The 72089-nt window shown below is 40.2% G+C and overlaps 3 protein-coding genes across 3 annotated transcripts; 1 reads left to right on the top strand and 2 right to left on the bottom strand.

The window, feature by feature from the left end:
• Positions 1-6091: 6091 nt before the first annotated feature.
• tfap2c (transcription factor AP-2 gamma (activating enhancer binding protein 2 gamma)) lies at positions 6092-14428 on the bottom strand (the record flags this gene model as incomplete). Its single annotated transcript, XM_079218993.1, has 7 exons — positions 6092-7692; positions 7931-8072; positions 9259-9377; positions 10625-10847; positions 12744-12792; positions 13277-13732; positions 14381-14428. 7 exons carry the CDS (start codon positions 14426-14428, stop codon positions 7398-7400), a joined length of 1332 nt encoding a protein of 443 aa, XP_079075119.1. The 3' UTR covers positions 6092-7397.
• A 5696-nt stretch (positions 14429-20124) lies between these two features.
• rtf2 (replication termination factor 2) lies at positions 20125-39513 on the bottom strand. The gene is made up of 9 exons (XM_079218493.1): positions 39385-39513; positions 38920-39014; positions 38641-38734; positions 36987-37126; positions 36606-36684; positions 25529-25639; positions 25214-25268; positions 22067-22132; positions 20125-21398 (listed from the first exon to the last, which is right to left on the bottom strand). The coding sequence occupies exons 1-9, from the start codon at positions 39451-39453 to the stop codon at positions 21193-21195; spliced, it is 915 nt and encodes a 304-aa protein (XP_079074619.1). The 5' UTR covers positions 39454-39513; the 3' UTR covers positions 20125-21192.
• gcnt7 (glucosaminyl (N-acetyl) transferase family member 7) lies at positions 30783-34927 on the top strand. Its single transcript, XM_079217671.1, has 4 exons — positions 30783-30995; positions 31172-31913; positions 33771-33866; positions 34391-34927. The coding sequence occupies exons 1-4, from the start codon at positions 30789-30791 to the stop codon at positions 34630-34632; spliced, it is 1287 nt and encodes a 428-aa protein (XP_079073797.1). The 5' UTR covers positions 30783-30788; the 3' UTR covers positions 34633-34927.
• Positions 39514-72089: the final 32576 nt, after the last annotated feature.

Below are 72089 nucleotides of genomic sequence, written 5' to 3'. Positions count from 1 at the left end.
TGAGAGGTCCCTGCACTCCTGTCCACGCCGGCAGTGGCTTCACTGCTGACTAATTGGTAAGAGGCCTATGCGTGAGTGAGTGAAGGAGGGGCGTCTGGGTGGCAAGCCAAAGAGGAAGGAAGACAGGCCACCTCATTCCCACAGGATGAGGAAAAAAGAAAAGAAAAAAAGAAAAAGAAGAAAAAAACAGCGACCAAAATTCAGAAAAGGACAGAAGTAACTGTTTCCCCTCTTCCTCCCCAGTCTCTCTCACCCGCCTTCCCTTCCCTCTGTAGACCTTCCAGACCCAGACTCCAGACTAGCCTCATCCTTGTAATTTAGATTAATTTCTTCCACATTTTCCTCAGGGATTAGGCTGCAACCCACCCCCCTCCCTGCACACACACACACACACACACACACACACACACACACACACACACACACACACACACACACACACACACACACACACACAGCTCACCCCTACCATGGCTGCTTAATGCTCTCATTATTGGACTACGTTCTCCACACAGTTGCACCCCATCCTCCACACACACACGCACACATTCGCACGCACACACGCACACACGCACACACACACACACACACACACACACACACACACACACACACACACACACACACACACACACACACACAAACGCATGCATGCATACAAAACTCTTAGCTCTGAGGAGTGTCAATATATTGTCAGTACTATATTGTACTAATGCAAAGTCATATTTAACTTACTTAGTTAACATTTTCATAATCATAGGCAGCTTTCAAATGCTGTCACCAGATGTATTATTTGTCAACACATTCTCACCCCAATGCGTCAAAAAGCTTAGTCAGTGCTTCTAAGCTTCAAACTATGCAACGCTTTTCGTAGTTCCCAGTTTTGGACGTATCACATAAGGCATGTTAATTTATGCTCGTTTCATGCATAATGTCTTTTCAAGGCAATAAAACCACTTAATTTGGTTGAGGAAAAAAAGCATGTTGATGTTAACTTCCCGACTGTTCACTTATTGAGAGGGTTTCTCATTTACTCTATTTGCTTGAACCTCTTTTCCGACATCTCTAATAAGGTTGTCTTATCAAATAAAGGTGCTGGCCTTCACCGAATTGGACATAGATAATGAAACATGTGTCAGGATGCTACAACAACCACTTCCCAGCGAGCGTATGTACGGCTAATCTGACTCGGCATGCTCTCTGACTGCTGTAAAGTACAGCACAGCGGGCAAATACCAGCACAGTTCGCTCACTTTAACTCCAGGTGTGTTTTATGCCACACAGGAGCGAGTCACACGGGGAGTAGACACGACTCAAGCGTTTCTCAAAACAACACCTAAAAACTGGAACAAATATAAATCCAAGACAGCAAAGCAAATACTTGTAGGAAATTAATATGTGTCTTTCAATTGCATTTTCCTCTTTCTGCCAAATTGAAATAGCTATTTCTCTTGCATTGCATTCCTTCTTGTGTAGTTAACGCCAGCTGTTGGTCTAGAGAGAGAGAGGAAGTCTCAGAGACAGTTGTCTTCTGTCTCTTTTATCTCCCAATGTGTTATTACTGAATAAACTCTGTAACTTGTGAAAAGTGCGATTGTAGCATTGCTGGTATTAATTCTACATGAGTGAGGGATTTTAATATAGCGGGCTGGCACTGGAGGTGAGTCGGAAAAAAACGATGTTGAAATGAAGAAATTAATCACAATGAAAAAGAGGAGAACCCAGAGTCGATGGAAAATTTAGAAAATACCTGAAGTCACACTGCTTCACAGCAGGCTGCCAACAAAAACTCTCCGACAGACAATCCCTAAGTGGCTTTATGCCCCACCCTTATTGGACTGAACCAATGCATGCATGTGATTAGGTAAAGCACAAATTCACACTTAAATCCTAATAGGAATATAGCAAACAAATGAATGTCAAAAATATTTAACGGTGAACAATTATTAATACACGCCTGGAAGAAATGGAAAATCACAATTAGAAGAAAAAAAAAAGGTTAATACACACTGCATCAATGAGCACATAAACCTGGTTAAGGAAAATGTGTTTTATTTAATGTCTTGTTGATCAGTATATGAAGAAACCAACTAATTGATGGCTGCACCCGCTGCCTAACTAGACACTAGTGGCCTGACTGCATTTAAGGCATCTGGGCATGTGAAAAGGTGAAAGGTAATTAGTATTATGTTTACGTGCTTGATAGATATATCCTTCAATACACATGGCATTCCTATCCATTGTGTTCACCTGTGAGAGAGGAGCAGGCAACAACAAATGAATGTGGTGATGAACAAGAATGTTTGGATGAGTTTGTGTGAGGCCTGCATGAATGGGGAAGATTAAGGCTAAATACTGCACTTTGTGTTGGTCACTAAAGAGCCATTTTCCCAGTGACGTAGCGCTTCAGAGGATGAGGAAGTAAGGATGAGTAATATTTAGGTTTAGTAGTTGTTGTTTTTTTAAGTATCACTAATAACTTTCAGATGAGTTCACGTCAATCTGCGTAGGAGGAGGTCAGGGTCAGCTGCTTACACAAACATAACCAAGTACTCTTGTTGGCTTAAACCCAATGGCGTTTTTTGGTAGCTTTTCTTCTCTTTTTTTTCAATTTACAATGTTAACCACCGTTTTCCGACGGTGTTTCAAACTGCAACCCGTAGCTCTGGGGAAAATAATTAAGAGTGCAGTTTAGTTGCATGCGAATGTCAGTCAGGGGGCGATTGGATTGCTCTCCAAATGAGAGACACATATAAAGAACTCAAATGATCATCTGCTTCCTGTGCGTACTGAGCTGGGAATGACCTCAACCCCTGATTTACACATGAGAATCAACTGTCGTCTGTTTGACTTGTCGCTTGTGACTTGGGATGTTAAGACTATGGTTTAACTCATAAAGTGGTTTCAGTGGTTGGGAACTGCAACCAAGCGATTAGTCTGACTGCAAATGAGTCTTAATGTACAACAGATTTTAAAGGCAGTGGTTGAAGGGAAGTGGTTGGACTAAATGGAAGGGGTGAGAGTAAAGTGCTTAGTGTCTGGGAACATGTTGGATACACTTCAATGACATTTGTAACAGTCAGGGAAGTATTGAAGTCAATATATGTTCTGATTTGAAGGAGAAATTGATGAATAGTTTTCTCTGTCTTCTTGGTTTGTCAGTTGTTATGCCTCTGTGCCAGTGACAGTTGGCTGATGTTTTTTGAGTTGTCAGTACGCAGGTCCATACGTCTGTATGTTAATTCGTCATTCTTGTGAGCGCGATATCTCAGTAACACCTTTGAAGAAATTACTACAAATTTGGCTCAAAAGTCCACTTGATCTTAAGGATGAACTGATTAGATGTTGGAAGTCAAAGGTCATGGTCTCTGTGACGTCACGTCAGTCCCATTCTCGTAAACACAATATCTCAGGAACGCCTTGAGCGTATTTCTTAAAATTTGGCACAAACATCCATTTGGACTCACGGTTAAATTGATTTGATGTTGGTGTTCGAAGGGCACTGATACCTCAAACACATTTGTGTATTATAATTTAAGAATGTGCTAGTTATGGCATATTTCTAATCAGTTAAAATTGTGACATTTTTGAGAGCCGTCGATGTAAACAGCAACATGACTAGCTAATGATATAATAAAAATGAATTAAAATGAGAATTTAAAAAAATGAATACAACATGAATTTTTTTTTGCCGCTTTTTTTCTCTTTCCTGACAGCTTTGCCTTGTGACTTGAGGTGACCTACATAGAAAGGTCATTCAGTCAGAGCTGGCATGAAATACGACTACAGTTCAGTGAATCTGGAGTTGACAAGTAGCCCCGGGTGTTCTAATGAGATCAAAAGAGTATATTAGCACGTCAGATATAATCTATGAAAATAAAAGAAGTATATGGGTTTCGTTTTTTTTCATTCAAGAAGAAGAGGCGAAGGTAACGGGTAAGCCAAACAAGTCTATGCTCGCCTCCTTTTTACAGCTTTATTAGGTGTGTCAGAGGTGTATTACTCACACAGTCTCACAGTTAGAAGGAAAAGGTTTGACCAGTTTCCTTGTGTTTTGGAAAACATGTGATAGGCCATGAGACATGAAACAGGTGCTTTGTGATCTGATTAAAAACAACTGTCTGGTAGGATGTAGCTGTTTAAGTATTCATGTTTTTCCATCTCATAAACATTGTATTATACCTGTATACATGGTTTACCTTGACTGATAGTTTATTTAGGAATGCTGATTAAATGACGGTCAGCTTTACATTGGATACCTAAAGGAATACTTCACCCTTAAAATGACCATTTGTATATCAGTTACTCACTGCTTGTCACCTTGCATTTTTGTAGAAAAGGTTTCTCGCGTGCCTCCATTGTGCAAGAAGGAGCCAAAAATTGAGTAAACCCTTGAGGAATTGAAGTCAATAGAGGCCGGGTTTAAAAACAGTCAATCTTTCGCCAACATTTTATGAGCATACTACTGCATAAATGAGACTTGGATTACACTGCACAGGTTGTGAGAGAGTTTGTAAATGGATATTTGATACCCATGTTTACTGTTGTTAAACCTGGCCTCCATTTACTTAAATTCATCAAGGATTTACTCCCTTCTCAGCTTTTCCGTTTGCCGTGAGAAAAGCTTCATGAATTCAAGGTTACACGCGGTGAACATTTTTGATACAAATGGTCATTTTTATGGGTGAAGTATTCCTTTGAGATAGTTATCTGACAAGCTCCAACTCAGCACACTTGGCTAGAGGGGAACTCCTCAGCTGACGATAAAGGTAAAGAAAGTGAGTAGGAGGCATGTGTTTAATAGCTTACGGCTGCCAAAACAAAGCCCGGCCATGTGACTGACAGAGTGACAACATGAAAGACAGTCGTGAGAGAAGGGACAGAGCAAATAACTTCCAATCAAAGCCTCAGACACAGGAAGGTGGATGTCTCAACCATGTTCAACCGGTCATCAAAGACACTTAAAGTCCACCCGCTTCTTCCTCCCTCCGACACAACCTTCCTCTGCTTTTCTGTCGCCTCCTCCTCCTTCTATTATACAGACCGAGCGTACAAGCTACGAGTAACTGAAGGCAGTTAAAGTCAACCGCTGAGAGGGCAGTGAGCCACCAGGTTGACAGGTCTGGTTTAACAGGTTCTGAGGGGAGAGGCTGATACTTGTTTAACTGTTCGGTATGGCACACTGCTGCTGCTGCTGCTGCTGCTGCTGCAGATGCCTCTTTAACATGCAGCCTGGCCTTTGCAAAACACTGGGTTCACCTACTGACCTCCAGTGCTGGATATATAGCCATGGGATAATGCAGCACATATGAGGAGAAATGACGGGGCGATATATCATTTCTATTGTCGTGGATTATACAACTGATACTACTCATAAATCAAGCTATGTGTCTAATGCTAATGCACAAATGTGTTTCATTCAGTCCTGGTTTGGTGTTACTATGGCTAAGACACAAGCTCCTGAAACACGTAAACACATGGACCATATGAATCAGCGGGAACAGGCTCGGCAAGTGTTGATTAAGCAACCTTCAGCTACATGCAAATCTCCTCTGCAACACAACACAGCTTTTTCTCACAGACATCAAAGGAATTGTCTGCAGTGTGACCACTTGCAGAACTGAATTGTAATAGACGAAATACACCTTGAAATTAGAAGTAGATCGACACGTCACGTTGGGGCCAACCTGCTCAGAAAGTAAGAAATAGGAAAGAGAAAGATTGTCAGGTAGAATATGGGCTCTTTGGGCAATCAATTCAGTATATGTTAAAAGTGCTCTATGTTTAAACATTGAAAGCTATTTTTCTGCTCTCAACTGTGCATCTTTGTTCATCACATGATGTGTTTTTGAGGTCTCTGGCCTCACTGAGCCACACAGCCTATTTGTGAAGCAAAGTGAGAGCAGATAATGATGACTACTGTTCCCATTAGTTTGGGGGTTTTCTTTGCTGTTTATTAATAGGAAAATCATCCAACCCATGACTTAACCATCATATGTGGAACACTGCAACAGAACAATAGAGCACAAACATGTGTGTTTGTGTGTTTTTGGGGTGGCCGAGGCAACATCACCGACTCACTGAATCAGGCTCGAGTCTTTCATTTTATTTTTATTTTTTTCCTGAAACTTTAAAACAGTTGTTTTTACATATTTTCAAAAAAAGTATATCATGCCCACTTCCTAACCTCTACTCGATAAAAAACTAACCCATTTATAAAAGTTAAACACATTATCATAAAAAGTGAAACCGTACACCAGAATGAAACCATTATTTACACAAGCCCATTAAATTACAACATAAATTAGAAAATATGTACATCCAGGACAAGACACTGGATTAAATTCTATGTTTGGAATTTAATGTCTAATTAAAAACTTTTAAAGAAAGAAATATATACATGTACACACATTCTCACAACAAACATACACTCTGGCAAGACTGAAGTGGATGGTAGGTTGGTGGTAACTTGGGGTTTTTAAATACTAAGAAGGATGAATACCTAACATAGTCACAAAAAGAACACTGCCAGGTTTAAAAGATAGAGTAACAATGGAAGTATTGCTGCCTGTAATCCACATGAACACTGAAGAGGCGGTAAAGACCTCTGGTTTCTGACCAAACACAGACTGAAAAACCCAAAATCTTCTTTTCCTCGTTTCGGCCTACATAAGATTCAAATCATCTTTCATGAATAAAGCACAATAACACTGTATCCATTTTGAAGTGGTTGTACAAATCAAGCACACAAAAAAAAGAAAGAAAGAAAATGAAGTGGATTTTCTTCTCTCTCTCTTTCTCATATAAAAGTTGTCCTTTGCAAGTCCATTGAGACACAGGAAATCAGAGGATTTGCCTCCAGACAGAGCAGTAGAGGGGAGGGGGGGGGGAGAGGAATTCACAGCCACAGCAACTCATCTTGAAATGATGTCCTTTAGATGGGGAGAAACACAGTCTGCACTTTGTTCTTTTCCTTCTCTTGTCAACAGGGAGCAGGTCCGATAGTCGTAGCATTTGGCAACTTATAAGGAACTGCATGGCGGTTAGTATGGTATGATGTGTTTAATGGCCGCACAATGTGGGCACTCATTCAGCCCGGTTCACAGAGGCGTTCGCCATCAGTGCCGATTTGCAGACATCTGTGACAAGTTCTTTGAAAAATAGGATATGAATTCAACAGTGCAAGTACACACACACACACACACACACACACACACACACGCACACGCACACACACATTCACTCACACGCACACTCACATACAAATGCTCTCAAAATGACAATACTAATCAATCAATATTGATTCTTTTTTTTTTTTTTTATAAAAAGGGCAGACAGGGCAACAAGATTAACGGAATCTGGGGTTCTCAAGTTCATAAGGATTCTCCTCTGAGCTCTCATTTCCTGTGCTTGTCCATTTTGTCTGCAGATTTGCTACCACTGTCTGAGGATCCCTGGGTGTCGCTACCGGAGCTCAGGTACATCTTGTCCACTTGTTTGAGCGCCTCGTTCAGGTAGTTCTGAAGCGAGGTCATGGCGGCGCAGATGGCAGGAGAGCCAAAGCCGTGAGTGAGGAGGCTGAAGTGGGTCAGGCAGCCTTGGATTCCAGGCTCCATGATGGGGGCCGGCCGAGAGTTTCCCAGAGGTGAACGGTCCTGAGTTAGCAGGTCAGTGAACTCCTTGCAGATTTGCCTGTTGGTAGAAAACATGAATACTTTAGGATAGAGGGAAAATACTTACATTAACACATGTACGGTTTCAACATGAGTCTGCAGGAAATTAAGTCTGCAAAATTCTCCAGCAATCAAGAAATGCTATAGCACCAACATACAAATTTGAAAAAGTTCTAGTTCAGGTATATCCTTCTTTTCTAGAGGTGTGTTTCCATGCACATTTGCATTTAAGGCATCCATACAGACAAGACACTTACTTGGCAGCGAGGAGCATGTTCTTGCGAGAGTTAACCTCGTTGCGTTCCACGTGCGGCCGGCCCAGGTATTCAGCAATTGCCTTTGCAGGAAACTCTGTCTCACACACGTAACCAAAGTCTCTTGCTAAATGAACAGCTTCACCTAAGAGAAGAAGAAAAAAGAATTGTGAGAAAAAGGAAAAATCATCTCTAAACCAAGATAGGACTAAAGTTGACACTTGGCTCTTGGTCTCAAACCAAGACTGTATATGTATGTAAGAATAATGATTATTATTAATATTTACACAGGCATTATCACTGCGTGCCCTCTGGCACACTGGGCAAAGATCAAATGGTAAGCTGGCCGGCTTCAGCAATTCATCAATTTAGAGAATTATACGAGCAGCCCCGTTTTGGACCTGATGCACACAAGCATCAAGGCACAAGAAGTGAAGCAGTTGAACTACAGAATAATCAGCTGTGCTCAGTCCTCTAGCTTGGGGGAAGAAGTGCTAGTGAGATGAATATATTTCCGTCTTGAGGGTGGTTTGACTTGCATGGTCATAATGGGCTTATGTGGATAAATGCTAGCAGAGAGCGCCCACGGCCCTACAGCACCGCTTATTGATAGACACGCACATCACTTGAGGATGCGGGCAGCTATTCAGAAGCACAATCTTTAAGGTCAGCAGGCCCTCCTGGCGAGTTGAACACAAGATAACAAGGCTTAATTCAGCTTTGAAGGTCTCTAAATAACACAAGCCTCTAGTCATTCTACTGCACAGAATCATCAGCCCATTTATAAGAATTAGGCGAGTAGGGAGCAAGAGAGGGAAAAAATATTCTACCTCAGCCCCGCGGCAGGTAGATGTGATTAAAGTGATAATGTGTTCATGATGAAGCGTCACTGTCTGGCTCTGACTGAGGTATTAGTATTCAAGGTGTTGACAAGGAAAAGTGAAGTTGTCGCGTTCCTCTTTATAGCTACATAACTCTCTGATGTTGAATGACTGAAGACCTGTGGTCCGACAATGTGTAGCTTACAGTGCCGCGCAATACTAAATAATACTGTCGTAACAGTGGTAGAGTTTGTGCCGAAAGGTTTTGTGTTACGCAGACACTGCTGAGAAGATCAAAGACTAAGTTGAAAATGTAAGTTACTCGCATTGTCTTTATTTCATTCAAGTATTTGAACAATGAAAAGTGTTGCGCAAACGCCTTGAGATATTGAACAGACGTACTGCGTAAAAGAGATTGCCGTTCTCGCTCTCGGACAGCGACATTCCTGCCGCTGCAAACAGTAATTACACCTGGGGAGGTGCACTGCACTACTGAGTGACATGTCATACCTTCGACTAGTGAGGTAAGTAGTGTGACATTGGCGGCCTTCCTTCTTCCTGCAGGCAGGTTGAGCCCAATCTTATCCAGCTTTTCTCTCAGAGAGCGACCGCCATTTTTCGACTTGGCTCTGCAGAAGAAGAACAAAAAAATACATATTATATATTTAATATAAGTGTTACTGTCCACACAAACCGGTTAATGGGTGATTACAAAATGTATGTTCCATTTGACAATCTCTTCACACATACTATTTTGTTGATTGCCATCTGCCTGAGAGCTTTAAATTAGGATGAATAGATGTGTGTGATTATTGTGCTGTCAGCTACAATCTAGACATTGCAGAGTGCATTGCACACACAACCTGTCAGAAGAGGTCCTGCGCTCACTCCTGCAGAAGTTCTCATAGTGCACTCTTGATAACAAATAAATCTCACAAACAGGTTCTCCTGACCCACGCAAAGAGCGTAGCAGATAAATCACTCGCACACGCAGAAACACTTATACTCCCCACTTGCAATGGCCGATTTGCTTTTACGCATGACTGGAGGGCGAGCTCTCCCTCGCCATGGCGGGTGAGAGAGGGAGCATCTTTAGGGAGGCATGTGTGTATGAGTGCCCCCACCCCCCTCTGCTAACGATCCCCCTCCTAGTGCTATATGACCTACTTAAAAATGTCTGTGATTGTGCTTGTGTGCGTGTGCGTGTGTGTGTGTGTGTGTGTGTGTGGATGTCAGCATTAACACAGGGACACATGGGAAGTGGCAAACATGCACTCCAAGCACAAAATGCTCCGGTCAGGGGTGTTGTGTACATACAGTAACCTCGCAGTCCCTCAACAGACTGCAACACTCACATATGTGCCATAAGGTCAACTGCTCTGCCACAGATAAACCTACCCATGCTGCAACCCCTGACAAACTCCCAGATGCACAACACCCACGGAGTCTTCAGATTGGTACTGACGGTGTAGATGTAACCCATCCCCAGAGGAAGCACAGAACCAAAATTGCAGACCACAGAAAGAATGTCACGAACCTTACGCAAAAGAAATGATGAGCCAGAGCAACGGAGACAAGCTGTGCTTTCAAAAAAAATGTTCCCCATGTGCTGCTGCGCTTTAGTCTACAGATCTCGAGAGCTGTTACTCCTCAGTGTTGATGATTACTCCTATATGAGGCAATCGGACAACCTTACCAAGCGTGCAGGTAATAGAGATATTGATTAAAAAAAAAAACGGAGGAAATAAAATACGTTTAAATAAGATTCCCGTATTTTTTGTGAATCGGTGCATCTGCAAAGACTTTTACAAACAGCAACAGGGAAATTATTATCAAATCCAACTCGCTGTCATGTTGAATGAGTGTGAGCTCTGACCTGCGTAAAACACCTCCCAGGAGCGATGCGTTCAGGCACTCGGGGGGTGACAGACGTCTCTGGACCTCGGCCACGGTAACCTTGTACTTGGAAGTGGAGCTCAGCAAGGAAAGGCGGCCCGGTACGGAGCAGAATACCTCTGTGGGGTTTGATACCATGCCCAGCAGGGACTCTTTCTGGAAAGGAAGACCCAGCATGTTGCCTTTGGGGAGAGTGACAGGCCCTGGAGGGTGAAGGGGAAACAATGTTGGTAAGTTGAAGAGTGAAGAACAACAAAAAGAAAAGCAAAAAGATCCAGCATGTGCAAAAGCATTTGTTTATATATGCACTTTTCCTGTGTATGTACATAAACTATAATCATCCTAATTATGCTAATTTGTGCTTTCTTGTATGTAATCACAAGGAAAAGCGTGTATGCAGCTCTGCACTGCTGACAAAACCAGCGTCTGCTGTAGGAAAGACTTTGGAAATATTGTGTGGTTTTCCCAACATTGGTTGCCTGATGGTTAAACATCTAAAATGCCCTCATGCCAAACACCATCCACAAACAGATACACACATACAGCCTCTCGTCTAAGCCACAGATACACCTCACTTCTGTTTGTTATTTGGTCTCAAAGGCTCTAGGTAGATAATTTGTGTGTGCTTTTGCTGGTTCTAAAGTTGTACGAAGTGTTTAACCCCCCTCACAAAATCAGTGACAGTCATCGGACAAACACAACAGTACAGCACAACTACAGAACATAGCTATCTCACCCGCAAGAATTCCCCCCTGATAATAAGTCCTCTGTAAGCGTTCAAGGTTCCTGCCACCTCGAAGTCCTAATACTGAGACAAAAATCACAGAGTCACATCAGTGCTGTACGGCTCCTCTGGGGAACATGGCTGGGAGTGACATGCCATTGTTTACAAGTGGAAAACCTAGATTGCCTGTAGCGTTCCCTTGAGCATGGGAACATATTAATTAGCCATCATATTTTTCCATAACAATCGGAGACTAGTTGGTTTATTGCGCTGTGCAAATGTGTTTCTGCTTGTAACTATGTGTCATAATAATGCAACAATAGAAAAATAACACAATAATCACTGCATAGCATCACATATATGTCATTGTATTAACCCCACCGCTTTGATCTTGGGTCAGGCATGATAATGAGAAAACTAAAGTATGAGGTTTACATTTTAAAATGAAGTAGTAAAACCTATATATGTCTACATTTTATATCACTATTTTATGGATTTTTGCAGAATCTATCTATCTATCTATCTATCTATCTATCTATCTATCTATCTATCTATCTATCTATCTATCTATCTGCCTGTGTATGGTTTGAATAACTGTGGAAAGAAAGCTAAGCAGCAGAATAATGTTGCTCAAGCTGATCTCATGACTCAAAGTCTGTTTAATAAAGCCCTGGTGACAAAACAGCGGGAATAAGTTCTCCCTCAAAACAGTTCATGTCCCGACAAATAACTAAACTGTCCTTCACATGCGAGCCTAATGCCACACCCCGCCAAAAAGCTGGTTCTGCAGAGCCAAACACTGCTTCAAGATCAACTCATAATTTCCTGTTAATGTGAACTGAAAAGAGCTGCAATTGCAAGCTTAACCAGCCTAAAGATGATCCAAAGCTTTCCTCTTCTCTCACAGTCAACACCGAGGTTGTGAGATTGCTCAATTTTCATGTCTTGTCAGCTAGAGTCTGTCATTTTTGAAAGGGATCAGTTCTTTCCCACTGGGCATCCATTCAAGCGCCTTCACCAACAGAATAGGCTAAGGATCACAGCCAGCTTAGATAAGTGCATCTCATGGCTATGAGGATTATCAGTGTATATGCAGTGCACGTACAAATACAACACTCCTCTCTGGCTGTACCGAATGCCCTGACATGTCACTATAGTAATTGTTATGACAATTGCAAATATGTAGAGAGTGAAAAAAAAACATTTTCCTTGCAAGAAACTTCCAGTCCTGTCAGTAATTACTGCATATTTATTTGGTTATACAAAGACACATGTACCCTCCGAGGCAGCATTTCACAAAACGTGTTTGTTCTTTTTTTTTTTCTTTTCAAATTAAGAGAACTGGGGTGAAAAGCATGCAACAAACCCAACTCACCTTTTTTGATGACTGTCTGGTCTGCCATAATAACACTGTGGTCATCATGCTGATAATACAAAAGAAGAACAGAAGCAGCATTAATTAAGCAATTGTGTGTGTGTGTGTGTGTGTGTGTGTGTGTGTGTGTGTGTGTGTGTGTGTGTGTGTGTGTGTGTGTGTGTGTGTGTGTGTGTGTTTTTTTTAAAGAAACCAATTATAGAGACATAGCAAGTTGAAATTAATTTATGCCAAAATATGCAATGTATATCTAAACTGCTCTCGCTCACTTTCCTCTTTCGTAAAAAAAAAAATGGGGATAGTGGGGATCTTTCAATATATTTATAACCTCTTATGTGATCATTAACTTAAGCAATTTATAAATAACACATGTAGTTTTATTGTAAACTATGGTAGATCCTAAAATATATTATGGCATTTAGCTACCTGTTTCAGCACGTAAACTCACGCACATGTGTGCACGCACGCGAGCTCACACACCTTACCGCCCTATAATGCAACTTAAAGTCCACTCATCACTCAGATCCACTCACTTGAACGTCCTCCAGTCCGTGCCCCATGTCGTGCATCCCCATGCTATCCCCAATAACCGACGACTCGATGCTGTGTACGTGCGGGGCCAGCAGCTCTGGCCGGCGGAAGCCTTCCCTCCTCACCCCGGACGAGCCCTCCAGGCCCAGGATCTGACTCGCCAGGCCGCTCCTCCCGTGCGCGCCGAGGCCCTCCTGGCCCTGTCGCCCGGGCCACTGCTGCTGGTTCGACGACTGCGACTGGTGTAAGGAGTTGATGTTGAACGGGTCCCCGAGGTGGGAGTAGGGGTCCCCGGACTGCGGGTAGGAGATGGGCTGGTAGGGAGGCGGGAAGTACGGGGGCTGGAAGTCCGAACTGGCCGTGTGCGAGAGGGAGGGAGACGGGCTGTAGAGGTGCTGGCTGACCGCTGGCAGGTGAGGCAGCCGGGGGTTCCCATTGCTGCTGCCGTCGTGCCTTTCCTGAGGGACGGAAGATACAGGTCAGCTGATGGAGCCGGCAACAAAATGGCAGGTAGTGGTGGCATGTATCCCTCAAGGGAATCATGTGTGTTACCCACTGGCATGATGTCTACTAAAGATAGCCTAATTGTTATTAAGAGAGGAGCGTGACATATTATGTACTTTGCATTTATAATGAACGATATTTATTAATATTATTATTATTTGCGTGGAGAAGGTTATTTTGTTGTTTAAATTGAATTGGTTATTGAATTATTGGATTGTATTATGTGCTCTCGTATTAGTAATGACCTAAATTAATTATGCTACTTTTAGAAAACATATGTTTCCTATTTATTAAAATAATAATAATAACAACGATTATTTGTAATTTGTTGTTGCTGTCCTCGAAATAATTATTGTTCATTACTTCTGAAACGTGTTTGTTGTTGTGTTTTGTTTTCACAGCTGGCGTCTCAGGTTTTTTTTTTTTTTGCTAAATTGTTTGGTGATTTCCATTTTATCTTCGTTTATCGTATCATTCACATTCGCATATGACACATAAGAATACAGTCACCCCAGTCGTTGAATGGCAAACTTTTGTTACATGTCAATCAAAACTCAAAAAGACACGTATATCCCTAGTTTTTTGTAACGATCGAAACTCACCTCGCAGTCATCCTCGTACTTCACGTTGTCGGCTAATTTCCACAACATTCTGGCAGAGAAAAAAGTCTCTCTGTTACAAAAAAACCCACCAGTAAATTAAAAATTAAAAAAATCTTGTCGCCTGCGAGTTAATCCAGGTATGAACAAGTCAAAAGCTTCCTGGTGATCATGAACCACCTCGTTCTTCAGCTGCTGCGAAGAGGCGAAGTTGAGAGTGAAGGCTGACCGACCGACTGACTATCCAACCACAGATGTGAGTTTCCAACAGCCACTATGGGAGAAAATAATCGGTGTCAAGCAATATTTCCCCCCCTGTCCGGTCACTGTGTTCTGCAGTTGTGTTGTGAAAGTGGGTGAAAACGGTGCATATAAGAAACTTGACTCCCTCTCATGGAGAAAAAGGCGATGTTCAGTCTTATTGGTGCACACGGTCGCACTTTCAGGCTGCTATATCTTGCACAGGGGGGCGTCACCCTGCACGCTGACGTCAGCGAGAGAGGAAAATGAAAAAAATATTGCTGATTGGCGGGACGTCGGGCCAATCAGGATTCTGTCCGTCTGTAAAGTGTCAGACACGTAAACCCATTGACTTGACTGGAGGAAACTTTTCCCGGTGCTTAGAATCTGTCACCACCTCCTCGTGTGTTTCAGCGTGTTTGTTTTTTATCAGGAACATGAAGCCAGGGCTTTTAAACGTGTAGGAGGACACATGTAGGCTCAGAGTAGGATTATATTCCTCACAGGCATTATTATATATGCCTGCTAAAATGATGGTTAACGAGAAAATTGGAAATTATACATCTTAAAATAGCATTGGTCATGAATGAAATAACTAATTTTCACTGTATGCTGAGTAACAAAGACACACACAAGAAGTTTAATTGCGATTGTCATACATTTTGTGTCAGAACTAACAATTTGGATTAAGTGCTGCTGCAGGGGAGGCCTGCTCGAGTCTGAGGTTATGACGCGGGAATGCCTCTCGGCCAATCAGAGCGCTCGGTTAATCATGTTCTAGAATTGTAATTGTTTTCTTAATTTAAGAATAGAAGATAAGCGGAATGTTCTGTCTATTAAACAAATAAAATAGGACTACGTGTGTTCAGAGTTTCTAGGTTAACAAAACCTATTGATTGTATTATTGATATATTAATATAAATAACTGCAATTATTTTACATTATTTTACATTAATTAATCACTTCAAGAAGGCCTACTAAACTGATTGTCATTCCTGCTTTTGTAAATAATAATAATAATAATAATAATTATTATTATTATTATTATTACTAGTAGTAGTAGTAGTAGTATTTGCATCGGTGGTATTCGCATAAGATGTGATCATAAAGTAAAATAATAGCCTATACTGTATATCACTTTACTTGACTAAATCCTTGTGCTCAAGCTGTTTACCCTTTTCGAAATAACTTTAATTATTGTTTTAGTTGCAAATCAGCAAGATATTAAGTTAATGCAACCCTCTGATTTAAATGCATGATTAGAATAATAGTCATTGAAATAAACCCATGACATTGTGATGTCGGTGTTTCACAGTGGTGGCTAAGTGCTTGTTTCAAACCGCAATAAGCCTGAGGGGTGAGCAGCATCATTCTCTCCCAAAAAAAAAACTCTAAAGCTCAAAGGATCTCGACAAACAACTCTTTCTTCACGTCATTTACATTTCTGGTGGAGCTTTGCAATGTCTAAAACAAGACTGCTTTGAAGCTTTGATATACACCAAACCCCAGAAATGAGAACAAAAGGAGTTGGTTTTCCTCTCTTTTTAAAAAAAAATGTATAACGACCTAACAGTTCATTATTTTTGTTACGATTTAGTCCATTTTATTCGAGTCATTAGACCTTTTAAAATGAATTAAAAATATCTCCCTCCTCAGGAGTGTGGGCAACTGTATATAGGCTATTAGTGCAATATTTGGATAAATTTCATTAATTGGTTTTGTATCATTTGACAAATTCTAGATGTCAGATTATAATTTGTGAGATTAATGGACAGACCTTCGTATTTTAGGGTAACAGCATGTAGCGTCCGTGCTCCCAAGCTGTGATGGTCGGCTGTGGGAACAACAGGACGTGCACTGCGGAGGATTATCTCTTTTTTTTCCTGCGTGTTGGTCCTTGGCTTGTTGTGATGCGAAGCAGAAGATAAATGCGCGCTGATTAAATGTTACTTTACGTCGGCAGAGACCCAGAGCAGACCTACAGGGAGTTTGTTACGCTTGGCCTGACGGGGATGTTTTCAACTAATCTGATGCTCATCTTGTCATTTTAATAAAAGTCGACCGCAGTGACTCAGCTGATGTCAGGTGTAAAGATTAAATAGATCCATGCTGGGACGCAGAACAAAAATGTCACGCAAATCAATACATTCTGCTTTGGGATTTTTCAATTAGTTTATACACTGGGGCCTATGCACAATATGGTGTAATACATTACCTTATGATGTGTCTATTCACAATAAAATCAGATTGAAAGGCAAAATTGGCCCGGAAAACCAACACCACATGGCCCATAATAAAGGGCACCATGATATGCAGGTTATATTAATATACTGTAAAATGATTTACATTATTTTATATGACCTATTGAGTATAGTACAGTGCGTTTAAATGACTCAGTGGTATCCACTGACTGAATTTGAATCCTTTATGGTTATCATCTGTTCCTGCAGAACTCCTTTATACTTTTATAAATTAAATACGCTGTGGTTATCTTGTTAAAAATCATCAAAGAGAAATACATGCCTAAATATTTTTAAATTTTTTTAAACAGCATCACTGCTTTGTAATCCAGTTGCTCACTTTCCGTTTTTAAAAAGGGTAAAGCCTTCGTCCTCATGACAATAATCACGGGGTTATCCAAAAGCTCATACGGCGCCGCGCCATTACAAACAGGTGATTATGGTGGAAAGTCGTAAAACAAATATAGGCTCAGCAGCAAAAGCGATAAACATGATGCAGGTTGAGGTTAAACTATGTCAGCTGCAAGAGAAGAGCACTCACCCTCCAGTCTATCCTCTCCAGCACAGACATCTGCAAGGCTCAAGTCACAGCAATCCCACTGAGACGCAGCGAATGAGTGAAACCACGAGAGGTTTACGTTGCCGACTTCACCTGACAGTCGTGCAGTGCGCATGCGCCACCCAGTGTAATACACCTGAGTGGGATAAATCAAAAACAATCCATAGTCATTCGATGTAAACACGCATTTAAGATGTTTTATAGAAAGTAACGTGTGCATTTACATTGATGAACATGGAAAGGGGAATGAACAAATCTATTAATGTATTTCTTATTTTTTATAAGTAAGTAAGTGCTTATAAGTAAGCACGACCTATACCTGATTAGACCTATTTACAACCAAGATACAACTATTGGTAATCTAAAAATCATCTGCAATTGTTGAGTTAAAAAAAAGAAACAATGTCATAGAATGTGCAAGAAAAGGTGAAAATAAGACATTTTAAAGATGAGGTAATTTCACCCCCAAAGCCACATGGCCTCAGGCTGACCAAAAGAATCTGCTTTCAAAAGCTACTGAAGCTTTTTAAGGCCTAAAATGGCTGTTGTTATCTGATCTCCCAAATACTTTAGCTTAAACTATTGAAGAGATCAAAGTGTCGTCGCTGTGTGGTTGAGAATGTAGCTTCCATATCTGGTTCTGAGAAAATAATCTCACCTGTCCGATCTGCAGCCCGGACACCTGCCATACAATACAGTCTCATCAAACAATACAGTTTCAAGTAATAAGGAAATATAAAGAAATATACCTTGCGTGTCTTATATATGAATAATATTCAGATTCTACAAAAAAATATATATAATTCCTATTTACAATGTCTATGGATCTATTAATTGCAAAACGCCAGCTGTGAGATTTTTTGTTTCTTGAGCAACATGATCAGACAATTCAAAAACAGTATATGCTGGGCTATGATTTCCAACTTAATTTGAATTCAAAACTATTTACGTATATGGTCTTAATTAATATAAATTGACCATTAATGTGAAATAAACGTTCCTGCAGTTCATTGGAAATCTGCATTCACCCTCGCGAGTGAAAACATTCTGAATTAATCAGATGCGTCCAATTTTTTTCTTTTGAGCCAATCACGTTCGCTCCTGCAGGGTTTGGTCAATGCATCATCTTCAGAAACATCCATATTAATATACATTGCTGCTCCCAGAATTATGCACAAACAGCCATGTGCTTTGAATAAAAAGCTTCTGGAATATATATAAAACAAAGGAAAGGGCTGTTAGAAAAAGCAGACCGTCTTTGCTCCTGCGCAAATATAACAACTAAATCCGTTACAAGAGGTCAATAAAGAAATTGAAAAAACGTACATGAGCTTATGTGGTTCTTATTATTGCTGCATTATTTTTCAGTATACTATATTCAATGATTTAATGTGCGCAGAAAAATATAAATCAACAACACAACTATAAAAACATGTCGTACACTGCTGCTGGATGAAGACAAGAGGACGCATTGTTTATTTAAATTTTTAGCCACAATGATTGGAATATTTATGGTCTAACTTACATTTAATGAGAAGCAGGCAGACTCCTCTTTGTATGTTCTTTTTTTTTACCCCGCGACCACAGTTCAAGTCTGTCAAATCACAGGGCGTGACCAACACTCTGCTGCCTCCTGGTGGCTGCATCACCACATTACCACGGAGCTATACGTCAGCTAATCTAAGTAGCTCCTAACCAGTGCAAAGCATTTTTGGTGGAATACAATATGTAATACACAGTGAGTGCTGTGCAATCAGTGTCTGATTTAATATAGTATATATACACAATTCAGTTTATGAACTTATAATTATATTTGATTTAATATTTTTGAAAGATTTTTTAATGGATGCTCCTTTTAAATATATATTAAAAAATTCTCACATACCCCCTGGGGTATTTGAGAACCACTGCAGTAGTAGGCTGTGTGTTAAATATTGTATATATATGTCTGGAATATGATTGGATTCTAAACGTGTCGTTGCGTCACAAATTCCTGCTCATATACAAATGCACCATTGAAAAAAACAAGAAAAAAGAGAAACGTTCCCTCTTCATCGAGCTGAAAACAGCCTCCTGGTATCAACATCTAAACATGCATCATTCTGCAGAGCAAATGTTAAATGTCCAAGTGAAGTAACAAAGAGAAGAAAACATGTTTGACTAAAGGGAGACCTTCAGTAACATTTTGAATGCATTACTTTTACTTGAGAATGTTTACAGCTTTGCCACTTTTACAGCACTAATAGATCTGAATAGTCTACTTTCCGATCATAAACTGTGTTTGAGTGTTGTTGTCCTCTTGTGTCATTAGAGGATAACTGTGCAAGACCGTACAGTACGTGTGACTGCAACCAAGCAACAGATGTCTGTTTTTATAACATACATTTGGAGTAAGATGCTGCCAACTGTGTCTTGATCAACACCATAAACACTGCACTTCACAACAGTTGCCATTTTCACACCTCCTGCATGTAAACACATGTAAGCTGCTGTACTTAATACGAGTTTTTTATAACTCGTTTTGGGTGTGAATTTCCCCTTGGAGGGCACAGGAGGGAATTGCTGCATCTGTCATCAACGGTAATTATTGCTCTTCGTTGCACGAAGAATGTTGTGTAACCGAGCTTTATATTCCATGGGAAACGTCTTACTTGTAATACAGGCTTAAGAAATACACAGCCAGAAAAATAAAAAGAAAGTAAACTTAATAGGATTGAATAGAAATTTATTTTTGGCATTTGCTTGTTACATGCAGAAAAAAAAAAGAAAAAAAGAATCTGTCTAATTTAAAACAGGAAGAACACATGCTGAATCTCCTTTAAAAAATAACTGCAGAGGAGTGTAGAAAATGTGATAATTCCCTATGAAACTGGAAATCACAATAACATTTTGATATTTTTCATGTCAATGGACTTCCTTGCAAAAAACACAGTTGGAAGCAGCTTGTTTGGATATTTTTTTTAAATATTGAAGCTTGTGACGTTTAAGAATAAAGAAGATCACTGTTACACAACAGCTATGTATGTTTGTCGTTTTTCTGCTGCGTGCACTATTTTGTTGATTTATGAGCATCAGAAGCTTCAATAAATAAGCAAGATGCTTAAAACTTTCTTTCTGTTGTTAACCCAAAATAACTAACTTTAAGGAAACAAAAACAATGTGATGATTACATATTCCTTGAATTTCCCACGCTATGTTAAAATGATATACAAAATGTGGCCAAGCTCACACTGACAGAACTCATAAAAAAGGAAACAATTTAAAATTACTGAAGTAAAGAATAACGGAGTATGACCTGCTTTAAAGATGTAAAGATTTAACTTACTTTTCTTGTGTGCCTTAACTGAATAGTGAAATTAAGCCTATGATCTGACATGAGTTTAATTTGATCTCTGATGAAATCACTATAAAAAAAAACAACCTGCACTCTGTCCACTAGGAGGCAGCAGAGTGACAGAGACAATAAAGTTGCTGCGGCATCAACTCTCAGAGCGCCTGTGACTGGGAACATGGAGATGCTGGAGAATTCATCGGGGAGAAAAGGTTACAAAACAAAGAGGCTGTACAGCTTGGGGAGCCATTAACAAAATGTTGACAACATCTAAACACTGAGCTGCTGGGGACTGATGAGACATATTGGCAATGAGTACACACTTTGGTGACATTATTAGAGGTCACGTGGGTAATGTGTCGAACTAGGCTCACCGGTAATGGGCCTTTAATGGGTCACGGTTTCTGGAGCAATCTAAAAAGGGTGATCTTTGCTCTGATAGTTACTAGAAGTGATACGGGGTGTGGGTGACCCAGTTGGATGTCTGATCTTTAGTGCGCTTGGCAGAGCTGTGGGTGGTGAACAGGGACTTGAAGACCTCTGACTTCTCTGTCATTTCCTGAAAGTTCCTTTTGGCGATGGAGGACGTGGAGGACGTGGAAGACTTGGTGCCTTTCGAGGAGTCGGAGGATCCGGAGGGTCCGGCCACAGCTAGGTGGTAAAATGACAAATGACAAGAGTAAATGAAACAGCAGGACGAGGATAAGAAATGAGAATGATAAATGCATGAAAAGGAGGGGAATACGACAGTTTTATAACTTACGTCCATTTTGTTCTATAATAAACAAATTATATCACTGGAGTGGTATTAACTCACTGAACACATGACTGTAAAACCTGTTATTTTTAACAGTACCATACAGGTTGAATTCGGGTGAGATTCCATCCAGTAATCCTGGCAGACAAACTACATTTTCAGAGCGGTTAAAGGTGCTAAATTTGAAATTTAGGGCATTAAATTTGGCCTTTAAATACATAAAGTAATGCCATCCTGAGCAGAGTGAATGTGTCTGTTGTAATCAAAGCCTCTCTGAAGCTTTGTTTGCGCGTTCATGTCAGGACACGTCAGTCCCTGTATGTGTGTGTGTGTGCTCCACTGGTTCGCTAATCAACGCCACTCTGCTCATGTGGCGGAGCCGCGGCGGCGTAGCGCTCGCCCTCTGGGACGCCAGTCAGTCGCCATCGCGTTGAAAGCTGCGCGGCGCAGGAAATCCCTCAATCAAAAGATATGATCTTGATTTGGAATTGTGCACTTTTAAGTTTTTACGTTTGATGCTTCGTTTGTCTGTATTCATCGAAAGAAAAGTGTGTTCAGCTACCTGGCTGGCTGCTTTCATCTCCATTTTGTTGTGCCGTTAGATCCACTTGCGGAGCTTGTGCGTCTTCTGCGGAAAGAAACCAGAGTCAGACAGTTTGATTAAGGCGGGACGTCATTCAATGTTTTGTTTAAGTACAAACTAGCTATGAATTCAGAAAAAATAAAAAAATAATTTTTTTTTATTTCTTATGTCATTTATTTATATATATATATATATATATATATATATATATATATATATATATATATATATATATATATATATATATATATATATATATATATATATAAAAAAAGAATCCATCACAAAATAATTAAGGTTGACAAAAACATCATGTAGAGATTGGGAAGATATTGTTTGACAATAACTATATATATATATATATATATATATATATATATATATATATATATATATATATATATATATATATATATATATATAAAAAAAGAATCCATCACAAAATAATTAAGGTTGACAAAAACATCATGTAGAGATTGGGAAGATATTGTTTGACAATAACTATATATATATATATATATATATATATATATATATATATATATATATATATATATATATATATATATATATAAATGACATAAGAAATAAAAAACGTAATTACAAAAGGTTGCTTAAAAGCTTTCTCATTCAAGTTGAATTCACGATCAACTTTTTTTGTTGTGAACACCCTAAATAATACATGTTTTAAACAAACTAAACCGCTACAATCTAAAATAGGCTTTATACAAGCAGGAAGAGAAAAGCTGCGCTTAGGCTTTCTTAATTGTTCCATCAAAAACTTTTGATTTGAGTAACGCCTATGACCACAAAGCGTTTCTCAGCCAACATCCTGTTAAGTAATGTGAGGTGGGAGCCCTGTGCTGTTCTCAAGAACTCAACAGGAAACCAAACCAAACTCCTCCCGAACATAATGTTAACTGTCTTTGTATTAGATTATTGTTCATTCAAGTGTAAAAATATTGTACATGCATTTATATAAATGTAAAAATATAGTCCAATAAAGTCCATTTAATTTAGGGTTAAGAAACCCACATTGCTAAAGATCAAACTTAAAACAGAAGAAAATAACAAAGACAAAGATCAAACGCACGTTATTATATTAACTTTCTTCAAAGCTTTTTTGTCACAGTTGAGAAGGACATAACTGGTCCAACAAATAATTGTGAGCAAATAAAGACATGCATGTGGTCTGGGGCAGTGGTTCAACTGGTCTGGGGCAGTGGTTCTGAACTGGTCTGGGGCAGTGGTTCTGAACTGGTCTGGGGCAGTGGTTCTGAACTGGTCTGGGGAAGTGGTTCAACTGGTCTGGGGCAGTGGTTCTGAACTGGTCTGGGGCAGTGGTTCTGAACTGGTCTGGCTGCAGGACCCACCTTGAACCCTTAATGACAAGCTGAGATCCAATGTGAGGAACATTTTCAACTTCTCAAATTGATTTAATGATATGGTGCAGTTTAAACCTGAGAAAGTACACAATATCACAGTATGCCAACACAAACATTTTTTTTTTTTTAAATATTCCCTTTTACACTTAATTAAAAACCAAAAAGGGCATCTTAAGGACATGCGGTAATACAACACACATACTATTTTTATAACTTCAGCCTTTTTTAACAGACTCAGTGTTTTCATGCACAGACATGGAATAAAAAAGTCGGTAATGAAGCTTAACTATCACAAATAGTCCAACGTGTAAACTCACGCAAGTAAAGCGTGTTGTGAACGCAGCATTGAGGAGTGTGAATAGACGGCGCTCCGCTGCATAAAAAAATCTCCTTAAAAATAAAAACACATAAAAAAAAAACCTTCAAAATAAAAGCCCATGCAAAGGTCCGCGATTCACTGAAAACGGGTCCGTGAAGCCGTCGCGGGCCACATAAAATGACGCGGCGGGCCGGATTTGGCCCGCGGGCCTTGAGTTTGACATATGTGCTTTATAGGATTTCTTTAAATTTTCACAAGACTCAGAAATGAAAATAAATTTGAGATAGAAGTAAAACATATTGCAGTTAAAAAAAAAAAATAGACTAAACTCTATGAATATTCCAAAAATGATTCCATAATTATCTATCTATTTGCCAGGTTAGTATGATTTGTTTAGGCAGGTGTGAAAGCCGTCAATTGTGCAGACGCCCTCCTTTTCGTCCCGTCTCTGCCTGAGAGTCATTATTCATAACACGCGGTCGCTTTGCAGACTAACAACAGCCTCCTGGTCATTCCTATAATCAGTTATTTCTTCGTGAACTCTTTGTGACACCAAAGAACATTAACATCATACGTCTCAGACTCATAGAGGTTCTGCATAAACTTCCGTCAGTCCCCATAATTTGATTTCCACTAATGATGCAAGATGACAACTGTCAAAACTGTCCTAAAGTCAATCTTAACGTCATGTTTACTCCCCTTGGATCCGTTGTCTAAAAAACAGAAACGTAAATGCAGCAATGTATCTTTCTTTACAGGTGTGAAAGCACCCTAAGCCCTAAACCTCGATACATGACAGATAGTGTTGATGACCAATACAATGTAAAATATGTGGGGATCAATAATTAGACTCAGTGAGGTATCCCTTAACCGGTTTAGAAAACCATGCCTGACACATCCCAGCCAAAAGTGATGTCATGGGAGTACAGAAAGTCTGCTTTCTGTTGGCGACACCAGTGAAACAAAGACAACATCAACTAACAACATTGTTATGAAGAAGAAGAAAAAAAGCATTAACTGTCAGAGGAAAAGAGCAGGTGAGAGATTTCCCAAAGCATATCTGAAATATTTAAAAGAGTGTGACTATTAGACTCTAATCCACCGGCTTAGTGAAAGATATATACATGATCCACGTCTCACGGCGGAGTCTAAAGATAGAGTCAATATCTACAGACTCAAGTAGTTAAAAGTTTTGTATCGCAGATAATGGTGTCACATTCTACAGTGTTATTCCAGCAGTGTCATATTTCTCCATGTATGGATTGAATACATAGGAGGTAAATGTTTGAATAACCCAGCTAACTCAAAACAGAAAATTCAAAACCTTATTCAAATGAAGAAGTAAAGGCTTTTTTAGCTGCTTTGGTTAATGTAAAAACAGATCTGTCTGAATATCATGCGTCACAGAGGCTTTACACAAACCTTTTGATTCCGACGGTGTGGACACTGTTTCAGCTGCTTTGCTCTTCTTTGACTTCTAAAAAAGGGAAATGCTTTTATTGCAAAACTTTGAAAATGTATTATTATTATTATTCCAAGACAAGTATTTATGATTGGATGAATCAGTTTCCTAAACAATTATAAGTTTGTCCTAGTGAAGAAAATTAAGATGCCATCCAAAAGCTAACAGATAAATCACTCAAGAACCCAATAAAATAGGTTATAGTTTATTCAAACCAAACAACCCACTCATCATCATCTTAGATTAGCTGTAATTGTGTTGAAATAAAAACCCACCTTAGTTTTGGCTTTGGCCCGCTTCTCTTCCATCCTCACTCTCAGCTTCCCCACCTCCTCCTTAGTGCCATTGAGCACAACGACGTCCTCAGCTTTAAACCCTTCGCCACACTGAAGCAAAAACAAGAAAGGGTAAGAAGAATGAATATTGAATAGTGATACAAGGCTGTTTGTAATGATCATGACTTTGATCATTTTATAAATGTTCATACTGTCAAATGCAGTGGCGGGCCGTCAAGGCATGCTAAGCCTTCTCTGCTGGCCTAAACAGAATCACCGCCGCCCAGCTGTTAAACAGCTGATCGAGACTATGACTCAGACGGCACTGAAGGAGAAAATCCACAGCCCGCCACTGGTTAAATGGTTAGATTCAAATAAAAATGTTTGATAAACAAAGTGAAAAAGTGATGTGGAAAACAACCCTGTGGGCGGTGAAGAGATATGAACTTGAATATGTTAAACTTGGAATCATTATTTATTTTTGGTCATTATAAAACACATTTTTTATCCTTTTTTACTTATTCATTTGGGAAGGTCTTCCTTTCTAATGTTTTAACATTCAGAAATAGGTCATACGCTGAGAACCCTTAATGTACAGTACGTGACCAAAATGTAAACGTGTTGACAGGATTTTCGCCATGACATAGAATTGAACTAATATATATTTTGGTGGTAGGCTAGTATAAACAGGCACTTCTCTGACATCACGACATTCAAATGTGCAAACCTCTGTAAGAACACATAATGATTAGGTGAAAAGTCCACAAACTCTGCTTAAACAAGGTTCAGGTGCACCACAGATAAAGAGACGTGGTCCCACTTTGACTTGCAAAGAAATGTTTTGTTTATCCAGTGTGATGTCGCTGTCTCTGATCAAGTATGCTTTTGCCCCTTTGTCTGTAGAGAGCAGAGTACCTGATGCAGAGCACCTGGTCTGAGAAGGAGGAGGGCATTAAAGCGCTGCTCTAGCGTTGCTCACGGCACGCAGGTTTGGTGAATGGTCCCAGACCGCTGCTGCCGGTTATCTTTGGTTCTCTTTGGTTTTGCAGACAACACCTACACTCCATTACACACACACGCACATTGACATTACTGATGTTACTGACGGCCACACTCCAGAAGGTTAACTATTTCTTTATGTAGTTGAAATAAACACTTTACCATCAGCCGTTGTGTTTTCGCCGTATTTGTCATAGCCTAGGAGCCGGGTTATGACACCAGCTTGACGAAAATCACAACAATTGTTAATGAGGTACCCGTGGCAAAATATGTAGACTAAACCGGCAGATAGTACAACAATAAATCAAGCTATTTCCATAATGCAACATTGTTGTGAACACTTTTATGAACACATGTAGTAAAGAACATTAAGACCATCTTTCCACCACAAAACATCCCTTTTAAATGTATTTGCATGCAGGCTGTGTTTGTTTTACTCCGAGAGGAAAACCAAACTCAAAACACAGCGAAGCACATGGAAAGAGGGAAGACTGAAATGAAGGTTAATGGCGTCGGGATGCAGAAACTATTTTCAATCGTTTCGGCCTGCCAAAACATCCAGTCAGGATCGCACGGCTGTCTATTTTACTTTATATTTTGCAATTGTGTTTTGTTAAAGCCACAGTATATTTTTGGGTCATGTCTAGGTTAACCTAGATTTGCAACAAATGTGCAAAAGTCTCGAGAGACTCGCTGCCGGGCTGTTCAGCAGGAAAAAGGGTTATTCTTATGGTGGCCCAAAAATAGAAGTAACCATGAAGAACTCTCTGAAACTGCTCATAGGCAGTTAAATGAGTAAGACATAGGGGACTGCCAGGGGACATAGCCAGGGGACTGTTCTGAGTAAATGGGGATATTTTAAGTTTCAGAGCTGAGAACACTACAATACAAAATAAAGCCCAGCTTCCAAAAAAGGAAACAAAACATTCATGGGTCCACAAAATCAGTTATTCGTTGTCTATGGAACAGCTCCATACTTAATACTGGATAATGTTACAAGTTTGAGACTTTTTCCTCTGGTTTCTGGCTTTGAGGGAGAGTAGCTCATGCTCACAAATATTGATTGAATGCATCGGCCATGGAAATATCATATTGGAATTAAACCAACAATGGTAAATTGTGGACAAGTTTCCACTTTGCATCTTAATTTAGCACTGAAAATGGTATGTGTGAAAAGTTACTGCATTTGATTTACCTAAAACAGTTTATAAATTGTTAACACAATGGAACATAGTCTCAACCAGCGGCTTCTGTATGAAACCCACTCTGAGAAACCAATCATTAAACATCGGTGCATTTCGCCTGGACAGGCAATGCAAAACATCTCTACTTCATCATTGTGTGTTTTACTAAAAGACACTAAGATAAGCAGCATGGCTGCTACAAAGAAAGGAAACGCACACCCATGTACAAACACAAATATTAAACCCCGGTGTAACCACCAGGGGACCCATTGTGTTGCCAGAATGCCGGCTCAGGGGGTGAACTCCGGCCATGTGCTCTGTTCAACAGAAGAGGGATAATCTCAGAAGCTGACCAGGCAGCAAACAGACTGCGTGGATGCTGCTCTGAAGTCAGTCACTCTGCTATTACCACAAATGACACAGGCCGCCGCCTGGCTGAGAACCGCATCATCAAGTCAGCACTAAACCAGCTACTCGACAGGCAACAAACAAGAAGGTGAACAAGACAGAGAGGCAGCGCTCAGCGGAGAGACACTGCGGATAATTCAATGCGTTTTTACATCTAACTGTGCAGAGGAGCTGGAATTAAAAAAAAACAGTTGAGAGACAAAGATGATGCAAAGCACGAGGACAAAAAAGAAAGATGCAACACACCGGTGAGCAGAACACTGTAAGGGGGAGGAGAGTGGAAAAACCTGTAGAGTGAGAGAGAGAGAGTGCGAGTGTGTGTGTGTGTGTGTGTGTGTGTGTGTGTGTGTGTGTGTGTGTGTGTGTGTGTGTGTGTGTGTGTGTGTGTGTGAGAGGTGCGTCAGGCGTGTGCACTGCTGCTGGTAACCAGGCAGGGACAGACCTCGTCTCGTGGGGATGTGGGGGGAGCGACTTAATCAGCAATGAATACAACAAGAGAGAAAAAAGAAAAAACTCAAAGCACTCTGTCTCACTCCGTCAGGGTCCCAAGCTCAGCGAGCACAATCTCCGACTCTCCGTACAAAACAATCCTGTGTCAACCAAGTTTAGGTCAAACGTAGGACAGAAACACTACTACTACCACCGTTGCTGCTGCTGCTTCTGCTGCTGCTGCTGCTGCTGACGACAATGGTGCAAGTGGAAATGGCTTCTGTTCTCCACCAGACTCCGGGTGGATTATAGTAGCAAGCTCGGAGTAGCTGTTCAGGTAACAATGATCAGACGAGGCGCCGATGTCTAATGTTTTACTTCTTCACCATTTGGACTACAGACCGAACTACCAGGAAGGTAAATGACTCGCACTCTTCCAATACTGCATCTGCCTGCGTGTGTGCTTATATGTGTTGGGTTGATATACGCTGCAGATCTCTAAAATGATAAAATAAAGAAATAGTCGAAAAACAAATGTTAAATTATTATTATCTAAAACAAAGAGTAAAAACAAATGCAAAATAACCCTATGTACAAACATTGAGAGCAATCAAGCTACAAGTTTGATCTCATTTCCATGCATTTCCCGTCAGTCAAAAGTGTAGTAAGGTGTGAATGAGGGTGGGTGGCATCTCGACAGAAGATTAGAAACGTGCATATTTCCATGGCATCCCCACCGGTTTAACCGACAGTTGAGCTGTCAGGCTTTGATCATGAACTTTGATCATGAAAGCAAGATGTAATGTCAAGGGTTTGAGAGTCTGGCATACAAATGCTCCCCTGGACAGCGGCCAATACTCAAACTTGGTTGTTTTAGAACTTGTTCTGGATGGGAACTGTCAGAAACATTAAAATGCCCCGAGAAAGCCTTGCATTGGGATTGTAGTCAAAAAACAGAACCTTGATATATAATAATTCATAATAATAGTAATTACTCATTCCTAAATGGCAGGCTCTTTGTGCCGCTATATAAAATACTAATCAGTTAGGGGGGTTCAGAGGCTACTTGTGAATGTTGTGCTTTACATGACAGATCAGTCTGAAACCTATCCTCATATCTCCCAAAAATGTTGTTGGTTTACTTGTTGCTATCTGTTGTACCTTTGCACGTCGCTCCTGAGGTATTTCTGTTATTAGATTTCAAATGACCCGCCAAAGCAAGTCTCGATATCATGTTTCAATTAAAGCTGTAATACCTTTCATTTCATGCTATCATGTATTTTTCAGTTGTTCTTTAGTGAATTAAATTAATCAAATAGGCGAACTGGATTTGGAATCAAATTAAATCTATGAAATAACAAAACATAGCCATACTTAATTACTCACTTTTATCTCAAGACGTTTACAAAATGTGTTTGCTAAATTCATAATATGAAAAGATGCTGTCTATTATTTTTACGTGATATTTGACTTATTTTCTATTGATCAAATAATTGAACCACCTGATCATTTCAGCACTAGTGTCAATGCATCTTCCTTACAGGAACACAAATATTCATCTAAAAAACTTCAATGAATGCATTAAAAAATATATATATATATATATTTAAGTCCTCTATATTTTGTAGACTGGTGAGATGAATTTGTTTTGTAATTTTTTTGGCACATTTCTCTATGCTTTTTCAAAGTAGAAGCCAATGAGAGAGACGTTATATGATAATACTAATGATAATTGTGATCAGAGACATAAAGATAACAATATTATTAATATATATCTTTCTTTTTGTAAAGATGAAATGAAAAGAAGGGGCAAAAATCCAGAAAAAAAAGAGCTGAAAGACATAGAACAAAGAAATAAAAAATAAATAGTCAAAAGCCCTGTTGTTTTCAGTGTGTGTGTGTGTGTGTGTGTGTGTGTGTGTGTGTGTGTGTGTGTGTGTGTGTGTGTGTGTGTGTGTGTGTGTGTGTGTGTGTGTGGTGTTCTCTTTAACTGGTGGAATTTATTACTGTAATGTGTCATAATCTCAAATACTAGTTACTAATAGACTGAATTCTGTACACTACACTACATTTCTTGATCTAAAAACTGGCTCAATCAATTAGCGCTAACCTACATATTAAACCCTATTTCATATCCCTCAGGGGTCCAAGACCCTTCTGCATATCACCAATGTGGATGTCTCTATTGCAGGAGTTGTATCCGTGGTGGTGCTTCTTGGATACGGTGAAGCAGGGCTATTATGCGCCAGCTTGAGGGGACAAAATGCAGCTTCCTGTTGTGCCTAGGGATGAGTATCATTATCTGTTCAGTTATTTACATGAGGGCCAGGATGCCAACAGAGCCCAAGCTGCTAGAGCCTTCAAGTTGCAGGCCCTTCTCCACTGAGTGTAAAGCTTTACTGCCCGGCATGGAAGAAGGAGTGGGATGGTACCGCCGTGACTGCCAAGTAAGTTGATATATAAGTTAAACTGAAGATGCAGTCACGGCGGTGACTGCATCTTCAGTTTAACTTATCCACCAAAATGACAAATGTAAGTAAACATTCTAGTAAAAAAACACTACTAGGGAAAGTATGTTTTGATGACGGGTGTAGTATTAATACATATTGTGTTCCGTCTATAGGTGGAAAGCTATATTCTCAATAGTAGCATACAGTGTTCCAAATTGATTAAAGACCAACACTTCATCACGAGGCCTCTTAGTCGTGAGGAGGAGGACTACCCTTTAGCATTCATTGTGACTGTTCACAAAGAGCTGGAGCTATTTGTACGCCTGTTGCGGGCCATTTACATGCCACACAATGTCTACTGCATTCACGTGGACAATAAGGCTTCATCAGAGTACAAGGCGGCTGTACTGAAGCTCGTCAGCTGCTTTAAAAATACCTTCCTATCCAGCCGCAGCGAGACAGTGACGTACGGTGGATTTTCCCGCCTGCAAGCAGATTTTAACTGCATGAGGGATCTAGCACAGTCCAAGATACGCTGGAGGAAGGTGATGAATCTGTGTGGACAGGATTTCCCTGTCAAGAGCAACCTGGAACTGGTGCGGTACATGCAGAGCAAAGAGTGGAGGGACCGAAACATGACGCCTGGGGTCAAGCAGCCGCTGTCTATGAGGCACAGGACACAGCTCCAGCACAGGGAGATAATGGGCTCGCATGTAGCTCTGACAGGGCCGGGACTGAAGAAAGGTCCGCCTCCACACAATCTGCAAGTTTATTTTGGAACAGCGTACTATGCTCTCACAAGGGATTTTGTAGACTTTGTTCTGAAGAGCCCAATAGCCCAGGACCTGTTGGAGTGGTCCAAAGACACGTTCAGCCCAGACGAGCACTACTGGGTGACACTCAGTCATATCAAAGGTAAACTGCCGGTTTCAAATGGGTGCACAGGAGCCTAAGTTCTGCAGCACAAATTCTAGAAGAGAACTTAATTATTAACTTGTGTGATGAGGATGTTTAAACAAAATGAGTTGTGCGATACAGAAACACAATCAATGAAACAAGGTCAAACTGCACATTTGGTCCTTAGACGTTTTACAAAGGCTCATTGACTCATTGACTGTGCTTTTATGGCTGGATTGTAAATTTGCAAGAGCTGTGTGATCTATTGCAATATGACGGGTAGTGGTGCAACGTATTATAAAACTCACGGTTTCGGATCGTATCACAAATCACAGTCACGAACCGGATCACGGACCGGATCACCACAAAAAGGGAGAAAAAAGGGCGCGAATATGACTTTCACAGATCCCTGACCAATTTTGTTTTACCGTAGTCGATCGATACTAATGATGGATCATTGATGATCCTAATTGTTTGATTATAGCAGCTGGTCTACAAGGCTCCAAAAAAAAGGAAAAACATTTTAACCACTGAAGCCTGTTCACCATGAAAAACTTTAAATGTTATCTTTTTACTTTAATTTGTGTTTTTTCTTTCCTCATAAAAACACACCATTCAAATGATGAGGATGAGGAAATAATAGAGTATGCTTATATTAGACGCTATAAAACTGTGGAATGGAATTATCGTGAGCATGACTGAAGTAATAATAATTGTAGAGTCTAGAGCCAGAAGATATGGCCGGAATCTTCTCACGAAATAGGTCATTTCCAATCTTCATAACAATATATTACACAATATAGCAGTTTTTTCTGTTAATTCAGTAAATGAATAGGCTGAATAAAATAACCACAAGGTTTTGTATACACTTTTGTGAATCAAATACTTGAAGTGCAAAATAATCAGATTTTGGGTTGTTTTTGTCAATTTAAAACATAATTTTGTGTCACAGTATAATATATATAATATATGATTTCCTTAGACATGATTCTATTGAAAGGCAATACATTATCATATGTTGAGCCCTAACTGGCACATAACAAATTAAATGTGACCGCATTTAAAAAGATGCTGGAACATGTGCTTTGCAAACAATATAAAATTAAAATGTTAAAACTACTTACTACTAAAGATGGCACTCATGTGTTCTTGGAGTACCGCACATATTTTATTTTCATACCACACATACGGCACAAAGGAAAACTACAGCATATGAGCATATCTGTGAATATCTGTCCTGATGTGACACACTTCTATTTGAGGATAAAGCAGAGTATTGATGTTGCCCTGAACCCTCACAGTCATTAACTAATATCAATATTGATCATTTCATCAAGACATTAGCATTTATTAGCAAATCATTATAAGTTCTCTGTTCTGCAGGATTGCTAGTGTGGAAATAAGGCTAAGATAGACCAGCTTTAGGAAACAGTTTTTCTTGGTCTTGTTTTTGTGCTCGTCATCGGGCTGTATTTAGTGAGGAGTAAATATTAGGCCGGTCTGGATGCTTCCCATAGATAAGCTTTGGGAAGTGGTTGTTCTCTGCTATTGTGCACTGAGGTAGGAACGTTAACTAGACATGTGAATGAGGTGTAGAGGAAGCACTGAAAAGCATATTTGGACAAGCTTCACAAAGATGACAATTTAGTGTTTTCAAACAGCTCATTTAAGTTACACAAAAGAAAAGGCTTATAAAAGGATGAGACTTTAGAGGAAGGCACATTAACTTCCCCACAAAGTTTTTCTACGGGAAGCATCAGGAACAATCTCCCACACAGTGGAAGTGGCCCTTCGAAAGTGGGAAGTAAATTAAGTTAACTGATATTTAAATTAAGTTAAACAACTAATTACTTTAATCTGATTATGTGTTTGAAGAAGCTCCAGGTAGCCATCTAGATGGAGGTTGGGAAGGAGACGTCCGGTCAATCAAGTGGAGGGATCAAGAGGGAATGGCACACAATGGCTGCAAAGGTGTGTAACAATGAGGTACTACTTTATTGATTAATCACTGTACCACAGGGTTTATCTATGGTCCAGCTTACGTTCTACTTGTCTTGTGAATTCTTGATACTACTGTATGTAAATGTCATTGCAAAATAATCTGTAATGTAATTTAAACGCAAAACATCACACTAGTCTTTTTTCAGCCAAACCTTTTCTTCACATAAGCCTACCTAACTCTTTCTCTCTCAGATGACAAAAAAACGATGTCTGCTCCTTACTCTTTGTTTTATGTTTGGCTCCAGACAGGATTACAGGACCAATTACTTGCAAAGGCAACAGAAGATGTACTGAACACAAGATGAGAAAAGGACAGATATGCGGTTTTATCTGATATGACGTACTCTCCAGTCTGTTGTCTGTGTTTTAAATGACCTTTTACAGGTTAAAGATACAAAAATATATTTGTTATGTAACAATGTCCGGGCAAAAAAAACATGCAGACCGTATATCTAATATACAACTAAAAGACCACAATTGTTGTTGTGTTCCAGGGCATTATGTACGAGACATCTGTATCTATGGTGTGGACGACCTGCCGTGGATCATCAACAGGAACAGCATGTTCGCCAATAAGTTCGAGAGTGACACCTTTCCTGAGGCCCTGGACTGCCTGGAGCAGTGGCACAGGACCAAGGTGTTAAACCAGGCAACTGTTTCCATAGAGCCATCATGGCTTCTGGCCACACAGACAAACTCAAGGCGCGGCTACTTCAACGGCACTGCTGGAGCATGAAATCGCTGTTGGCTGTGAATGTCAAAAATTTGGGAAGGAAAAAAACTGAACTGAGAACGTCAGGTGGACAAACGGTCCACTTCCTCTTTGGCTAGTCTACTGTTCAAGGACACATTTGTCACCGTGTGAAACTGTAACGGTTGTTCTGATAATCAGAAGACAGTGGGACTAAAAATATTTCACAGTAAAATAATGCAGTTAGTTAAAGCAAAACAATGAATTATATTTAAAATATACAAGATACTATTTAAGACAACTGCACTATACAAGGTATTTAAGAATTGAATATGAGTTTCATATTGTTTAATTTAATATTGTCTAATTTAATATTGTGTGGTCAAGTTAAAAAACACTGATAAAATTGTTTTCATTTTCTATTTAATTGAAGTGTAGCAGGTTTAAACAAAAAAATAAAGACAATGTCAAAAAATCTCCCTCCTTTCCTTTAAACATTACTACGTGCCCTATTTAACCTCATGATGCGACCGGAAGGGCGGAGGAAGAGGGTTCACTGACCGAGGACATTCCCGCCTCATCCATCCCTTCACAATATGCCACAGCATCATGAATTAAGCGCCACACGTCAATGGAAGTGTCAAATAGTAAACAGTGCACTACTAATTTGTAAACAGAGTATCAAGCTCATTAATCAGCTTCTATTCATATTTGTTTGCCTTTCAAAAACAATACATTCAATGAAGAAGAAAAAAAACACCTAGTTAAATATTGCCTATTTAAATAGCAATGACCCAGGTGCCGATCAAAAGTGGAGTTGGACACACCCTAAATGCACACAAGGCATGCTTTTTAGACCATGATGATCATGGTGGGTTTCTGATGCATCAGTTTTTGTTTTGTTTTTGCTGAAGGCCTAACTAATAACTGAATTATCACATATTCATGAAAAGAACTGTCCACACTATGCTATTCAGATGTCCCACAACAGTGTTTGAATGACGGCCGCTACCAGCGCTACTTCTGGCGGAGCAGCAGCAGTTTGACTCAGCAACGGCAAGACGCCGGTGGTGACGGTCAGAGCTTCTCAACGCTGATTGGCTGACGCAACTATGACTCACGCGATTTTGTTGCCGGAGTTGGGATATTTCAACTCGCTCCTTCACTCTGTTTGCCCCGCGTCAAACGCGCTATTCGCGCCGCCTCGAACGCGTCCGTCGTGTCGCCCGGCGGAAATGTCATGCCTTCGCAACCTGGCGCGCCTGTGCATTGACTTTGCATGTAATCCGGTCGCACGACAAATTCATGTCGCGTTTGGTGTGAACACAGCATAACAATGATGACAGAAATAATGCCAAAAAAAAAATCAATTACTGTAACGGGGCGCGAGCTGCATCCAGCGTGCCGTTCAGACGTGCGACAGGTAATAGGTGTCCCCTCGTAATACAGTATGTACATAACGCACAAGTATAAATATGTCCCTTCGAGCTCAAGAGCTGATTGTTGAGAAAATGGTCAGACTGTTTATGGTATACGTTTACTTATTTGTACTCTTCTTCAATTATTTTCTGAATTTTGAGCATTTCTAGTTGTCTGTTGTTTTTCATGCTACACAGATCTTCTGGATAGCTGACAATGCATTCCACTTGTGTGCAGTGTTTTTAGAATTACAAACCTTCCATAGGAGCTTTAAAATGATACATTTCCAATTTTGAACCCACGTGCTTATTTATCTAAGCAACAGATTGTGCATCTGGAACCACATCAATGCCAGACTTCTGTTTTATCTACATTGATAACAATGCTGCTTATTTACCAAGCATTAGCAGTGAGAGAACTGCAGAAGCAGAATCACTACCAAGCAATGAGAGGTCACAGATGGAGAGATTTAGTGGAAGGAAAGTTGACAAATCTATTAGAAGAGTAAAAGAAATGAAATGAACAGTTTGCAGACCATTGATTTACTGAAAAAAGTTTGAATAGACAAGACTTGGGGGAAAAAATGAAATATTGCTCACCTTGTGGCAGATTTCTGTCTTGACCTCCTTCAGTGCCCGGTCAGAAAAGACACAGCCACAGTTCTGCAGGTAACAGAACCTGAAAATGGAAACATTGGGGGATGTAATATGTGACATTTCCTGCACAAAGTAAATTGTCAATCAAGTATGTGTGGTACATTGTTTTAACATTGGTTGATCTAAACGTTTGGATGAAAGTTAATACTGGTGATGAGAACAGCGGAGTTCTGTATTTCCAACATTAATTGACTTTTACAGCACAATGTGAGCAACACAAAACTTGAAACTTTTGATTATACTTAATGCATTATACATGGTGTAGAGCACCAGTCTTTTTTTAATTATTCTTATGTTTTAGGTCCTTTACTTGTTGTTTGTTACCTGTGCTTTCCGTTCATCTCCAACCCAACAACAGGGCAAATGAACATGCCGCAGTTCATGTCTTCATACATGTCTCCTTTAATATTGCTTCTCTCTCCTTTCCACTCAGGGTTATCAGTCAAGTTCAGTTCCTTTATATCCTGTAAAGGGAGTGGATGGATAAACGGGTACAACATTAAATATGAAAATCAATACAAATGCATAGTGATGGGCAATACATTCATTTTATATTGATATTGTGATAAGAAACAATATATTGTCTTAGATTTTAGATACATTTACTAGACTGTTCTAGCAGTTTTATTATTTGCCTTGACTCACTTAACAACTCAACATAACTGATTATTTATCAACACTTGCATTTTGTACATTGCCAAGTAGAGTTGAGATCCCAGAAGAGCTGCTCTAAGTATAGGACTGAACTAAAAAGAGCAGACAAAAGAGCACAGAGCTTATATAAGTAAAACAATGAGTATGAAAGTTGATTTTGCATTTGGGTATTGTGATTCAATAACCAAAAGGTCAGATGTAGTGTTGATTCCGTTGACTGAAAGCATGGAATTGGAAGAAACTGTGAAATGCTTCCTCATAAGATCGGGTCAGGAAGGACAAGTGAAGTTCCTCTTTTTCCTAACGAAGAGAGTGTATCCTGTTGAAGTCAAACTGTGTGTGTGTTTAACTTGTAGAAATGATAACAACATTGAGCAACTGAGTGTGAGAATGAGAGGGAGTGGGGAATGGCACAACTGGACGATAAAAAGAGACGCTCAAAGCATCGAGTTGGGATGTCTGCTTTGGACACTGCCCGGCACTGAGCTGAGGGCATCGTCCAGCACAAGCATTGGAGGACTACGTCTCTGCTCACGGCTCAGAGGATACCGATCGTAGCCAGAAATTGGCTGACGGAGGTTCTCATATGCCCACTCCCTGCCGAAATCATACGATATGGAAGGATTCTGTTTTCTGTGACTTTGTAAGGAGTCTTGAGGATCACAGACGGTACTTCTATTCCTGGCAAGAAGAGTCAGGTGTCCCACCAAGTCGAATCAGTCCACCCCCTCCGCCAACTAAGACCAAAAAGGACTTTTTCAACCAGTCTCGGCTCAGTAGATAATGTATGTCATGATCAAGCTGTAATGTACAACAACATATAGTTCTAAACAGTTATTCTAGTTCCCTAGTCCCCTAAATAGACCCGTAGAGCTTAAATCCTAGCTATTAAAACCTAGTATGGCACCTTACCAAGAGCCTAGGTCCCTTAAAAGGAAAGCTGCCATTAACTGACGCGACTAATAGACGGTTGAGTGCAGTTGTGAGTGGGAGCGGGGTAGACGTCAGGAGGGATGGCAGTGAGCAAAGCCAGGCGAGTTTCCTCGACCACCAGTTTAAACAGATCTCCAAACGTCTATGGAGATCCGGACCCATTGAACGGAGAGCTGGTTAATTAGATAGTCCTGTGAAAGGGGCTTATCTCCAGATCTAACAAAATATATGGTGAAAGCACCTGAAAAATGTCCTTTTGTTTAATTTTCTCCTTTTTGCCGAGCCCTATAAGTGCATACAAGTGTCAACACTCACCGAACACATAATATTGGAAACACATTGTACAGCATAGCTCTGACTTTGAGAGTAGAAAACTTCCGTGTCAGCATACCTTGATCCCACGGATGTGAACTACAGCCTCAGCATTGGGTCTCTCCGCAGTCTTATCCAGAAGATATTCAATGACAGAATCTTTGTTAAAGAGCCTGAAACAGAACATGGACCAGACATATTTCAAATATAGGTAGATAAATGGGCAACGTTAACTGGTCACGCCAGGCTCATTAGTTTGTGACACAAACGCAATGTGTGTTGTTGTGTTTGTTCATCAATGTCACACATGACTCGGGATGAACAAACAAACAAAAAACAAAAAAAGGTCAACTCTCACCTTCCCAGATCACAGGCAATAATGGGGCGTCTGAGTTTTTCCTGGCTCAAGGCACAGTATTTCCATTTGGCAGCCAACTCGGCATTTCTATCAACCTGGAGACACGAACAGATATGTAAGAACACGACAAACACATACAGCGTGTACACTGCCTTCCTCTTTAGTCTGTGACGATATAACGTTATATAAACGTATAGACACTAGTGTAACCGGTTCTGCTTTAAACGCGAACGTTCGCCAAAAGCTGGCTAATATATAATTTTAAGTAAATAACATACCTAAAATAACCTAACTGAATCTATCAATTCAACACTTCTTCTTAATTATTGATGCAAATAACCATACTATAAAGACAGGCGTAGGTTACGTTACTCTGTTAGCCACCTAAGCTAACTACTGGGAGCTAAAGACAACATTGCTAACCGTTGTGAATTTGAAAATGAAGAATAAATAAGCGTAACACACCTTCTCGACTTTTTTGGGGCCTTTCACCAACTCGTGTCTTTTAGGAATCGTTCCGCCATCACATCCCATCTTGGAGGCTGACTTGTAAAGTTTAGTTTGGAATCACACGAATAGTTTCGTTAACCTAGCTTACTATCTACAGAAGCTACTGACCGACAGGAAGTGATCGGGTTGTAAACAAACAACGAGAGATCTGCAACGCTCGCGGGATGTGCGGCTGATTTGATGTCGCCCTCTAGTGGCTGAATTAACTCTTCGGGTGTATTTTGTAGCGTCAGCCACAGTGTGGAAGCATCGCCCTACATTTCAGTTTATTAGTTTATGTTCAGTAAGCAGCCCCAAATGGGAGCTAAATAAATAACTGCTGATAAAATAAATAACTGTTTCTTCTTACTACTTCTTATTTTTCTTACTAGGTAGCTGATTACAAATAAGAACCTTTGATAATGCTTCAAGTACTCCTTTTTTCCAATGCTTTTCTTAGTTGTTCTAGGCCAGTGGTTCTCAAATGAGGGTATGTGTACCACTGGGGGTACGTGAAGGCACTTCAGAGGGTTCGTGAAATAAAAAAATATATGTATTAAAAATTAGCATCCATTCAAAAATCTTAAAAAATAGTTATTTAATTAATATTGAATGAAGTGTAAATTCATAAACAGAATGTTATATATTAAATCATTAATGGCACATCACTGTGTTTGCGCTGTGGGGGGTACTTGGCTGAAAACATATTTCACAGGGGGTAAATCACACAGATTACTTCACCGGTTTACTGCCCATCCATCTATTAGACGTTTTCAGTCAGCCATTAAACCCAGTACTAGTAAGTGACATTACTCTGGCTTTCAGGAGTGGTCTAAAGATGAAAGTTTCCTTGGAAGATAGTTCAATGAGTGCTAATTAGATCTGTTTCCTGTGCCTTGCAGGCTGCAGATTAGTTTACTATCGATGGCGCTATCCAAGAGCGACCATTAGTTTGGGGAATACCTCAGTGGAGACATCTCTGGCGGCTTCTGTGTGGAGAAGAAAACTAAATAAAAACACAGCATTGGACTTAATTTTGCCTGCGAAAATAGATTTCAACCTCTTTACGCTCACCGCACACAGGCAGCTGCTACTGCGGCTGCCAAAATGTAGCAAAATTAACAAATATAAACATAAAAACATTTCTCCATTTTGCCTGTTGGTTCGATTGGTTCTTCCTGTAATCTATAAATTGTGTTATGTGTCTTATTGAATTTCCCCCCTTTCTCACACAGAGCTAAATGTTTAGTATGGATTTTCATTAAAGGCAATGGAGTAAAAGCTCTGTTAGCAAACTATCTGTTGAGAGAGTGGAGAGCCCCAGGCTGATAGTGCAAGCCAACACCTCAGGAACACACAATGCACAATGGCCGCTGGACAAAAGGAGACTAGAACAATGGTCTTCTATCCTTGTCCTGAATGTTCTGCTGTTTTCAAACGGCAGAGTTCGATGATGTATTATAGTTGTGTGTATAATTGACGGTTTGTACCACCTAATCTAATCATAAAACATATTACAAAGATCTATTCAGAGGAAAGTTAGGTGGGTCTTAGTAAGAAAAGGGACCTTTTGTTCCTGTGCTTTACATGTTCAAGTTCTAAATCAGTTATGAACACCACTATAAGTCTAGTTTCAAGGACTGTACATTAGGAAAAACTGCAAACCAAGTATAGCTCTGAAGTCATTTTAAAATATTCTGGCAGGCAAAAACATAATCCAAAAATGCCAGGAAGTTAATTGTTTACTGCTTGTCATTCACTCGGATCATGTGGCCATGGAAAAGAGAAATGTGTAATGTCACAGCTCAAATACTGCAGAGGCTACCTAAAATGACACAAAGATATTATACTACTAATAATACTAATGATAATAACAATATATAAGTGTAGTGAAAGATTAGTTTTCTTTATTGGTTGCAAAAAATAGAGATGATTTCATATTGTACAGTGCATGTCGATTTGTATATCAATATGATGAACCTGATGTGTTGAAATACAGTTCAAAGTTAATTCATTTATCCTAAAATTCCAGTCGGCACATAGCAAGTATATAGCAAAGTAACTCGTGTCAGATTCATTTCACAGTTGAAGTGACTGCAATCCAAAGCTAGAACGTGTCACTGCCAGGGCCGAGTAGAGGTCAACTGTTCTGATGTCTATCCTCTCCAGTTGTACAGTTACATCTGAGTTTGCACAGCTGAAATGCAGCTTTCTCCTCCTTGTATCTCCCCCTTTGATTGACCTTCCTACCACACATATCTTCCTGGTCTGCTGTGGTGCTACCCAGCACGGCTGACCCAAAGAAAACCCCAACCACCAAGCGCCCATCCAACCTCATGTTTATACTTCTATGATGAGTCCAACCTGCTCAATCAGACTTCCACTGACTGGCCTTGAACTGAAACTGTATACATCTTAACCATCCCAGCCATCCGAGGCAGCCAGTGGAGACCAAAGCTGCATAAATTGCAACGACCGGCCCTGGTTGTGCACCGAGTCCAATGCATTGAGCGTTTCTAATTGGGAAGGAATTGCTTTGTTTACATTGGCACTAGTTGATAGAGCTGGACTCTTATGTCCCTCCAGCCAACCGGGCTAAAGTCCTCTGAAGGAGAATAACCAAACTGCCAAGCTGAGCTGGAAGGAAATGATTTGGAACAGAGTAAAGGATATTTACTCAATTATATTTGATCAACTAAGGTAATGCCTTGCTGTGAGGCAATCTAAGACTCTTTTTTTGAGGGAAAACTTCTTTAAAAATCTTTAAATTTGCTGTGGGGGTTTTCCGACGACCAGTCCAAAACCAAAAGATAATTCATTTCTAATGATATAAAACTGGAAAAAGCGGCAAATCCAGACATTTGAGCAGCTGGAACAAGTTTTTTGCTGGATCGAACTGCATAAATTATTGTCAATGAATCATAATATTCTAATTATCTATGGCCAAATTGATGAATCAACCAGTCTGTCCAACCCTAATCTTGCCCTACACATTGCATGTGCATCCATTTTAATAGTATCATGACTGAATCTATTGCACTGATATAATAGTCAAGCTCCAGAGCACAACAATCCTATGATCCAATAAGGAATAAAATAATATGAAGCCTGTCGAGAAGACCTTTTGTAATTTCCCGTAACAATACAGTGGATGAAGTGACACCATAAGTGTAAGTATTAGAATTTAGCTGCAAATTGTGTCGTCGCCACAACATTTCCACTCAATAAAAAGGCTTCTATATGAAAGAATATTTTATTTGTGATTTTAAGCTGAATAGGGAACACCGCTGCACTCAGTCAGCTCTAACACCATGTATCAAGCCATATGCAAGCTTGTACCTAACATATAATGAGAAATCCAAAACCCTGGAAAAAGCACACCACATCCAACATGAAGACTGCAAACGGGTTACCACACACACCAGTCGACCACAATTATTTTCTCATTCCTTTTTCTGTTTATGTTGAAACTCACATAGCTGAAATTATGCCAGTTGGAAACATGGCCCATAACTAATTTGTCTATCCTCTTGGTCAAGCAGTACAAGTGTGATTAACCCACTAGACCTTTCAGTGATACAGATTATTGATAGCTTGTACTGTAACACACCCCATGTAGTCTGTCAGTGATAAACAGGGCATTTGAACAGGAGTTTTTTATTTGTATTGTCACTGATTATAACATGATACGGATAACATTATGATTTAGTAAAGGTGATTCCAATTGGATTTGGAAACACTTTAGATGAGTCAGCAGCAAAATCAGGCCTTGTCAGTATCTCTCAGCTTCCAGGGTATGGCGCCCAATGTTGCCATGATTCTTCCAGCAGACGATTCTTTCCTCGTTGCACCAGCCCGCTGTGTGACAGTGTTAATCCATTTGGCTGTTATTGAAGTGTACAGCTCAACACTTTATTTACCACCAACTTCATGAAGCACTGGGACCTTTTATGATCTCAGCCAAGCCGAAACACAGACCGACGCACCAGCAGATACACACACACACACGCACGCGCACAGTCCACCTGGACGCATTTTTACCATGATCCAGTATATGATTATCTTTTCCACTGTGGCAAACCACTTTTTAACACCCACAGACACAAACCCCATTACAACAACAAAATATACACGCACATGTGTACTGAATTTATAAATTCACAGTCTGGCTAAGCCGATAACTGTGTGACACACACACACACACACACACACACACACACACACACACACACACACACACACACACACACATACACACATGATCCTGGTCCCTCCTTTATGGCTGTGACTAGGGTAGGACAGTCTCCATACATCAGTGGCAATGGAACAATTGCATGTGCACTGGCAGCACCGGCGCAGTCAAATCTCATTAGCTTAACGGGATCCCCAAAAGGTTCTGACAGCGTCCTGGCTGTGATTGGTGTGGCCCGGGGTGATGGGAACATACCTGTGGCTGTCTTGTGTACTCTGTGGGCACGTGGTGAAGACTAAGCACACGTAGCAGCTGAGGCCTGGCAGTGGCGGTAAGATTCTGGGTGTCCACGCCAGCCGCCGCCTCACCATACACGTCTTCTGCAATAATGAAACTCACTCTCGCTTTTTTTCTTCTTCTTTTTTCTGACTCTCACCGTCTCGTGCACTCTCTCACTCTCTCCTTGCCACACACACTCACATTACACAGACATAAGGGAAAACAGTGGTTGATTCTGTGTACCACTGTGCCATGATGAGCTCAGTGCTAACTTTGAATGCTAACCAAGAATCAATTTGGAGTGAAGTTATTATTTCAAGTCTGTTCACCTGACTTCATGGTTTAAATTCATAGAGTATACTTAGTCTTGAAAGGGATAGTTTGATAGTAGTTTTTTAAATAAATGAGGGGAACGATATCGCTGTAATGTTAAATATTCGGCTACAACTGTCAGACGCTTAGCTTAGCTTTGGGCCGAGACTGTGAGCTAGCCTGGCTCTGTCTGAAGGTAACACAATCCATCTTCCCACACCTCTTAAGCTCACTACATGACCCGTTTTATCTTGTTTAATACGTACAAAAACTGTAGTGTAAAAATGACACGTTGTGGTTTTACGGGGGGTTATTTGCTTGGCCGGGAGCAATAACTTCCTTTTTCCTAACTTAAGAAAACCAACCGGCTCTAGATTTGTATTGAACTCATTGAACTATCGGCAAGAAAGCAAACAAACGCAATCCCAAAAGGTTGAACTATTACTTTCATATAGCTATTATTTTTCTTCTTTTCTCTGTCACGTTGTCTGAACACTAATGTTCTTATGCTCTTAAAAATTTAGGATGTGTCATTGTTGGCACATCCTCGTGTCTAGTTCAGGACAACTCACATTTCTTCAACGATGTGCTGAAAATGAGCCTTCAGGCTGCAGCGTTTTGTTTTCAGTCCCCTCTAGATGTCTCCCTGAGGGGTCTTTGGAAGAACACATGTTTTTAATAAGGGTCTTTACGTCTGGCCTTGCATAAATGTTTAGCAGCGTTCCTTCTGGGAACTGGGGCCTGTCTTTACAGTGGAGGCTAATCAGCTGTAAATTCTGTTTTAAAAAGGAAAAGGAAGGCATGGAAGGAGTTAATCTCCGAGGCCCATTGAACCCTCTGTCTCACCCTTTATTCACTCTCTCTCCATCTCTCTCTCTCATGCACAGATGCACGTATAGTACATACACTCCCCCCCCCTCCAGAGAGTGAAAGGAGGGGATGAAAACAAAAGGAAAAAGAGAGAAAAGAAAAGCCAGAGGCTTTGACAAATGATCCAATAAACGGATAGGGAGATTACAGGCTGGATGCCCACTGGGAGAGGAAGTGGGGCAGTAAATATTTTTTAAAAGCTGTCAATAATGTTGAGCGTTGAATTGAGAGAAGTATCCACGGTCAGAGCCAAAGATTGGGCTCCTGTGCTGGGTGCTTGTCTGTGGGAGCTATTGGTTAATAGTATATAGGCTGAGAGCAATTTAAGTGCCAAAATAATGTTTGAAAGAAACTGCTGCTGTTTTTAGACAGAAACATGCAAAATGTATACCAGAATCAAAACCATCCTGCTTGACATGCACATCCATCCTTCCACTACACTCCCTGGAGACGATCCCAGCTGACATTTAGAGGTCAATTAAATGAAAATCAATCTTAATGCTGTCAACATGCTGACAGACAAGATCTCAAAAATGTAATTCATGATGTATCAATAAGATTAAGATCATATGCAGCTGTCTTTCTGTATCTTTTTTTAAAGATAAATACACTGACGCTTATCAAACCCTTTTATGTAATGCTGCACAAAGCAAGGATCAAAAATATAAGGACATCCTTTTATTCATCAAGTCTGTTGCCCTTCTTTAGTAACAATAATAATACGTTTTATTTGTATAGCGCTCTACACGGTACTCAAGGCACTTTACATGGTAAAAACAGAAAGAAAAGATGCAATAACAATGTACACAAGAGAGATGACATAACAGTAAGAAACAAAACAAAATCATTGTTAACTAGCAGCACAGGTCAAAAACAGATTTAAATAATTAAATTAGTTTTAAGTTCTGTTTTATATCGGCACTCCTATCCACTATTTATACTGTCCATACTATCTTAAATTGTATTTATCCACCACATTGCACTGCACGTTTACTGCTTCTCTTTTGCACTCTGGTCAGATGCTAAACTACATTTCGTTGTCCCAGTACTTGTACTCTGTGCAATGACAATAAAGTTGAATCTGAATCTGATCAGTTTTGAAAGTGGCGCGTGACAGAGAATGTCTGAGCTAATGGGGGAGAGTGCTCCAGAGGGAGGGGGCAGCAATGGAGACGGCCCCGTCCCTCCAGCTCAGATGCTTGGACAGAGTAGGGAGGGTTAGGAGGTCGACGTTGGCAGATCTGAGGTTGCGGGTGGGAGCGTGTCGGTGCAGGAGGTCAGAGAGGTATGACGGGGCGAGGTTGTGAAGGGCTTTGTAGGTGATGAGGAGAATCTTGAACTGAATTATTTGCTGTATGAGGAGCCAGTGGAGGTTTTGAAGGACTGGGGAGATGTGGTCTCTGGTGCGGGAGTGGGAGAGCAGACGGGCAGCTGAGTTCTGAATGTATTGTAGTTTGTACTTTTTCATAAAAAAAAAAAAAATAGTATACCGGTTTGGGATGAGAGTTTAATAATTATACCCTCTCCTCAAAAATCCATTGTTAAGTTTCTTTTTTTAAGCAAGTTAAAGTTGCCGTATCTGGCGGGAAATAGGAGTTGTTTTCTCTTGTTTCTTTGGATTTAATCCAATAAACATACAATCAAAACATACACAGACAGCACAGGCCCTGGTTAGCGGCACAGTAAACACAACGTAGGCTATCGGCTGTGAAACGTGAGGAACATAAGATAGCAGTGTTATTACTCTCAGAGTTTCCACAGTGTGGCGGAAGTTTGCATATATTCTTGCCCTGCTGTTTGTTGTTGACAGTAAATTTAAATTGCATGGACCAAGAAGTAAATGTAAAATGCTAAACCCTATTTCTTTGGAGTATGTAGCCAGATCGTACGCAGCGCACCTTTAAGAAGTGATGATAGAGAGACTATTATCACTAGCTCTGCCTCTGTCAAAGCTCCATAAAGAGCCCCGACACCAGTCTCACTTTCCCACACCTTTCAACCACGCTTGTTACTCTGCAGACCAATTAAAGCTGATTTAAGGGTTCACCTGTGTGCCTATTGGAAAATAGCCTCAGGGCGGTGCATCCGCATGATTGATGGGTTGATTAGATAATGACAGACAGCCACAGGACTCACCTGCGTTCTCCTGTTTTAGTTGTCTAACTCTGATTGGTTAATATTCTGGTTAAGGCCGATCCTCCAGAAACCTGTAGAAAATAAGGTAATTCTGACAACAAGATTACAGTGAAGAAAGACAGAGTAATAATGAACTTTGTACGTGTCTTTGTCATATCAAGTTCCAATAAAAATACTTCCTTACAGTGTGTAATGACGGAATGGTTCCCGTTTGACTCACGTTGTTATTATTATCAGCGTTATTATTCTTGACAGGTCTAATTTGCTCCTATTAGCATATTGAATGTCAAATTGTCCTTAAACTGACACTGTTGGATGTTAAAAGGCGTGTAACTAGTATTTTTAATAATAACAGAGCATTTAACATATTGCCGCTTATTTCTCTTGTTAATAGCAACTATAGGAAATTGTATTATTTTAGACCTCCCAGTCATCAGACATCACAGTAAGAAAACATGGATTTAATTTCCCTTTATTCCTTCACCCACCAGTGTTTTCACTCAGCCAAAGATCATAATTAGTGGTCATACTATACAAATAAAAAACACTTTTTGACAATATTAAGTGTCATCTTTTTGATCATTGCTGCCTTAACATGTGTGGTCTCTCTTACACACACACACACACACACACACACACACACACACTCACACACACACACACACACACACACACACACACACACACACACACACACACACACACACACACACACACACAAGCACCAACACAACAGAAGGCCCTGCAGATACGGGAGAAGTTCCAGGATATGGATACTTTCTTTAACACCTTCCTCCTCACCCTTGGAACAGATCCTCTTGAGTTTCTGTTTGGTAAGCAGAGAGAACATCCTCGAGTCGCTCCTGTTCTCTGCTCCCCAGCTGGTTTCCCGTCCAGTGGATAATATTTCACTGATCCGCTGACACTCTGCGCCGCTGCTGCCAAGGTGTGGTGGCCAGAGGTTCAAGACCTCTGAGGCAATTAAACGCAGCGCAGATAACAAGCTTGTCCACTGCATTAGGTGTTGACATTTCAACCCTGTTGTTACAGTAATGTGTTGCTATGGAATGCTATGGCATTTAAGACCAAGTCTTGATTAATTAGAAATACTAAAATATTTAATATATTTATATACCCTCTATCACATTTATTATACTCAATTTAGGTATATATACCTATTTTGTCACAATTTAATATTTTGTGTGTGTGTGTGTGTATGTGTGTGTGTGTGTGTGTGTGTGGATATTGCTGGTGACATACTGTAATTTTGCATCAATAAAGCAAATTAGTGTATGTATTTATTAGTGTATTTGATTACAGTACATTCCTGTATTCCTTTGATATAGTAGACATACCGTAAAGTGTACAGTAGTTTGTTGTAGTTAATGATGCTAAACTGTGATGCTAAACTGTAAAATGTGCCACTGTTTCTCCAGCATGAGGACCATTTTTAAGATCAACTGGCAAATGTAACCGCTTCACCCAGCATTATCTTAAATAAAGTGCTGGAAGTATCAAAAAGCACAAACTGGTAGAATAGATAGATCTACATAAAATATCTACATATTAATTTGAAAAGGGTTTTCTTCAAATAGATAAAGCATTTTACAGTAATACCTTCTGAATTTTTAAAAACAATTATTTGTCTGAAGAATTTAGTGAAATTAAGGAGAAATATTATTTCATCCAAAGCAAGTTCAACTTGGCCCAATGCACTGTTCAAGTGACAGGCTTACCTGGTTGGTCTTTAGACCGCATTGGCTATTAAACGCCACTCTTAATCATTCTTCAATCCCCCACACTGTGTTGTGTTTGAGTTTGCCTAACTGTACCAGAGACCAAGGTTCAAACCTCTCTGGCGTTTATGCCGCTGCCCTTGAAGCAGAAGCAGCAGCTACCAAACAGACATCACTTCCAATCATCATCACAACTTCTGAGCCGCCCTTGAACAAGCGGGCTGTCTCAAGGTCTCCACTTTCACCTCCGAAAAACTCTTCAAAACCCCACCGGCCTCACCAGTATTCCCTCAGATTCCCATTCACTCTGACCTACAGAATCAAAAATGCATGTCGTCTCACCCTAACGATGACTGAAAATCAGAGTGCAGAAGAAAAAATAAATCACTCCATCTTTTTTCAAGCCATTATCTTTTTTTGATGGGCAATTGACTTTGGGAGCGGGGGTTTATGGCGAGGGAGGGGTGGTGGTGGAGTTTGTCTGTGCTTGCCAGTAAGAGCTCCAGGGCCTCCTGCTCTGTTCTGCTGTGATGCCTGCGTGCTGAGTTTGGCTTGGCTTGAGTGTCTGCACTTGATGGTTTATTCATATTCAGCGGTGCAGGACGCTGTGCCATGAGGTTCCTCTCACACTCAATATGTCTGCGAAGAAGTAACAGAAAGGAGGTCTGAGTCCCAGTCTCGCTGCACGGGCGTTTCAAATGTTTTGCTCTCGTTTTAAAGATTGGAACGGCGATCAGTTTCAAAGTCGACCAACACCACAGACCTTCTCTCTTTCTCCCCTGAAAGGCAGATGTTTTACAGCTGTCAAACAGCGATTTTACTCAACATCTAAAATGTGTAGTCTGATTTTGTCTGTTGGGCTATTTCTGTTTGTTTTATTTTCTTCATTTCCGTTCTTTTCTACTCCTTAAGTGCCGTCTGTTAGTGTCTATTTTTCATTCGCATCTACTCCCTGCATTCCTATGAGGTTTTTTTTGGAGCTTCTACGAGAAAAATAATTGATAACAAATAAAGCTCATGTCCATCCTACATCGGAGAGCCAACACTGAGGAAAAAAATGTGTGCTTTGTATATATTCCAGCCTCCCTTGCAGTCATCACCATTCCCACAAATACATAGTGTACTTGTACCTGCACATGCACAAAGTACATATAAACACACAAATAGACGCCACCACAACTGAAATACCCAGTCCCTGCCCAGTCATTGTGTCCATGGCTCGTGTTCATCAATTAACAAGCCACTTGCTAGTCAAAAACAAACAACATCAACTTCCCCTGAACAGCCCAGTCAAAACAAGCAGCAAAGGCTGGCTTGTCCACTTAATCAAAGCCAGATGTCTCCTCAAAAACTATTTCTCTCTTTCCTCACTGCACCCCTTTATCCAATCGCTCATTCTCCCCTTCTCTTCCCCCCACATTCCCTTTCCTGTCTGTGTAGACGGCTGGTCCTCAGCAGTCGTGATTTGGCTCTCTTGTCGGTTCTCCGTCTGTCTCTCCGTCTTCTGTCTCTCTTTCTCTCCGTTTCCTTCTTTTCTGTTTCGAGAAAGTCAGTGTCTTGTCAAGCAGGCGTGGACGGCCGCTGACCCCCCGCAGCATTCACAACCGTTCAAGGTGAAAAATTAGACCCACACATGGCAGATGCCTCGAAAGAAGTTCCTCTTGCCAAACAACTTCCAGTCGATCTGCCTGCCCATTTGATGTAATGGCGATTTTGAAATACATGCCACAGCCTGTCTGTCTAACTAAGAGCTCTAGACTCCTTTCTGTTTACTTTAGCATGAGCCATGTCCCTTTGGTAACAGCTCTTTGAAGAGAGTAGTCTTGTGGCTGTCGACACACCATTCTCAGTTCGTCGGAGCCGGAGCCAGGCACCGAGTGAACGCTAATTTACTTTTCCACCTCAGTGCCGAGAGAAAACACCCTTTCCCGGAGATGCTAAACAATACAGGCAGTGCTTTTCTGCTAACTGCTCTTCAGGGGTGGGGGGTGGGAGGCCTCTGGAGCTCGCCGTCCTACTGCTGACTGCTTTCAACTGGCTATCTTGCTCAACCTCTTTAATCTGAGAAGCAAATAGCCTCCAGTGTTGTCCTTAGAGCTCAGGCACAACTCTGGGAGGCTCAGTGGGGCTGTGGAGAGTAGCAACATAAGCACAAGTCGGTGTGTTTGAAGTCCGCCTTGTGATTGGCACTAATTTACTGGCTCTTTACCCTCTTTGTACTTTTGAACTTTTTGAATTACATTATGTTGTAATGTATTACAGAATTAGCCGTGATTTATTCTGCTCTGGAAAAACAGGAACTGCTTTGTCAAAAATGTCAAATGTTCTGCTCTTAGATGAAGTCCTCAGGGTAGTTCATTATGGAAACCACAGAGTGTGTTTAACAAAATCAGAAATTTCCTCATGTTCTTCCTTCTTTTCTTCACAGTAGCTAATCACAACAATTACTAATTTAGTGAGGGCCTTACGTTTAGAAACATATGCAAGGATTTAAGGCAGATTGGTGAAACTCCACTTTAACATTCATCACCAGGCCAGTACCTCAGTTTAGTTTTCTACAACAAGTATAATTATGAACAATAGCTTCATAATAATAACTTCATTTTATATTTTCAAAGTAGTGTCCTTCACTTATTTTGTACTTACTGGACCATAAAAAATAATGTTGACTACATTACTTTACCAGTGTTGGCCTTGGAAAAAGAAACAGGCTGATGGAGCCCATTTCAAATACAAGCAGATTGGCTTCCCCCAGCCTATTCCTCTATCATTTCCAGACTTTGTTTTTTCTTCTTCTGCAAAGCATAACAACCATCACATTTTCAGATACCCAACCATTATGTGCAAAACTGTATGGAAACATTGTAAGAACCTAATCTGAATTATAACTTCACCTAAAATTTATATTTCAATTTTAATTTTGCATATTTAAATCATCACAGTGGTGCAAAAACGTAATAAAACCGTCATCTGAATTAACATATTTGCATATACAAACTCAACATTTTGGTCTACTGAGGAGCATTACTTCACAACTTCACTGTGCCTAATCCTTGCTCTTATCAGGCGGACTTGCTGACTGTGGATGGTGCTTCACTGCTTCACTGGGATTGAGAGGATGGAGGAAGGGGCGGCAGATTCTTGAAGGGGACACTTGTGGGAAGGAAAGGGGTCTCATTGCGAGAGATCATCTTATGTAAACATTCAGGTTAATGAAGCTCAGTGGGCCTAATCCTCAGCCCTCTTTCTCACTCTCCCTCGCCCCAGCCTCAAACCCCTTCACCGCTCCCCGGGACCTCCACCCCCCCAGTTTCCACCATAATCCCTTGCAGGAGCGGGCACTGTCAATCAAAAGGACCCCAGGGAAGGAGGACAGGGTAAGACGTGTGCACGTGTGTTTGTGTGTGTGTGTATGGGGGGGTGTATGCGTGTGTTTGCATACAGTACATTTGGGTTTGGATATTGCGTGCACAAACCACACGCATCACGTACCTGTGCACACGCATGCGGGTGCAGAGCTCTTTGAGGTGCTAGTCTGTTGGGGTATTTCCATTGAGGGAGTCGTGCTACTTCAAACCAAATGAGCGGGGAAGGTGGAAGCTCTGGGTCCAGACCTGGACTTGGGGGTAATAAGCAACACATGAACCATATATGACGAAGGGGAAACGGGATGAAGGAGCAAAGAGGGGGTGGACGGGAAGGCAGGTTTCCAGTCTAAGCTCTCCAAACACTGACATCACACATTGTGGTCAGACTATCAGACGAAACACAGAGAGCTTGAGGATGTCTTTTTATACCCTGAAACAACAACACATGATCATAATATATTGGGCATGTGGAGGAATATGTGTTGCAGTGATAGCTGTTCCTTCATGTGAAAATAACATTTAGGCAAGTTTGGTAAACAATAAACTCGGGAGGGGATTCAGCCTTTCTTAAAAGCAAAGAAATGGAACGGTGTCTCAGTCTGCTTTAATATAAACTGCAATCATTAGCATGTCTGGCTAACTAGCTCACTGCTGACGGTTATGGCGAGGCATTACTACTGCCATGAGTTGGCATATCATTAACTCATAACATTGGTTTGTGGGGTAAAGGTTAAGTTTCTACACATCATGCAGAATGTCCCCACTGTTTGGAAGCTCCTCTTGGATGCTATCGATAAGAGCTTTGTTTCTTTTTGTTCCAGCAACCCCAGCTAAAGTTACCCAAGATAGTTACATTTGCCAAACACATTGTTTGGTCCTCATCCTAAAAGCAATTTTCTTTTGATAATACGAACAGGTATGACAGCTGAGGGTTATGTTCCAACCATCTGATTTATATTTTCTTTGTCTCTTTATAATAATTGCTCTACACTGAAACACAAGAACAATGCTGCTCCTTCATATCTTCTACTACATGGATCATTACATGTTGCTGGTGAGGATGCTGACTGTTTTGATGGGACACGCAGCTTTAGCCTTTTAGCAATATATCGTTTATGTAGCCATTAAGTCCATATTTAATATCACATTTACAGGGTTCTGATACAAGCGAGCTGGAAACATATAAAAAGCCAGCTGATGACAGCATCATGAATCTAATGTTAGCTTCATGAGTTAGCTAGCTACGCCTGATAAATCTGCTAGCAACAGTTTGTATTTCAGCCGGCATCAACGGGCGCGCGCTCAAAATGATAAGCTTGCTTATTTCACTAAATGATTACACGTTGGTAACACTTTACAATAGTAGACACAACATTAGGAGTGACTATTGCCATGGGGGCAGTGCTCTGAAAATGTTACCTGTTAAGTGCCACTGAGAGTTTCCACAAGCAACCATGTTTCTTTCTCAGTTACAGAATTTGCCCTGAGGAACTGTAAACAGTGTTAACTAACTGACACCTTCTCTCTATCCCTGTTCTGAGCAGTTACAAACCATCTGGCTAGTGGCCACTAAAGGACATCATGAAACAGATACCTGAGAACTAGAGCATTAGAGTATTTGTTGGTGTGTGTGTTTATGCATTATGTACAGCAGCTTGTGTGTGGATGGATGTTGTTTTCACTTCCACCGAGGCCAACTCCCTGTACTGTCTTCACGGCAACAATACCATCACAGCCCAAGGAGAGAGCCTGAACTGGCCATTCAACTCCACTGTTGCCATATCAGTTCCAGCTTTACATCAGGGAGGGGATGAGTACATATTCACAGCATTGGGCTTTTTTCCTCATAGTTTCAAAATGTGTTCGACATTTGACATTCAGTACCATCAAAGGATCTTAAATGTTGATGAACATTATGAAATAAAATTAAATGTTTTAGTTTTGACCTAATTAAAGCCTAGTACTCACTATAGCTTCAGTTTATCTGTTTCAGTCTGTCGACTTTCAGCCATATATTTTCAAGCTTAAAATAAATCCTAATGCTCCCACCTTCAAGACCAAAATATGCTGGTTAACCGACTGTTTTAAAAGCTGGAGATAGGATGCAATCTGAGTCTGACTCTTACAAGCTGACTTTAGGTGTTTAGCTTTGACTAAACCAAGATAGCTCATGTTACATTATGATTTAAATCAGTGTCATTCTTATATAAAAAAAAGGTTGGATCTTCAGGCAGAATAAGAATTCCTAAAAAAAACTCGTAAAATGAAAATAATCCCTCTCAATCATCACTTATGACTTATTAACAGAAGTATGTGGCGGTGTCTGTATCTGCAGACACTCTGCCTTCGGCCTGTATTTTCTCATTTTGCTGTGTACATTTTAGGACATTTCTGGGGATCAGCCTCGATGAAAATGTAGTGGCCAGGTGTTAGATCGCAGCACGTCCCCAAGAAGAAGCTAGGAAAAAGTGAATTGGGTAGTAATTACCTGTAGGTTGCATTGACATTTCATCCATTATTATCATGAAATATGAATATTGCAGTTTTAAATATTTAATATGTACTCTGTTTTTTACACAATAACACACGGACCAATTTTCAGAAAAAAAAATTTAAATAACTGCAGCTTAATTGTGTTAAAATTAATGAAAAGACAGCCAAAAGTAGATATATATGGTGTGTCGGGCATAAAGGGTAATTTCGAAAGGCCGTCAACGGCATGACTAATCATGGCCATATTAGTATCTGTTCTTTGGTCTCCCTTGTTTTTCTCACAGTTCTCGTTTTTCTGTCGTCTTTACGGATTTTCCTCTTGCCTCCACCAAAGGTTTGACTGCTGTTTTATGTTGGCATATATTGTTATGACGATGACTTATGCTCTAATACGCTTCTCTCTCATTTATTCCTGCTCCCTGGGTTCCCATAAATCAATGCAGATATGGAGCCCGGCTTGGCTACATGCCACTCATGCCATAACATGAGTGGGGACATGTGAGGGCTAAAAAACACAGTGGCACAAAAGACAAATCAAGCAGTACCTGAATATCATCAAGGTCCAGTTATTTCTTTTTACATTAAATTAAATGACAATTACTGATGATCTTAGACCTTTTATACTTTTCACTCATAAAGAAATTAGAATAAGACTTATTTATAGCCTGCCTCCAACTATTTATTGGCAAAACAGTTACTGAAGTTTTTGTAGTGAGATTTGGGGGAATGAAATGAGCCCCATTAACACCACACAAACCAGTATGACTGAGCTGTCTGAGCGCTTCTGTCAAAGGTCTGCTCACTGAAGCCAGATGGCAGAAAGAGAGAAGGGGTGAGAGGGAGACGGATGACAGAAATGGCTAAAAAAGAGTATGGTAGGAAAAGGACAGGATGAAAAACTGGGTGGTTTGGGGTTCCCCTGGCATTCTGCATTACGCTAGCAACACAAAGGTGCACACAAACTACACACAAATGAACCGGCACATAAATGCTGAAGTATTCCGCCCAGACTTTGAAATCAACTGCTGGCTCTGATCCAACATTAACATGGTACAGTCCATACCCTCGCGTGGCACGGTGGAGGAAGCCAACTTTCTTCTTCTGTGGTAAAGCTGCTGTGTGGCACCAGAGAATAAAACCAGCAGCATCCCTCTGCCCCTGCCAACTCCTTCCATTTTCTCTTCTTCTGTGGTGGCGGAGCTGGTGTGGTGACAAGGGCAGCCTGCGATGCAGTGAGGGCCCCTCACTTGACTGAATTATCTCATCAGGGTCCCTTTATTAGGAACTCAGCAGGCTTATTATTTTTATTATTAACGGCCTGTGTTTTCATCCTCAGGATGCCAGGCTTCAGTGCACACAGCTGTTTCTCCTCAACTCCTATGTTTTCTTAACTTAAGAGGTGCTTTTGCAAAATGCCGTTCAGATATTTTTCTTCAGCATCCCCCCGCTCTATGCCTATCTTTTCACTGGTCTGGCTTACTCTTTTTTTTTCTCTTCCTGAGGCAGGATTAGGCCAAGTTTAACAGCCATGTCTCGAAGCTGGAGTGACAGGCTAGTAAAATTATGTTGAACACAGCGAGCCAGATAATCATTAAAGTATGAAATAATAAATCCAACTTTGCCTGGTTTATCTCAGGCAAGGCACAACAATGTGCTTGAACATTCAAAGTGACAGTCAGAAAGCAATAGATTTTTTAACAGTATATTGCCTTTGGTGCAAATTCTTTGTAGAATCCGCAGACATCTATTATGAAATGATGATTAAATATACATCATGAGAAATAAATAAATGCTCACAGGAAAAAGATGAAAAAAGGAAATGATGAACAGAAAAGTTGACCCAGTTCCTCAGAGAGTCTACATGCTAAAATCCTACTCGGAAGATTTCTGTGTTATACTTTTGTCTTACATTCATCACACCCCCACTGTCTTTTAGAAGAGGGTCTTGAAGTGAACATGGAGACATCAGGCTGCTAGCTAATAACCCAGTAGTGGAAGTCTGATCAATAGCACAGCTCAGGTTTCCCAGCTACATCACAGAGGGTGAAAGTGTAGCAGCAGCTGTTTAGAGCTTCAATCTAGAATAGGAACTGCAAAGAGTACAGAGGCATTCCTTGGTGAGGTTTAACATATGGACACTTTGCTCTTGTAAAAGATGACGATTAAGCTCAAAGGGCAACAGAGCTTTTTTAGGGGGTGAAAATCGAGGGTTTTCTCACTTGAGCATAAACATAGAGTGTTTTGGGGCCCCTGCTGAAACAACTGATTCTGACGCTTTCCTTCAGAGAACAGTCTCCTATTTATAGTTGTGGATTAAATGCGTAAGTTTTAGAAAAAACAATGGATGTCTATGGCAAAGAGGAACAAGCTGGTTTTAGTTACACAGACAATATGTGTTAGTCAGATCAATTAATTGTTGGTTATTTAGGTAATAAAAAAGTTTGAATATCACCAGATTTATCCTTCAAATAATTTAGTTTAAGCTTATACTAAAGTTGTACTATTCAAAACACAGAAACACTGATCACATTTTTCAATGATTCAGACTACATAGCATAGAGCTATAGGATCCTGTGTTCAGTTCTCTAACAACTGAAGACTATAATAAAGACAGAGACAACCAGTGAAAATAACCGTACAGTGAAGCTCATGCTGCATTCAGAAGCAGAACACATGATTCACACATGGAGACACGCAGACACCCCTGCAGCCGTCAGTTTTTTACGGATCCCCAAAATCACATTATCACAACCCTCCAGCGCATATTCTCCGAAGCTTTGTCACCGGGCCCAGTGACTCGGGCTCAATATTGCCTATTCCACTGTACCCTAAACTGTTTAAACTTGTCAAAATCACAGTGTGATTTCACCACCATCTCAGTCTTGGAGGGACTGGAGCACTTGTTCTCTGCAGCCAGCGCTAAATCCCAAGAGTGAAAACACAGCAGGAAAACCATTTCAGGATAAGCGAGATGAAGGGGAGACACGAAAAGATGGACTGGAGCAGTACAACACAGTGACAGTTTGAGCAAACGATCTGCTGGGAATGTGTTGCGCTCCAATGATGAATATGATTTGGGTTGTTGTCTCAGTTAAATGTTGAAAATCATGCTACTGAATTTAGATTTACATAACCTTAAACTGTGTGAACTCTTACCGGACCACCACAGTTAACTTTTTATGCATACCTTCGTGTTTTTTTTTTTTTAGGAACACGCCATGCTTAACCATTGAGTCATACTTTACTTCTCCTTCACCACAGCTTGATGACAGTAAGACTAGACTTGGTAAAACTTGGGAGGGGGGGATGGTCAGTCACATTGTTAAAAAAAACCTCTCAGCATCTATCACTCGTGGTCCCAAGACAATTGGCTTACTTCCCATTCTGGTGGTTTATCAATAAAGTGATTACCTTAATAGAAAGAACAGTGCCTTTTAAAAGCCTCTTTACTTGTCAGATAATTAAATCAACCAATAGAGAATCTGTCCCTGATCAGATACATGAATTATTGATGAGCCAATGGTATCTTTTGTAGGGACTCTGGGGGTTATTAATAATTGATGGACTCCATCTGGATTAATGTGTGAGTGTGTCTGTTTATTCATCCACCATTCCCATCCATCAATCGATGAATCCATCATGCTCTTAAACCTTCAGTTGTCCAAAAGCAGCCGCGACAATCGGGGAAAGCCAAAGTGCAGCAACCATGATGATGATGGCTCATCTGACTTTGATTGTTAAAATGTTTCCCTCAGTTGTGTGCAGAGTTATTAAAACCAAGGATCGTGTCCTTCGGTACCCTGTCTGAGTAATAACAGGGTAATGCTGTAAGTCAAACAGTCTTGTTCTAATTAGGTGTGGTTGTGTGCGGTGTTCCAGCGCCTGTCGACTGCTCACAGACATGACCATAAACACGTTGGACCTCGGCGTTCTGTGAATTCGCAGCACAGGGAATGATCCAATAAGGCCTTTTTCTTTTGTGTTTTCTTTTCTGAGCGGAAGGAACAAAAACACAACAATCACAGGGGAATGTTGTTGCAAAAATGAAAAGAGTGTAGCCGCCGTAGAATTCTGTTTTTGATCAAATAAATCCATTTGAATCACAGTTTTAACTTTCTCTCCAAGTCAAGGTCTTGGTTGGATCATTTTTCTGATGAACTTCCTCTTAATATCTAGTTTATAAAGAATCAGAAAAAGATTCTAAGCAACCTTGAGGAGAAAAACCTTCAATTGTCTTATATGAAGGCTGTGTAATAGATGTGCATTTAGGAAATTACAGTGATTTTCTGCAACTGGAGCTCAATTATGGCCACTAACTGGTGTCCTCGCACAATCTGTGGTATCTCACTGACTGGTTTGGGTTTCCATGCGGTCTGCAAAAATGACGAAATGATGCACTGGACTGAAACTTTGAACTGACACATTGACAAACTGCTCTCTGCCAATGTTTGGTTTTCACCCCGGAAGACATTTGTGACATCCTCATATTTAAGTACTTGCAGGATATAAAGTCTTCCAAAATAAAGACATCTTAACTATCTTTACGTTATTATTGTTGATGACTTTAGAATGTGGTCCACAAAATCCTGACGAGTTACCACTACATGAATTACGACCTAATCAGTTTGTAAGATCTGCTAATGAATGGCTGAATAACTCTGAATCAAGGACTTTGGGTATTAGCTACTTAATAAAGAAAATATTGCTAAATACTATGATAACAAACCAATGAACAAAGTAATGTTCATGCTGAAATTGAATGTGCGTTACAAGATAATTAAACATTTTAACAGAGGACAGGGAAATACAAACATTTACACACAGATAAATATACATATACAACATCCATATACCAACATACGGTTCAAGTCATATGCTGAATTGGATAAAAAGTGTTTTGATTGAACATAATATTGGCCAAATAATCTCACCTCAACTTTTATTTAGTTGCTTATCTCATGTTCTTCAACAAGTTGTAAAAAGGTGTCAAATTTCCATTTTCTCTGAGCAGTTTCAGAATGTTTGTCCTTGTTGAGACTATAATACAAGAATATAATGAGTCATAATGAGGATCAGTGCGTTAAATCAGCCTGCAAGGATAAGTTCCTATATCTTAATATTCAAACTGAGCTGTTTCTTAATTAATTGTTCCTAATTGGCTCAATTAGGGCAATATCAATCACTTCGTTCATATTATGTTCATGTGAGTACAAAGTTATGACGTATGCTGATGCTGTTCACTAAATAAAGCTGGTTCCTGATTCTTTACTCATTCACTGGGAGCTACTCAGGATTTTGTGTACCTCATAAGTGTTAACGCTGAGCCTTCCTCTTCTTTCCTCTCAGCTCTTTGTGGGTGGAGTTTTCACACACTTTGCAGTGACATGGCAATGTGCACCAAGGTGAGGCCTCCATGAAAATCCACTGCCTGGAGCCACCAAGCAGACCGGAGAGGAAATGAACACATCGCTCCTTTTTTCACACTTTTACCTTTAACTCTCCCTCCCTGCCTCTTTCTCTCTTACTCATTCACCCCAGGCATCGAACTGATAATCCAAAAGGTCACCTGTGGCCTCCTTCTCTCGCCCCTCCCATCTCTTTCTCCTCTACATTGAGAGAGAAAAATGAGACAAAACATGCCTGAGGGAGTTTCAGTCCTGATCACCAAGGGCAGGTGACTATCAGAGTCAAACAAGTGTCTCCTCTCTTCCCATTGCAATTTTCTCCCACATCATTTCCTTGTTCGAGATCCTTTATCTCATTCATGAAGGTGAAAAGGTGACACAGATTATTAAGGTTATATGCAGAGTACTGTACTCTGAGAGCCTGGTCTCTCAAAATGTAGTAGGATAAGAACAATGTCTACAAATAAAAATACATGCTGCATTGAAAAAAAAAAAGGAAAATTGATTCACAAGTTTTGCTAAACCTATGAGTTGACTGTTCTATACGTTGTTGACTGCTGACTTCTCCCTATTCAGGTCTTAACCAGCCAGCAGGGGCCGCGAGTTATCAACAACGTCTTCAGTCTGGACTCTTGTTTCTGCTACAGATTACAAATGTAAGTTTCTCTCTTGGTTTGCACGCCAGAGTACAGTAATGCAATTTAGTTTGTTTGTTTAACTATTGCATAGCAAATGACAAACTGAACTGAGCGCTGACTATAACAGAGCGCGTCTTATGTCGCCATGAGGAGAGCTAGTTAGCGGTTGAGCTAGTCACGGCTAGTAGAGCTAAAAGAAACAGCAAACGAGACTAAACACAGACTAGCAGTTTCTGTTCAGAGAAGGCATTAGACAGACAACATGAAGTGTTACACAGTGAAGTGCAGTTTATTGTGACAACACAACAAGTTTACAGTAAATAAACATATCAAAGTACTTCAACTGAGCACAGTTGCATACACCGCTAAGGTGCATACACAGACTGCCCTGTACTCCCTCTCCTCAATCACACGTTTCTGGTCTTGCCCGAGCAACTTCCTTAGGCCCTTAATAAATGTAAAGTGATGTATTTAAACTGCCCACTGCTCCAGTCTATGAGTCTTTATATCAATGTATACCAATAAAAAAAGATGAGAAAATAATGGTATGCAGATAAAAGACAGACTTTTTTTTACCTTTTGTTTTTTACTGAAGATTTTAGACTTTCCTTCTTTAAGTCAATATCTATTTTGTGCAAAAAGGACAACTTAACAGTGTCTCTCCTTTGTCCATTAGCCTCCTGCTCAGCTATCACTTTTCAAATCATTGATTTGGAGAGATAAATTCTGCGGTTTTGCGTGAGCTTTAGATGGGAGGGATGAACGGCCAAAGGTCAGCGTCCCACATTTTATTTAGACTCAGTCAATATTAATAATGTAGTCTGAGCAGAAAGGTTTACCAGTGACAGCAATTTGTCCTTTTTGGTCTTATTGCAATAAGTAATTTAATGACATTGGCCCTCGTTTAATAAATATGAGTTGAGTTTCTCCAGTGCTTCAACAGCATTAGACTTTCAACATAAAGCAGCAAAGTTATGTGTAAACCACAATTTGAAGTGAAAAAAAGTCTTCAACTTGCTTTTCACTGTTTGTCTACTTTTCCACTCTATATCTGAGATGTAGGCTGCAGCCTCTCTGACTCAGACATTGCATGGTCTTATATTACCCTCATTAAAATAGTCTCTTTCCATATTTTGTTCAGACAGACAGTTCATTATACTCCAATGATCAGAAGGGATGTAAAAATAAATTTGATTTTTTTACTTTTTGCATGTGGGTGATTTTAATTTGAACTCACAACCACAAGCTAGAAACAGTAAGTTAATAAGCGCATAGGCTTCAAAGAAAAATATGTTTTTACGCTAAACCTGTGCATGTTGGGTAGTTTGTATTATACGGCATCTTAATAAAAGTCTGTAAAGTTAATGAGGGCACGTCTTATAGCGAGCGTATGAGTCTTTGTGTGGACATTATTTTTTCACCTACGGTTTTTCATGATTTTCCTGTCCTTTGACCTCGGTCCGGTATGACCCAGGAGAGAAGGAGCAGTCGCCCCGGCGATTTTCTCTTTCAAACCTGTTTCAGATTCTCAGGCAGCGGGGCTTCTGCAATGCAAGAAGCCATGAGAAAGTATTTCATATCATCCCCTTTCATTCAAAAAAGACACCCTCCTTCTGGTTGTAATCTTTCACTCACTCTGGTATTCTGAATCAGTTTATGGTTTTTCCCTCCAATTTTTTTGTTTGTATTCTTAGTCTCTGTTCAGTGAAGATGTGAGGTGTCTAAAAATCAGGATTTATTAGGGAATATGCAGGAGATGGCTTAGTTTATCTCTATTGACTGTCTTGCAAAGAGCAGGTGAAATCAACCTTTATCAAGAGATAATCCATTATTTGAAGTCCTCTGTGTCTTCACTTTCTAGCACTGATGTTTTTCATTTTATTTCTTTTCATCGTTCTTTCTTCCCCCCCGATCTTAATACTCTTTATCTCTTACCACTTACTTCCTTTAGCTGAACTTCATCCTACCTATCTAGAAAGGCAGAAATCAGGTAGACATGCACATACAGGTCATGTAATAAACCCTCGCTTCCTTCAGCCTTCCAGCCATGGGAATCAAGTGCAACATAGGCAGAGATGACATCATGCTGTACACTCACAGGTCAAATATAAATCCTTAATATTATAATAACAGTGACTTAAACTAACTAAAAAGGATTTGTTTTTGTGTGGGTATTTGATTATGAACCTATGCAACATATACTATACAACAACATTAAAGTACAAATTACAAAGGGATGAAATCATTTCTTCTTTCGATGTCAGTTGTGTCTTACTTATGTTTGTCATTTAAAGTTTATTGTTGGCTTCACATTCATGACACCGCTGATTGCTTTGTTCTGCCACAGCAACTCAGCTGGTTGGTACTGTCTTTAACAATTATTCTATTTCTTTCTTTACTTGTAATAAAGCAGATGCTATGTGATTGCACTTGGCAATAATCGCACTATAATGCGATGAGTAAGATGGAGAAGATCCAATAAAGAAACATTTGTCATGCTCAATGCAACTGCCACAGGGCTGTCGATTTAAGTGCAATTATAAAAACAAAAGTTTCGGAAATTTAATATTTGTGAGATACATCTTTTAAGATCACAAGGATGAGAACCATCCTCGCCTTTATTTCATTTTTACTGACGCAAGAACATGAATGGACAGTAAGTTCAGTGTTATTAGTGCCAATGAACGGCATGTGCTCAAATCCTGCTGTAATAATAAAATTCATTTTTACAAAAAAAAATATATTTTCTTATTTCATTCTTTTAGTCGCCAACTTGGTGCAGACTCATTATCTCAAAAACCATTGGATGAATTGCCATGGAAATTTGACATCCCCAGAGGACAATTTTTGGCTTTTCGTGAAATATCTTGGCAGCTATTGCAAGGATTGTCATGCCATTTGTAACATAGATCCATGGTGCACAGAAGATTAATGCTAATGACTTTTGGTGATCCCTACCATGCAGGTCCAACAGAACAGGTGAGTTGAACAAAGACATTTGAGCGGTGCAAATGACTAACACATGGTGAAATCATCCCTGAATGGAAAAGGGATGTGTTCAAAAATGATTAAGGTTAATCATATTTCGTTGAGCTCACATTTTGGTTTGAGCTGCCTCTTGACCTCATCCTATGCTTGTAGATTTACAGTAAAGGGTGTAGTTGACTCAAGGCTCTTTTTTTCCATGTGTTCCCCTTAAAAAACATTACCCAAAGGAAAACCATTCAGTGGAGTATCATCATCATCCTCCAGCGATGTCGCTCCTCTGTCGCCACCACCATCTCCAAAATCTAGCAAAAACCTGTATATTGTCAGCCAAACAATAGGTTGTGTTGTTTTCACAATTTCACACCATACCTCGAGTCACATGGACAGGGCAGAAATACAATACTCTCACCACGCCTCATCTTTGTCAGAGAGAGAGTTTGAAAAATCCCTAGGCTTTCGAGCATGGATCCTCAAGTCTGACATGTTCTGCTCCGCCGTGGGAACTTGTAAAGCTACGTGTGAACGTATCTGTCTCACCTCTGGGCTCGTGCGCAGGAAATGGAAGAGTTGAAAGTGTGCTTTTGAGTGTATGTTCTGGGTGCTGGTGGAGGGTTTCAAAGAGCAAAACGTTGTGGAATTCTCTCAGGAGATCATCCATCATACGAGAATAGGAGACTAGCTGAGGTTTTGCTTTATTTGCGTTCAGGAGGGAATTATAAATCCCCAAACGTGAGAACAAGTGTCAATCGTCTGAGCTGTCGCTTGAACAGCAGCTGTGTATTTCTTTTTCGTTTTCGTGATTCGTTTTCTTTAGACAGACAGGAGTTTATAGTGTCTTCTTTTTTTAGGGTGGTTGTACTAATTGCCTTGTTGGTTTTTAATAGAACTTGTACCTGATTGAAAATGAGATCTTGCTGATCCAGTGTTGACTCACATACTGTGTAATACATGGAGCAGACGTATAAGCTATTTTCACACAGGTTGACACGGCCACTGTTGTGTTTGTTCGCATGGGAAAACATACAGAAGAGTCAGATGAATACCTGCCCTGAGGATGTTCAATTCCACGTATCCGCTGAGACATTCCTTTTAGAGTTTATTGTTATGTTTTGCACTTCTGGTGAGAAACACTTTCTCACGGTTCAAAGGGGAAACCCAAATCAAGATCAACTATTTCAAATAGCATTATTTGAATAATCATCATCAATTCATCAGGTCATGAATTTCTCAATAAATGCACTAGTCTTTTGGTTTATAAAATGTCAGAGAATTGGGAAAAGAATTCTCCCAAACAATTTTCTAAGCATGTAACATTTTCAAATATCTTTGGGCTGAGAAGCTGTAAGTGGATACAAATGACTTGAATCTCAAATGATCAATTACAAGAGCAGGTGCAGATTAATTCATCTGTTGATTAATTGACTGATAATTTCTGTTTCTATTAAAAGTTGCATAAACTATTATGTCCATTAAGGAGTTTTAATATGTGTTCCTTTGACTGAGGCTTACAGAGGAACACTTGTATAATACAATGCCGAAGCTCTGCATTGTTTCCTGAATGTGTTGTTGTTTCAAATGTTGTGTTCAGCTATTGTTGAACCTGTCAAAGGAGCTGATTCATCTCTTAATGGCAGTTTTTTAGGTCAGATTTTGTTGTGTTTGTACAGGCAGAGACAAAGTACCATGAAGGCCTTTCTGTACAGCTTCAGTCCAACAGAGCAACATCACAAACCACAGATCATAAATTACCAGAGATGAATCATCACCTCCCTGAGACAAAGGTACTGTGTATTAAAGGTATGTTTTGATGGATTACCCTATGTCATGCATATATGTATTTGTGTTATTGTGTCCACCTTCTTTGGGTCAATTACAGAAACTGGAGTTACGTTTCTCATAGTCACATCCGTGCTTCATTTTCTAAATAATAACGGATTCAGCATCCAGAATCTATTGATAAATGATGTGTACAAAGCTGGGAACCTTCCACACTGTATTGTTACGTGTGCATTTCTAATTTCTATTCCTCATGCTGCACACAAACATTCGTCATATTATACAGTATATCACGTCAGTGGAGCAGCTCCTGCAGGCTGAGGTTTCATCCCGCTGTGGAACCAACTCTGTCTGAGGCTTACAGCCTGAAACATCTGTTGTAATTTCTGTCAAATTGAACTTTTATTACCTGGTCATTAAAGCCGCAGCAATGGCAAAACCAGATGGGTTCTTGCTGACCTTACAACTGCTTCTTTTTTATGGTGTTGGTGAAAATTGAACCAAAGGAAGCCGTGCGCTTTATAAAATTAAGGCAATCATTCCCACATTCCTTAGACATGGGGGGCACTGAGGAGGGCAGAGAGAGGTGCAGGGCAGCTATGAAGGGGGAGTGTGTGTGTGTGTGTGTGTGTGTGTGTGTGTGTGTGTGTGTGTGTGTGTGTGTGTGTGTGTGTGTGTGTGTGTGTGTGTGTGTGTGTGTGTGTGCGTGTGTGCATACAGTATACAGCATAATGTTCTAATGGGCAGATTCCTGTGCAGACTCAGAGTGGGAATGGATTACAACATTTTACAATTTTGTGGTTGTATAAGACAAAATGTGTAATTATCTGTAAAATACAGTAAGTATTTCTTACATGACCTTTTTAAAAAAATGAAAGGATTGTCAGAAAATTGGGGATTGATACAATGGATATTGTGTTTCCAATAGTGTAAGTTAGAATGTAAAATCACTGTTATGGATCTCAAACGTAGGAGTATACTATCTATTTTTTTAATCAAATTGAAATCTGCAATATATTACATTTGAAAAACAACCCCATCCCGGCCCTGCACATGCGTGTGTTCCTGATGGGCCTCCTCGCTGTACGGTTAAAGGCCAGGGTCAGTTAAATAACACGCACAGCATACAACCAGCCTGGGTGAGAGCTGTCTCACTGGGAGGGAGGGCTGCTCCATCACTGGTCCCAGTGGGGAAGAATGGAGGGATGCTGGGTGTGTTTATTAGAGACAGAGGGAGGGGAAATGCTTTTTTAGACGAAGGGAGGGGGAATTTGCCTCCCGTACCTTCAAAGTAAAATCTGTAGATGGAGTACCTAAAACCTTTTATTCAATATTTATTATTATTTATTAGTTTTATTTTGACACTTTTGTCATGCTGGATTCTAATCCCTTGGAGAACTCTGTAAAAATTGGGAAGAATGTCCAGTAAATTGTTCTATCTTCAAGCATCTTGGCACCAGTACACACCATCAGAACTCGGATGGAACAGCTTCGGATATCCCCTCCCCGCAGCACCTTTCCAACTTCAGAATTGGGAGGGGGGTGGCTGGCTGCGTCTGACAATTTCTGTAACTTTCCGAAACCAGCATCTGACAGCATACCCACACACCCACTTAACACAGTGATTTTCCCTGCGAGCAGAGATGAGAGAGTAACCAGCGTTTAAACTGTTCTCTTCTGATGTTCTGTTCTCATTTTATTTCACTTTTCATGAGTGCAACACGGCTAATGCCTTCCAGGAGAACACACAAATGAACATCTTATTTGAACAATATTGTGTCTTACGCTTGCAGTGAGGTCAGGTTTGTCACCGTGCCTTTGAGTCAGAATAGTCAGATGTGGTCGGACAACACATTGTGCAAACTCATCCTTTTAAGCAAAACAGGGCCCTCAGTGCCTGCCAGTCCATCTTAAACCACATTTCCCAGAGTGACTTTCAACACCCTTCAAAAATGGGGATTCAAACTTGTATAGCTTTCAACGTAAAGTGAACAGATAACTTAAGCAAACAAACAAACTGATACGCGGATGTGGTCATGGCCATGCTTATGCTCACAAAACAAATGTATTTTTGCTATACGATGAAAGTTAAGTTATGACATAGTCGCAAAAAGTGCTGACCAATTATGTAGTGAGTCCACCCTTATGGTTTGTGTGAACAAAAACAGGAAAAAACAAAAGTGTCATGGGAAGTGATTGGAAGAGAAAGTAAAGTGTATAAGAAAGAGAGATGTGTACAGATGTTGAGGACTGTTGTGGAGTCAAGGAGACTTGAAAGCTGCAGGTTTGTGTGACTTTAGGGAGTTTCTATGATTTTGAAGGTGCAGGTGATGCCATGAGTGTGAATACCCGGGCAAGCTAAGGTTTATGCTTTCGGGGGTTATATAAAGGGGCATCTAAACGCAGATGTGGTGGTTATGGGGCTCTCGCTTCCTTTCACATAAGCTCTACGAAGTATACGATTACATTAATACACTCCTCGTGTTTATATTCTCTCTCCCTTCCTTTTCCGAGTTCTTTCAGTCTACCTCAGCATGGGAATAATAATGCTTACGTGACATTCACATCCATGTTCCACACAACAGAGTGTAAACTTTAAACCTTGAACCGCTTCACATGAGAGTTTTCAAAAGCAGAGTCGAGGTCAAACTGTACCTCAGCAAACTCAGAGGCAACGTTTTCCTGTGTCCTGACGAGAGGAACGCCAATGACACATTGTGACAGTAACTCTGTGTCAGCGGATAACAGCAGCTGGCACGAGGATAGACAGGCAGGCAACGGAGCTCGTCAGAGGAAGGGAGAGACAATGGCAGCTTTTATTTCTCCACCACACATTCCAGTGGAAGAGAGGAGTTGGGCGGCCCGCCTGCTGTTTGAACCTGAGGCAGACTAGTTCATCGTGTCTGGGTCACGGTACTTCCCAGAGCCATTGTCATTTCGCACCTCAGTGCTGTATTGTCACAATACAGGATTTTTTTTCCCCCTGCTTGTTTATTTATTTCATTCAATCTTTTCCTTCTACAAACACCATAAGACCACATTTCTCCTCAATTAACGCGTCATTAGCTTCAAAGTGTCAAATGATTGGTTATAATTACTGGCAGAGCTCTTGCAACATCCTTGTTGTCATGTGACTAAAAGTGAGTTCATAAGGTCACTGCTGCTGATATTAAATATGGCCTCTATTGTTAACAGTTGTATATTTCTTTGTGCTTAACAAATGGTAAACCCAACCGTCTAATGCCCATGAACTATTTCTGGGCACATATTGTGTTATGGCATATATTATATATTACATATTTTTGATACTCTTTATTTTTTATATTGAGATCAAACATTTGTTGTTTTGTGTCACTGCAGTATTGAAAGATAACTGGAATGAAACTGATGACAAAAATGTAATTTAATAATCAATTGTGTATTTGTTGAATGATGATTGCAATTTTACCCAAATGTGTCACAGCATATGTTCACGTGACATATTGATTTGCCAGTGCAGTAAAAGTGAACATAAAATGTTTTACATCAGGACAAAACCTTGAGGTTCTCGACATTTTTGTAAATATTTTAACATACTCATTTTGAAACAAAGCTTTAACAGCTTTGCTAAATTAAGTCTGTGCATATCACCATGTTTATATATGGATATATTTATAATAATAGTAGTAATAATAATAATACTCAATAGTGATAATAATGATAATTGTCACCACTCATTACATAAGTTACAGATTTCACCAGTTTCAGACCAGTTTCTTCTGTGACAGTAGCCTCAGTAGACCAGAATGCATTGCTGTTGCTACACGACCATGCTGTGTGTTGAGCGAGCACCGTAATTATTTTCCTCGACTAGAAGACACTCTCTCTGCATTATTACTGTCACTCTCACTCTGACAGCCGACATGTGCCAAATGCAACAAGGTGAGGCACATTCTTTGGGAGATTTTGGAAGTAGTAATAGGTAAAGTAGGAATTTACTCGCTGAAGTCATTCTTGATAAGTGGAGTGAAGGATATAAAGGGGTGAATTGTAGCATTTTCTGAACAAAATAACAACTGTAATTCACCCAAGGACATTCTTTTTAGAATAAGAGAGTATATGTATATATTACAATTGTAATATGTGTGGTTCATTTACCTCCTTAATGAGTTGTATCTTTGTTATTTAGCTGATGCTTATGAATGTTTAACATATATTCAAGATGTGTGTTTCATCATATGCCTAGCATGTTGTTATTTATAGATCAATAATTAGATGCGGAAGCAACCAGCAGTTTAGCTCCACAGGGTTAAAAAAAAAGAAGATCTTTTCATCCAGGACTCGTGGTGTTATCCATTTTTCTTTTTTTTTTTTTAAGCCACATCACCGTCGAGGATGTTCTTTTCTTTTATTTGGAAAGGTCAGCGATGCCGACACTGACCCATATGCAGAGTGGCATGAATCCCCCCCAGGTGCCCTCGCGTATCCATGTCTGCGGGTGTCGAGCTGGTGTCAGCGAGGGCATCCTGTTGTCCCCCCGCTCAGGAGAACCTGTTTCCTTCTGAGTCACAGCTCCCAGCTCCGACACACTCTTCCTCATGTTACAGAATACACAGCAAGACAATGGCACACGAGTTGGGCGCACATAAAGCAGGCACAAACACACATATATTCCCAAAAGATGAAACAAACAGGCAGACAGAGGATGAGACACCTGCGTTGGGCCTCCTCCGTTGCAGGGTAAATTATGATGGCCAGACAAAACTGTCAAATATTGCTTCTCTTAAGTTCAGCAGGTGTTGTTAGGACAACACATCCACATGACCTGTTTTGTTAACCTTGAAAGAAATTTGACATTTCCCATATACACAACCAGGAGCAGGTGATGTGCTCTAGGCTTTGGGTTCAAAACTTGAATCTAAGATATAATCTAAAAATGGATGTGATGCCTCATAATGTATTCTGGAAAGACATTGGACCATTTATGAAGCCATGTAAAGTGTAATGTGTATTATGAGTATTGGCCTTCAAATTGAGTGAGTCAAAATATATTTTTACAGCTATTATTACAGCTTCCATATGAGTTTAGGGATGTGAAAAAAATAACCTTATTATCAAGCAGATTTTAAAGAATATTATATATATGTATATATATATATACATATATGTACATATATATGTGTATATATATATATATATATATATATATATATATTTGTTACTTTATAATTCTAGATTGGGGGAAATAGTATGCTTTTTATTCCACTACATTTACTTGAAATACTGCGTAAGACAGAACACAAGACCAGCTTTTAAAACATGATGCATTAAACGATTAAACTATCCAACAGCATGCAAATAAACTACTGCCAGAAATGAATCACCAATATATACACTAATATGTAGAAACACTTAAAAGGGATGTTTTGCTGAATACCTGTATACTTGTTGTACTTAATTACAAATATTGAACGCATATTCATTTTTTTGTACTTCTCCTACCACTTTAGATATGTATCCTATTGCTGTTAGTAATTGCAGCTAAGCGATTAACATTTCTGCAAAATGTGGCTGTATATTGGTTCAAACAAAGAAATTGCACCTGTCCCCATAGTTAGGCTTTACGCCTACATCATTTAAAGAAATTGTAAGTATCAATTGAGGTAGGAATGGAAATAATGAATCTCCCCCAACACATCCACACTCACAACAGCCACTCAGGATAAAACTGCCAATAGCCTGCAGCTATTTACCACAAACTAACAAATCCTCCTATCTGGAGTGCATACAGAGAATCAGCATGCTTCAGAAAGGAGGACTGAATAGTGTGCAGGTCGTTGTGTAAACACACGGGAAGAAGAGCCCTTAACCAAACAAAGATTTAGAGATACAGAAGAAGAAGAGGAGGAGGAGGAGGAGGAGGAGGAAGAAGAAGAGGACGCCGAGAAGCGAAGCAGTTCTGCTGAAGGAATAAATTAGAGGAGTGGTTGAGATAAGGGAGCGCGCTCTGACGTACACGCGCGCGCACACACACACACACACACACACACACACACACACACACACACACGCAAATTCAGGCTGCGTACAGCGCGCGCAAGGCTCGCAGAGGAGGAGGAGGAGGAGGAGGAGGAACCAGAAATCTTCCCTCATTTACTTAACATCACTTCCCCACCGCCGGGAAAGCAAACACGCTCCTGAAGCTGCAGCGGAAGAGAGACGATATCGACGTGAGTGAGTGTCTGCGGAAGGCTGTCAGCACCTGGAGCCTCTCCACCGAGAGAGCCTGCGTCCTCTTCCTCCTCTTCCTCCTTTGCTTTATTCTCAGGGACTGCGAGTCACCGGGAGCGCTTCACTTTGTCGCTGCTTTTGCCCGGGACACTTGCGAGAAGTCTGCGCAGTCCTCTGGGCATGGAGAGACAACTGCTCTGACTGATACTCGGATTGTTTTCCTGCTTTCTGAATAATGGTAAGTGGGGAATACTCCAGCCTGTAAAGTTGTTATGTAT

The sequence above is a fragment of the Taurulus bubalis genome, assembly GCF_910589615.1.
Source record: "Taurulus bubalis genome assembly, chromosome: 5".
Classification (NCBI taxonomy): domain Eukaryota; kingdom Metazoa; phylum Chordata; class Actinopteri; order Perciformes; family Cottidae; genus Taurulus; species Taurulus bubalis.
The sequence above is the reverse complement of the archived record's forward strand: the minus strand, read 5'-3'. Positions and strand labels throughout refer to the sequence as shown.

Bases quoted from the DNA above. Each gene is read 5' to 3' on its own strand.
- gcnt7 (XM_079217671.1), top strand. From the start codon at position 30,789: ATGCGCCAGCTTGAGGGGACAAAATGCAGCTTCCTGTTGTGCCTAGGG. The intron at 30,996-31,171 runs GTAAGTTGATAT...TTCCGTCTATAG, and splicing joins GGTACCGCCGTGACTGCCAA to GTGGAAAGCTATATTCTCAA. The intron at 31,914-33,770 runs GTAAACTGCCGG...ATGTGTTTGAAG, and splicing joins GACACTCAGTCATATCAAAG to AAGCTCCAGGTAGCCATCTA.
- rtf2 (XM_079218493.1), bottom strand. From the start codon at position 39,453: ATGGGATGTGATGGCGGAACGATTCCTAAAAGACACGAGTTGGTGAAA. The intron at 38,735-38,919 runs GTGAGAGTTGAC...GTTCTGTTTCAG, and splicing joins ATTGCCTGTGATCTGGGAAG to GCTCTTTAACAAAGATTCTG. The intron at 36,685-36,986 runs GTAACAAACAAC...TTCCATTTTCAG, and splicing joins GAGATGAACGGAAAGCACAG to GTTCTGTTACCTGCAGAACT.